This window comes from Nuphar pumila, chromosome 2 (genome assembly GCF_984573655.1).
Source record: "Nuphar pumila chromosome 2, dmNupPumi1.hap1.1, whole genome shotgun sequence".
In the NCBI taxonomy this organism is placed as follows: Eukaryota; Viridiplantae; Streptophyta; class Magnoliopsida; order Nymphaeales; family Nymphaeaceae; genus Nuphar; species Nuphar pumila.
This window is the reverse complement of record NC_143250.1, coordinates 132,037,784-132,109,872: the sequence shown is the minus strand read 5'-3', so window position 1 is coordinate 132,109,872 and position 72,089 is coordinate 132,037,784. Positions and strand designations below refer to the sequence as shown.

General features: G+C 35.3%; 1 protein-coding gene across 2 annotated transcripts; it reads right to left on the bottom strand.

The window, feature by feature from the left end:
- Window positions 1-29,342: 29,342 nt before the first annotated feature.
- LOC149847132 (uncharacterized) lies at window positions 29,343-71,764 on the bottom strand. 2 transcript variants are annotated; one of them, XM_089998308.1, is made up of 7 exons: window positions 71,471-71,764; window positions 69,382-69,411; window positions 44,523-44,621; window positions 34,713-34,872; window positions 30,886-31,189; window positions 30,659-30,713; window positions 29,343-29,604 (listed from the first exon to the last, which is right to left on the bottom strand). In XM_089998308.1, exons 1-7 carry the CDS (start codon window positions 71,591-71,593, stop codon window positions 29,515-29,517), a joined length of 861 nt encoding a protein of 286 aa, XP_089854434.1. In that variant the 5' UTR covers window positions 71,594-71,764; the 3' UTR covers window positions 29,343-29,514. The 2 variants fall into 2 exon arrangements, with proteins under 2 accessions (XP_089854434.1, XP_089854435.1); XM_089998309.1 differs by lacking the exon at window positions 44,523-44,621 and having other exon boundaries at window positions 71,471-71,727.
- Window positions 71,765-72,089: the final 325 nt, after the last annotated feature.

Here is a 72,089-nt window from a genome sequence, read left to right as displayed (position 1 = left end):
TCCTCACTCAAAACACCTCCCTTCCACACTGCTTCCATTGTTGAGCCTGTAGTTGAAGGACACGTTTTTGGAAAAGTACCTTGAACTAGGAAAAACTAGTCAGTAGATCCAAAGAAGGCACAGTCTGGGAGATCTCCTTGCTTGGGTTTCAATCATTCGAAAGGTAAGTTCCTACGATCTATATGCCCAGTCAGCAGATTCGACACCATTCAATGCATAAATATATGTATTTGATACATATATGTGGTCATCGATAGTAATCATGACTGGTTGCAGGTCTGTCCAACCCCAATAGAAAAAAAAAGAAAATGAGATTCATGTTGATGTGATTATTTTCATTAAATCTGTTCATATATGTTTTTGTAATGTTCAAACTATAAGACTAGATTCATGCATATTGTTGTCATGCTATTATTTGTACAAAGCTTAATATATATATATATATATATATATATATATATATATATATATATATATATATATATATATGTATATAGCCTTGATTAAGATAACCTGATTAGTTTGATTAATCTGTTCATGAAGGTTTTTGACTCGTTCAATTATTAAAACTAGATTCACACACATTGTTGTTAGTTTAGAAAAAAAAAATACAGTCTTGATTTGGTCTAATATGTGCATGCATGTTTTTGAGATGTTCAAATTATAAAATCGGATTCACACATATTGTTGTTCTGTTATTATTTTACATGGCTTTGAAGAAAAAAATTACAGCCTTGATTCAATTACCAGATTTTTTCCATTTAATCTATTTAAGTAGGTTTCTTTTGAATTGTTCTATTTATAAAAGAAAAGCGTGTGCATGCATATGCACAACCTTTATTCGATACTTGTTTTTTTCGAACATTAGGTTGGTTGATTTGATCATATTGAAAATTTTCAATCGGTTATGATAAATTCTAATCATTGTACAAGCAACCAAAGTTTATGTTCTGTTTATTGTATAATATAACATGATCTAAAAGTAAGAATACCATGTGATCATACTAAAGAGCATGTTACTTTCTGTTTGCACAAAAAAAAAAAACACAACATGATCATGTGACAACATATTATTTTTTGTTTATAAAAACACAATGTATTCTTATGATAGCATGTCATTTTTTGTTTATAAAATTTACAACTTGATCTTAATAGACAACATGAGTATGATGTGAATATTGTAGTTGAGTTATCATGCATGAATTCAGTTTTAACTGTATGAAAATATGATTTCTATTATGTAATATTTAGATATGATGGTATAGACTAGGGAAAAAAAGTATATATATCATACTATTGGTCAGTTGGGCATAGACTGTGCGGCTGATTGGGGTTCGCAGCAGCCGACTGAGTGCAGTTGTTGTGCACTGCAACTGGTCGACAGACTGGGCAGGTTGGATGCAGTTACTGTGCACTGCAGTAGGTCAATAGGCTGGGGCTGATTGAGTGCAGTTGTTGTTCACTGCAGCATGTTGACAGGCTGGGATCTCACATCATCCCCAGTTTGTAGCCAAGTCTGTCACTTGTGCACACAACAGTTTGGCCTGCTGTATTACGCATGGTAGACAGTGGCCATTGTACCTGCTTAGGTGCAAAAGGTGGATTCACATCGAACCAACCGAGTGAAGTGTAAAAAAGAAAGAAAAAAGTTACCAATGGGGGCTTAGCTGGTATAGCTGGAACAATGGATGCATGACAGTTTGTGCGGGACAAATCAGGTTGCATACCTACAATAACTCAGTAAGTAATAAAGATAATTGGAAAGACATGACTCAAAACAAAGCAATATATATTTATGTGTATGCCTTGTAACAAAAACAAAAGAACATACGTAAGTGGCCAAGTAAGACACTTGGAAATGATGTTCCAGTAAAGATATACTATACTTAAGTAGTGATGGATGTCAGAAATGGTTTTGGCACCCTAACCAAAAATGTGGTGCAAGGCATTGTATACGCCATTGTGACACAACTTGAATCTTGTGAAATTGTTTGCCAAGATATGCTTGCTTGCTATTTGTATGCTTTCATGGATGCTTGACTCATGAATGAGCCTACGAGTTAAAAAAAATGATAGTGTCTTATGTATATTGGGACAACTTATGTGACATGTCAAACAAGAGTGTTATAAAATATCAGATGATAATGATAATAAAGTCATTTTACTATGGGTATGAGTTTGGGGTTTCACAAATCCCTGGAGGTGCTATGACTTGAGCCAAGAAAATAACCAGATTAATACATGATTACATAAATTAAGATTTTTGGAATCTGGGTATACCTGAAAGATGATATATGTTACCAATTTTTGCTTGAGTTCTGGGTATACCTGAAAGATGGTATATGTTACCAGACTCATGGTCTACCTTGGAGAGGGCAGATGGTACAAACTCCATGGGACATATTTATTTTTGTGAGAGCTAAGCGTCTCACCCAGTCCCCAGTCCTCCGAGTTAGGGGGTAAGACTACTAATGTGTTCTAGGTGGTAGATCTATGTCTTCTGCAAAAGTTTCGGGATGCATCATATTTTCTTGTTGTGCCTTTGGAGAGTACTCTCTCCGTCATGGGCCGTCCCCTCAGGGTATTCGTACAGCTAATCACACGTGATATAAAAGATAAATGATATTGCATAATGAGCCCCCATGTGGTCTCGGTGTGCTATGATGTCTCATCCTATACGTACCCACAGGAATGATTAATAAGATATAACAAAATAATTTTTTAGAGAAATTAGATGATATAAGTGATGCTATTTATTTTTGAAATGCAAACATGAGAAATACGTAGCTAATGAATTGATTATTCTAGTTGTATGTTTTGTAGAGTAACTTCTTATTAAGTGTAAGAATTTTATACATATGGAACTAGAATACTTTTATTTCATATTAGAAAAATGAATGTGTCAAGTACACGTAACATGATGGATATGCATATTGTTTGTGTGTTGCTTACTCAGACTGGTTGTACTTTGACCCATCTACCTTTCCCATTTTTTTTCTAGGTAGCGAATGATGTGCACAAAGCATATTGCAAGCATCGTGGTGAGTGGAGCCATGAGATCAAAATTTTGAGTTGTCCTTCGAATCTCTAATGACTATTTTGTTTTACATGAATTTTTAATATTTATGTAATAATGATAAACAATTTATTTTACTGGAATAATATGAAATTATATTTGAATGGTATGAAATTCTCTGTTATCGCCTATAACTCACCCAACGTATTTAACCGAAGGGTTAGCAAATGATTCTGTTGTGATTGAAAAAAAATCTCAAATTTTTTAAATTAAATATTTGGGGCGTTAGATCAAGAACCTTCATTTTTTGTCATGTGTTATTTGTTGAAAGGCTTCATGGAGTTCAAATAAAAAGTACACCATTGCTCGATCAAGTACAAAGGTTGAATATAAAGCCTTAGATGGTGCAGTTGTAAAATTGATATGGCCCAATCAACTTCTTAAAGACCTTGGAATACAACATGATCAAAAGCCAATGTTAATGTGTGACAACCTAGGTCCTACATGCTTCGCAGCTAATCCAGTTTTTCATGCCATAATGAAGCACATCAAAATAGATTATCATTTCTTAAGAAAATAGGTGGCCAAACAGGAAATCGAACTAAGTTTTGTTTCTTTTTTATGAGTAGCTAGTCGATATCTTAACCAAAGTTTTGCTAAGATCCATATTTGATTATCTAAGAAACAAGCTCAATCTCAAAAACATTGAGATCAACTTGAGGGGGAATGTCAAGATAAGTAATCCTAAAGCCTCTAGAAAATGTGAAGGTGAAGCTAATGACAAAAATAAATAATACAAGGACTCTACGAATGATGAGTTGTATGATCACAAGAATCATATTGTTTATAACTCAGAAGGTTGCTCGCGTCTTGGTTAACTTTCTTAGTCCATGTAATTGTAAACTCCAAAAATATCTCCCTAAATGTAACATGTTTAATAATAAATATAATGAGTCTCACCTCTATCAAATCATTAAAGATAGAGAGTGAGAGTGAGAGGGTTGGCCCATGGATGTAGGTCTAAAAAGACTGAACCACATAATATTGTGTTTTTCTTGTGTTGTGGCTTGGCTTATGTATCTTGGTTTCTCTAATATCTTAACATTTTTGGCCAATATATGTCTCGAAATGGGTCAATGTTGCCTTAAAAGCCAAAAAAATAGAAGAATATGATGATGCTATTTTTGGTCAGCGTGTGGAAGACACTAATGAGGGCATGAAAAGAGTGGGGTGAAGAGAGGGCAACATCCCCCTACCTGAATAAACCTGGTTTTGTTAAAGTGAAAAAATGCCTTGGGTAGTTTTTTCACTTAACCATGTTTTGATAAAACCTTGGTTTGCCAAAACCATGTTTTTGGCATCCAAACAAAACTTAAGTTTGTGTTTGCAGTGTTAAACTCCATAAGTGGGAAGAATTTTTTTCATTTGGTTTAGGCCTTGCCACAAAGGACGCACAACCCAAGTTTTAAACTCTCAACCTCCATCTTGAAAACCTTAAGTTGATCAACCTAGCTGGGTGTGTGAAGCCCTTGTGGGATGCTAGGGATCACACTTGCCTAAAAGGAAATACAAAAGAATAGTTGTTGGTTTATCTGTTGAGCATTACACCTTTGCTCATACTTTTTTAACGTATACAAAAGATGTTTAATTTATTAAAATTTTGATATATTTTGGGAAATCAAATTTTTTAAGTCTATAAATCTTAGGCATGGGAAATAAATACATAATTCAAAACCTTGTTCTTGATAAACAAACCATGTATATCACATTTGTAGGGTTGAATTTATAGAAAAATAATAAAACTACAAACACACAACATAGAGGATAATGTTTCGTCATGGCATCATGACCATTCAACCTAGCTGGAAACCATGGTTGTAAATTGTATCAACACAATCTCACCTTATGTATGTTTTTTAGTTTGCTAGGGATCTGACTTTGAATTATGTTTTTTAATATATAAGCACTATTTCTTTAGCAGTGAAATCTTTGAACAATATGGGTGGTTTTTTAGCCATCAAAAAACTGCTTTATTCATTGTAATTGCATGATAAAAGCATGTTTCCTACAAAACAAACCTATAAATCACATTTGTAAATTATATATTCGCCAAGAAAACCGAAACAAATGTGAAAATGATGTTTTTAATTCATTTAATGTAACAATGATATATGTATATATATATGTGTGTGTGTGTGTAAGTTCCATACCATTTATCTTTTAGGCCACCTTAACTCCTTTAAAAAACATATTTGCATGTATTTTTTACTTAATTTAAACCTGCCGATGTGATCTTTATTCTTTATTTAGTAGAAAACATATATTACTTAATACTTTTCATGTTTAGATGTATTTTTAGCTCAACAAAAGGATCAACGATTCATAATACACCCAAAACATGATTAACTAAATATTAAGAATGTTTGTTAAATTAATTTGATCTAAAGCATTATCTTAGTGAATTAAGTAATGATAAACACATTCATAGGTTTAGATTAAGCAAAAAAACACATGCAAGTGGGTATTAGGGAAAGTATTTGTCCTTTCATGGGTAAGGAACCCCTACTTGGAACTGATAGTGGAAGGTTGTTTTGACCAAATCTAACCATATGGATGCGTTTATCATGGTGAAAATAGTATGAATCGACTTTTGGATTTTTTTGATGTAAAATATAACTTTATGAGGGTTGAAAATTTGGCATAATGTTGGTTATTGATTTTTCAACATCTGAAAAATCTTATATACAGATTAGAATAAACCGATCCAAATATCTATTTATAGTAAGCGAAACATGTTAATCACATCTAGAGGGATAGATGTACAAGAAACATTAAAAAATGAAAAATATTACAACTTTTTAGTAGGGAGTTCCTTACTCATGAGGGTATCATGTGATATATATAGTGAGTGGTAGGTGCTCAACCCGAGCTCAAGTGCGTTGATCATTCATCACACGTGTGATGGATCAACATGCAAAAAACACAAAAAAATGTGCAACAATGCAAAAACATGCAAACAAAGCCATTTACTGGCACTTTCAAAGCAAACAAAAAAAAAGAATTCAGCACATGTCTATAGTTAAAATCACCGAGGAGATTGGCAATATATTTGCATGGACCCCCTCACATCACACAAATATGTTGCAAACCTACAAATATGGTTAAAATCACCGAAGAAATTCACATATTTATACAAACCTCCTCATGTTTGCACAAATATGTTGTAAACCTTCAACTATGGTTAAAATTACCAAGAAAATTCATAATATATTTATGCGAACTTTCTCACATTCGCACAAATATTTTGCAAACCTCCAAATATGGTTAAAATCAAACTAAGAAGATTCATACAATATTTATGCAGGTTTGTTGACCTTCACATAAATATCTTGTGAACCTGTGAAAGATTACAATCAATTAAAGGAGTTTTGCATGATATTTGTATGGACCGACCGACATTCACACAAATATCTTGCAAAGTTCTAAAAGATTAAATTCAAAATAAGGATATTCATATGATATTTATATAAACCTTTCGACATTCATAAAAAATACATTGATATCTTATAGTCGCATGATTTTATACTCATATAAATACTTGTATTTTTTTCCGACTATGTTGAGAATCTTTTATGTGATTTTAACTATATTCAGAGGTTCACAACATATTTGTGCGAACATGAAGAGGGTTGCAAAAATATATTGCCAATTTTCTTGGCGATTTTAACCATATTTAGCGGTTCACAACATATTTGTGTGAATGTGAGAAAGTCTGCACAAATATGTTGTGAATCTCCTTGGTGATTATAACCATATTTGGAGGTTCACAACAAATTTGTAAGAATATGAGGAAGTTCATACAAATATGCTGTAAATATTCTTGGTGATTTTATCCATAATTAGAGGTTCACAACATATTTGTGCAAACATAAGGAGGTTCACACAAATATGTCACAAATCTCCTTAGTTTGATTTTAACCATATATATTTGTGCAAATGTGAGGAAGTTCGCACAAATATGCTGCACATCTTTTTAGTTTGATTTTAATCATATGTGGAGGTTCACAACATAATTGTATGAACGTGAGAAAGTTCGTATAAATATGTTATGAATTGCCTCAGTAATTTTAACTATAGTCTAATGTTCACAACATATTTGTGCAAATGTGAGAAGATTTACACAAATATGCTGTGAATCTCCTCGATGATTTTAACCATAGTTGGATGTTCACAACATATTTAAAATGACGTGAGGAGGTTCACACAAATATGTTGTGAATCTGCACAAATATATTGTGAATCTTCTTGATGATTTTAACCATATTTAGAGGTTCACATCATGTTTGTACGAAAGTTAGGAGGGTTGGGCAAATATGTTGTGAATATCTTTAGTAATTGTAATTATATTCGGAGGTTCACAACATATTTGTGTGAACATCGGGAGGTCCACAAAAATATGCTATGAAGGATAAAATGGTCATAAAATTTTAAGAATCAGTGATTTTTGATATACAGAGGATTTTGGCATATTTGTGACTTTTGGAAAGAATACACCATTTTTATAGGATAGTACAATCATTTTCTCTAACAAATTTATGGTTTATCTCCTGCCACTTGATAATGAGTTTAGAGATTATATTATCGCATGTTTTCTAACAAGATAATTCAAAATGAGCAAAAAACACTTGACAATAGAATTGAGATTAAAAAAGGAAAACCTTAAGAGGGCCGTTTGGATGATAGGTGACAAAACCTGGTTTTACCCCAAAACTTGGTTTGCTAAAAGTCAAGTTAACCTATTTGGTTTTCAGGTTTTTGGTCACCAAAAACAAAAAAAATAAAATAAAATAAGGAAAAACCACTGTCAGCCATTTTATGGCCAACCACCAACCAGAAAATGGTCGGGCCAGTGTCGCCCAGCCATTTCCCAGCTAGTGGCTCTCCAGAAAATGGTCGGCTAGCCCAATAAACTTAAAAAAAACAGGCTTAGAAAAAAATACGACCAACATTTTCTCGCCATCCATCGGTCAAGAAATGGACGGGGCAGTGTCCTGGGCAACACCTGCCCGGCCATTTTCCTGCTGGTGGCTCGCCGAAAAATGGCCGGCCACCTAAAAAAAACTGAAAACCATGAAAAAAAAGAATGTTTTTCTGACCATTTTCATCCGGCCATCAATCGAAAAATGGCTGGAAAATGGTTAGGGTGGGCAGGGAGTAGGGTGTGGGGTGGAAGAGGGTGAAAAATCCCCCTCTTCCATAAACTAAGTTTTCAACTTGGGGAGGAGGATTTTTTTCAGTTAGCTGGGTTTTGGTAAAAACCTGATTTTCAAACCAAGTTTTGGTGTCACCCAAACACATCCAAACGGTACCTAAATCCTTTGACTTGCTTTGTCCTTCCTAAAGTTATAAAGGCCATGTAAAATGGGGTGCACAGCTAACAAATTACATTTATCCGCATTTGTGTGTGTATCACTGTATAATGAAAGGTATATTTAAAAAATCACCAGTGAAAATAATGAACTGATTTATAAATATAAAGACTTAATAACGGTGGGGGTTAATATAGGTCATGTGGAAAATAACTCGGGGAGGGTTTCAAAACTAAATGAGAGTAGGTAAGGACATTCATTTCAAACTTTTGTCATAGGGATGGGCTAACCTATCTCCATGTTGTGTCCCCTTATATACTATTTTTACTAGAAACTTATGCAAAAATAGCATGCACTGCTGCCCTCTAGTCATGTTGTGACAGTTTGAAACTCTAAAAGACATCAATAAAAGTTGGGACAACAAATCTATGCTAGTGACAATCAATCCATATAAGATTATTGTCTGGGTTCCATATTAATCGGGTCTACATCCAAACAGTAGAGTTTTTTGTTGGATTCGACTCAATTGTAGCCTTCAAATAGAATCTAAATCAGTAGATCCATTTCTGACATAAGGGTACATTTGAATACCTCGATTTTGGTATGATGTAGGACGAGCCCATGCCAAATCAATGAGGCATTTCAAACTCTCAGTCTTGAGATACTTCATGCCTCTACTACATAGAGCATTAATGGCCTTATTGGAGGGGGACTTGAGCTAGGAATCCTTGTATCTAAGATCCTAAGATTCAAATTTCATATAACTATACCTAACTTCAATGTCAAATAAAATAAATGGATGATCACACTATCATGACACATGGGTTCTGATTTCGAATTCCATGGACGCCATCCTCCAAATTGCCTATCAAAAGAATAAAAAGAAATGTGAGAAGAAAGAAATACTGATATGTTTATAGGCAATTGTCTTAATCAATTTTCATTTTGAACTTGCAAATATTGACAATATCTTTCTTTTTAAGTGAGCACCAATGATGATGCGATACAGTTAATATATAAGATTGTTTATTGCTCAAACTGAATGCAAAATGATATCTTGAAACCTTATTGTGATTGAGAACAGCCCACAATGGTTTTTGGCTGCAAAACATAAAATTTGAGGGTTTTTTCTTCTCAATTTCCTTTACATGTGTGTTAACTAGGGATGCCTTTTCCAAGCTAAATTGTTGGGTAGAACTGGTTTGACTTTTAAGGCATGTCTGCTTTGGTCACTGCTGGGATGAACAATCACTATGGAGAAGTAGAAGTTGTGAATATTGGTCACAAGGTCAATTTTGCGGCCAGCTTTTACAAGATTCAAGGAAGAAACAATAACAGTTGGCAATCACAATCACAACTTGCACTTTTCTCATGTTTCACTAAGTTTGAAAAAGTTGTGTGATTGCGATTTACAATCACAAGATCATGAGAAAATCTAAGAACTACAAGGCCTTGCTAACATGCCCTTAGATTCATTATAAAAGCCTTGAATCCAAGGTGTAAGGCTTCTCCATTGCTCTATGTTCTATTAACTGTTTTGAAGAGCATTGGTGTAGCCAAAACACTATTGGAACTAAAGTTGGCAACCTCAACACTATTTATAAGGGGATGTTTTTGGAAAATTCATTCTCAACACTATATTTTGGCAACACATGGAAGTGATATTTACATTCTAATGCAAGGCTCTCAAACATAGCCTTAGATTCATTATTCCACAACTAGCGCATTTGAGAAGACTGCAAACTAGGCAATTAGCATGATAAATGACACAATACATGATTTGGAATTTTCCCCTTGGGAAAATGATTGTCTAACTTAAATGTCAAACTGAAAAAAGTTGGTGCAATTTTATATTGCCATTTGTAAAGTGAAGTTGTACTGTTCCCAAAATTTCCCTGTTTTACTTGTAAGCTTCTTTCACAAGCATTAATCATGATGTTTGCTTTTTGAGATTCAACATTTTTCAGATGAGCATGTCACTATTTTTATTATAACTGAAAGTGAATGTTCTGAGTTCGTGTTGAGAAAAAGGTTACTCTAGCTTTTGCCATCACATGTAAAATTGGAGGGATTTCTTTCAAAAAGTCATCTAAATCGTTTTGGTTGCTTTCTGATTACACCCTTATCCATTGATGCTTCTCAGGATCTCTTATAGTCAAATCTAGATTCAATCTACAATATCCGAATATCCAGTAAAATAAGCAGTTATCTAATTTTATAGGGTAATTTTCATGTACCCACCAAGAAGCTTATGAAAAACTGTGCAGCATAGTTTTCATACTTTTTAAATGCACCCCAACCCCCCCAACTTTTGTCACCTTTAAGTACATAAACCCATAATTCTGCATTGTAGTCTTCATAGAAATGTACATTTTTATCCTTAAGACGTTCCCCATTGGCTTTGTTTCTTTTAAATAGTTAAGCTATCAAGCCTTCTTTTTTTTTTCTTTTAAATAATCAAGATATGAAGCCCCCCATTGGATTGGAACCAGAGACTTCTTGGTTATGATAGTGTGACCATACCATTCAACTATCTCGTTGGACTCAAATGCTAATTATTATCTGGTCTTTAGGTTTACTAGAGCAGAACAAGGTTTGAATTTTGATGGCTTGTGTTGTTTGAGAAGATGTCAAAGGCAAGAACGAGACAAAAAAGGGTTTTAGTTACTTTTTTGCTTTCCATCACCTACTGCACATTGGCTGGCCTTTAGTTAAGAAGTACACTCAGCTTTGACTTTGTAGCAAAAAAACGCTCCTTGCAGGTTTCGAACTTGTCAACTTGGTGATGTTTACAAGTCACTCTTACCAAATGATCCAAAACTCTTGCGGCCAGCTTTAGTTATTAAAGGCAAATTTATCACTTTTACATGTCCCCAAGTAGGCCTTCATTGTCATAAATGTGGTGGGCCCCGAGTAGGCCTTCATTGTCATAAATTGCCATTGGACTGCCATCTTGTTGTAGTGATATTTTGACTCAAAATGGTAGCTAGAGATCAAAGTCTCATCATGCTATGTCCCCATTACAAAAATCAGGAGATATACTTGGATTTCAACAGAAAAAAAACTACTGGAAAGTTGGCAACTTTTTTTTTTTTTTAAAGGCAAGCTGGGGTTAGGCGGACCGCAACCAGAACAACAGTAGCCCCTTGTGGCAGAGGGATTCGATCCTATGCCTTCAGCTTAACACAGGACCCCTCTTACCACATGGGATACCACCTCGGTGGTAAAAGCCTTCAGTTGGCAACTTTGCAGGTAGCAGGAGTATGGGCTTACTTTTCAAATCTATGTGTCCAGGGTGTCCAGACTCCAGATATCATTTACCATTACGGATGATTTGACTGTTTGCAAATAACTTGACCATAAGTAGTTAAGTTATTTCCATACATATTACTACGCAATTTCAATTGTTGTCAGCAGTTGTTTTCAACAATTTTTTTTTTTGGCATTTATAGACAAAATGAGATGGGCTTGTCTAGCTCGTTGAAGGCTAATCAATCACGCCTTAAGAAGGGAAGCTTTGGTGACTACAAAAGGCATAGCTAGGACTGGGAAACAAGCCGAGCTACTCGTGGGGTGGCTCGGCTTGTTGTTTGGATCATAAAAGTAATTTGAACTCATAAAACAGACTCGGCAACTTAAAAAACGAATAGTAGGTGTCTCAGCCAGCTTGTAAAGTAAAAACCAGTCTGCAAGTCACCATGTGATAGGACGCCACTAGGGATGGCAGTGGACCGAGGGAAAGCGGGGCCCCGCCCCACCTCGCCCCGTTTGGACCGGGGATGAAGGGTATGAAATGGGGATGGAGGCGGGGACGAAGGTTAAAATCCATCCCCGTCCGGGGATGGAGGCGGGGATGGACGTGCACTTTTCCCCGCTCTGCCCTGTCCCCGCCTCATCCTCGCCCCGACCACTTTTCTCCGCAATATCCCCTCCCCCCCGCCCCGCCCCGCCTCGCCTCATCCCCGTTTGAACCGGGGATGGAGGACATGAAACGGGGATGAAGGCGGGGGTGGAGGATAAAATCCATCCCCGCCGGGGATGGAGGCAGGGGTGGAGGATAAAATCTTGAGGCGTGGCGGGGGTGGAGACCTTGTCCCCCGCCCCGCCCCACTGCCATCCCTAGACGCCACCAGTTACTACCTGTCTACTGGAACAAGAGGGGCCTTAATCCCCCAACTTGATAATAAAAGAAAACTTTGTAAAATAATAAATATTTTACGACATATAATAAAGTGTAAAACAAATAATTCAAGTATTTGGTTTGCAAGCAATAGGCTTAGAAATAAAATCTTATTGCTTCCACTTCTGAAACAATGCATTTTTATTTGTTTTGTCATCTGATTACTTCAGTTCTAAAACGATATGTTTTCCTATAAACAAGCCAGCTCGGGCTTCGCTCATTGACTCAATCAATCCGAGTCAATGAGGTGGTAAGCGCCCGCTTCTGATTTGGGTCTGGTTCAGCTTGCTAATGAGCTTGTTTGGGCTTAAAATGCGCATATGTTAAGCTCAATGTGAACTCGTGTGATGCTAAAAGTAGGGGTGGCAAAACCTGACACGACCCGCCAACCCGCCTCTTAGGCGGGTTCGGGTTGGGCTTAAGCCAACCCGTTTAATAAACGGGTCGACCCACCTAACCCGTCTATTAAATGGATTGGGTTCGGGTTGGGGGTATGCCAACCCGCCAACCCGGCTGACCCATTTAATAACGGGTTAGGCGGGCGGGTCAACCCGCCAACCCAACCCGCGAACCTGAGAACCCGTTTACCCGACCCAACCCATTCATTAAATGGGTTGGCGGGTCATGTCGGGTTACCCGTTTATTAAATGGGCCGGGTTCGTGTTTGCCACAACCGACCCGTTTAATAAATGGGTCGGGTTCGGGTTGAGGTATGCTGACCCGCCAACCCGTCGGGTCAACCCGCCAACCCGATACGATTGCCACCCCTAGTTAAAAGGATTCAAGCTTGAACAATGGTTGTTCTGCTCCTCTTGGTGCGTGTGGATTTTGGTAGGCCATAAATGATAAAATATGTGTATCTTATCATACGATAGTGTCGATGTAAATTGGTTGATAGACATGACTTCAGATACAAGGGGTCCATTTTTTTAGCTTTATAATTCTTTGAAAGCACAGAAATTAAAAAAGAGTAGACAAATCTCAAAGTTCCAGAAGTTGAATCATCAAAACCGAGGGGTCTTGGGTGCAAACCTCAGGGGGGCTGCCCCCAGCTTAACTAAAAGAAAAAATCTCAGCCCGCAAGTGCTTCACTCATCTGATAGGGGAGACTTGTCAATGTCACCATGTTGACGGGATGTTACAAGTTTGAAACCCACGGGTGACATCCCTTGCCGCAAGGTCGAAGCTGGGTGTACTTTTTCGGAGGGTAAGGGGGACCTCAAAAGATTTTGCCAATCGGAGGTCATTCAATGTGCAGTTTGTCATTGGGGGAGGAGTTTCCCTTGGACTATAAAAAAAAGTTAAATTATTCTTATCTTTGCAATATATATAAGATTTGCTACAGTCATTTGTTTGTGCAAAAGACCAAGCAAATGGGGTGAAACCTTTTTGTTTTGTTTTTTTTCTCACATCTAACACCATGGATGTGATCTACAAGTTTTGTTTTGTAATGCTTAGCATTTTTTATATTTAAAAAAGTAAATTTAAATTGATTTAAATATAATTATTAATATTAATTAATTAATTAAATGGAGTAAGGTGTTACGTTGGATCGTGAACCTTTTTGGATAGAATCCATAGTTCAAGTATGATTTTATTATCCATTGCAATTAAGAATTTATTTTTAAAAAACTTGGTTAAGAATTCAATTTATTAAATGTGTAGAGTTTTTAGAAGAGAGAGCGTGGGACATCACCTTGGGGGAGTCTACCATCCCACCTAATGTTGAGACTCCAACGAAGGAGTTTGAGAGAGAGAAGAAAAGTCGTCCCCTATGAAGTCCCCATTCCATGAGAGTCCCACACAAGGTGGGGAATCCATGTAAGAAAGAGGTAAGGGAGACGGTTTGGAGAATCCTCCCTAAGATTTTCCAACCCAATACCCCACCTTTCTTTATAAATAGAGGAAGGGAAAGACCTCTCTCCCACATGATTTTGGGAGAGAGAGAAAGAAAAAGTTAAGGAGAGAGAGAAAGAGAGAAATGAGATAGAAGGAAAGGAAAAAGAAGAAGAGAAGGCCAGCGAAGGTAAGCCTTCCTCTATATTTTTTTAGTATTGTTATAGTATGGTCTCATACAAGGTTTACATCTTGATCTTGGACAACATCCACATGTGGTGGAAGAGAGATCTATGATCTCTTTTTAAGTTTCTTTAGTGCTTCAAGTGTTTTTCATTATGGTTCGATATCCTTTTGTGCGTTCATTGTGATTTTCGTTTGTTTATGCATCAAAGGTATGCAATTTTTCATTTTACAGCATGTTTAAGATTTAGTATAGGTCGATCTAAGCATGAAATTAAGTTTTTGCGATTTGATTCATTTTAGAAACCCTATTTCACTTTCAGAATAATTATTTTAATTCATATGAGCGATTGAATTCATTTTTAGATGAAAAATAATTTATATTTGTGCTTAAATACATGTTAACAAATATATTTGATGTTTATAACATATATAAATATTTATATGTATGTGTATGATGTGCTTATGATGAATTCAAAAGCGTTGGATGCATGTCTTGGTGTTTCTTATGAAAATCATGAATATCTTGATGTAATTCTTGAAACTATATACTGTCTTGTATTTTTATTCTGACTATTTTTAAAGAAATTTATGGTTCTCTAAAATGGTGAACCAAAAACTCTAAAATTTTAGAGAGGTATTCAAGACATGTAGGAGTAGTCTTAGAAAAACTTTAGAAACGATTAAGGTCTGAATGGGAAGATATGACCGCTGCAAGTCAGTATAATTTTTTTGCCCTAACAAAGAATTTTTGCAAACCCGCAATGCACCAGACTGCCCAGTTTGGCTAGCCTAACGGCCAAAGGTTGTGCACACAAAAATTCTGCAATGGCTGCACAATTTTGTTGATTTTATTACTCCTAAATTACTCAATGTTTAAAGAACCCATGATAAAAATCTTGCGCAATCTATTATGATTTGAGAATTAAAAATTATGAAAGTTTATTCCAAAACTTGAAATTTCTAAAACATAGTCTGTCCAAGAACATAAATAGATTGTAGTGCACGAATTTTAATTCTCAACTAGGATAGAGTTTAGACATGATTTCTTTGAAGCTTTTGTTAGACATATCAAGCTAACTATAATAAAAAATTCAAAATTTAATTCATTATGTAAATTCGTTGACTGATGGTTTTCGGTAAAGACAAACCAGATATGTCTATTATGTGAACAAAAAATTTGTTTAAGCAAAAGATTTATTATTCACTGATATGAAATTAGTTTAAACTTAGGTTTTCACCTGTAGACAACTAACACACATGTGCATCTACAGTACAAATCTTAGCATTTATCTCACTTGGTATGGACACAATGGAATTTACACAAACAAACATAAATTCTATTTTTAAAGTTTTGCATGTAAACAATTTTGACTTAAGTGAATATGATATGTTGATTTGCATGCATATGAAGGTCTTAAATATATACCAGACCTTTTTTATGCAACATAATGTTAATGTATAGTATGTTGTGATAATGTATATATGCTCATGATGATCATATGTTGCATGTGGTTATGATTTGTAGCTTGTAAGTGGCACATAAGGTAAATGCTTGCTTGAATGCATGAAACCGTTTAAGAGATAAAACAAGATTGTATTGTGACTTATGAGTAAACTACATATAGGCCTATTGATGGTTGTGTGCTAATGCATAAATTTTATAATAATCATATACATACATTATTTATATTGCATTATAATGCATATGATTAATGACACTTGTTAGCACACAAATGATATATTGTTTTAATGCATGATGAAGTGCATGCTATGGATGTGAATCCAGTTTGGTTCTTGTGGAAAGAACACGTGATATTTAAAAAAAGTAAAAGAGACCTGAACAATATACTTAAGTCCTTGGTTGCCTTGCGTGTGTTGCGAGATCCTTAGATTTTCAATCGCAGAAGACTGTGAGATACCAAACACCGTGAGCATTGTAATACCCAAGAACCCGATATACAAGTTTGTGTTCTCAGCCATGGTTCTAAGAAACATTTTCACCACTTTGTCAAGGGGGTGGTGATGTTTGGCTTCAGTTGTTAGTGTATTGGTATATCAAGAAAAATGGCGGTAAGCTATATGTGTCCCTTTTTGTCTCTATATCTGGGTCATGTGATCTCCATATGTTTCGGCCTAGGGTAATGTGTACCCAAATTTTAGTCAAGAAACATGTGTAATGCCCAATTAATAATAGGATACAAGTGTGTGATTAAGATACAACTGAGTACTACCTTGAACCTTGAGATTTGGCCTGTATGGTATTTGCGGGTATTGGTCAAGATGATAACTTAAATATGTTTGACATTAATCATATGCATCTATTCAAAAGAAAGTGTCAATAAGGAGATAAAAACTATTCATGCATCGTATATGTCTTGATACATATATTATACATGCATCTATTTCTGTATTATGTGATTATGCAAGTATATTGAATGTGTTTGTATGCAAGCATATCTGGATTGTTATGTCATAGTTGAATTATTATAAATGTTTAATGATTTTCTAAATATAAGTTCGGTTGATTTATGCTTTATCCTTTACTGTTGGATAATGAGAGTTTTCGTACAAGAATTGTGAGTGCTCACCCACTATATTTAATATTTTTTAGATAATGAGGACCAGGTTTAGTCAAGCGGTGTGATGACAGAATTGTCTTGCTGGGAGTGGCGATATATATGAATTAGTGGTTGAGTTCTAAACATTTGGGATAAATTGAATTTTTAACTTGTGAACTTAAAGTTTGTTAAGTTTGATTATGGGTTGGAATTATTTTATTTCAAGTTATGGTTTAAAATTTATGGTTGGTATGGTAGATGTTAATTTGTGATGGATCCCAGATTCGTGGGATAATTTTTGTATTTAATTTAAAAGTCATATAGATATTTTTAACAAGGTTTTTATCTTTGGTAGTTATGTATTGGACCTGGTACTAGAAGGCTAAGACACACTCATGCTTATACTTAGGTGGGTTGTCTAGTATTTGGTACAGTTGGAGCAGGACAATAGATTAGTCATGGCATCGTTCACTCCCTTTAAAAAAACTTTCATGTATTTTTTAGGGTGAATTTAGGGTCGTTAGATGTTTAGTGGAAACTGACTTTTGGATTTCCGGAATTCGACCTGTATACAGGTTTTTTCAGTGTTCTAAAAATCAATAGGTATAAATACATTGATTTTTCGTGACTCATAAAATGTTTCTTTCATCGAAAAAACATGATCCAAGAGTCAATTCCTACTAAATCTAGCATACATAACACATCTATGATGCTACATTATGCTAAAACAACTTGTATCATGAGATTCAAACCAGATCATAGATATAACTGATTGTACCAAATATAAGCCTATACATATTGTTTGGCAAGCTGAGGTTAGGCAAACCCCCTACCAGTTACATGCATATATGCCACACATTACAAATCAGATAAGATAGGGAACCAATTTGGTGGCTTATCTTTTCAAATTCTATCTCGACCAACAAATCCCATTTGAGCTAGATTGTGCGCCCAATGATTACTATACTTGTCAACAATCAAACATTTGAGATGCTTGAAATTTAGCAACATATTTGCAACTCCCGAAGCCATCGACATCTACCTTCCTATAGATTATATGTTGCAGCCACAATATCTCTTCAGGATGATTCAATAATCAACTGGTTATAGGGAAGAATGATCCCCAACACCTCCTTCCATGCTATCCATTCATGCATGCAATCCTCTGCTCTATGAGCTACCTAACCAAGACATAAATTCCAGCCTTCATGATCCTTGATAATGAAACCCACCTGCCAGTATTTAGAAATAGGCAAGAATAGACTGAAAACATTCATTTTTATCCACCCTTCTACAAGCTTGCACCAGCGTTCAACATATATCCAAACCTTTACAATAAGATCAACATTATTGGAGAAAATTCGAAGCACATTCAATCTAACCTCGTTAAGCATGAGATGAACAATACTTTCTTGTGACATATTAGCATCCTCAAAAATCTATTTATTCTACACTTCCCACAACATCCTGATAATCACTTGAAAAGAAACTACCTAGGCTTTTTTAATGCTCTTGTCCTTAAACTGCAGTCTCCCCTAATGTCGTAAGGAGTCTTTAAGATCTGAGTTTGGGACTTTAGGGCAGTGAATCATGAGATGGCCGGCTGACTCCTCGGCAAGTTTACACATAGGACATCTAGATGACAACATACCCAATTGCTTGATTCTATCCATTGTAAGAAGTCTATTTTCAACTGCAAATCTTAATGTAAGGGCTGCTCTAGGAAGATGAGCTTTAAACCAAATTAAATCAAGTAGATCAAATCTTGTTTTCTTTTTTCTAATCATCTCTCATGCCAATTTAGTCATGAAAATCTCCTCACCTTGCCACTAAAGAATGTAAGATAAGCCTCTTGTAAGGTTGTGGCCATACGACAACCGTTGGGAAGGCCACCACAATGGTTGCACCCTCCCAAGGACTGGGTCACATAAGACAAGAAACTGACATAACCATAGTTTACAATCTTAAGTCAAGAGTTGTGACTCCTGGGTTAAAGGGATTTCTCCAATATTCCAACCCCTTTTAAGATTACAAGAAGAGACTTAGGGGCCTGTTATACAGTGGATGCAAGAATCAAAATTCTTGAAAAATCAAGTTTTACTAGTTTTCTGGGATTTGCAAAAACACCTAAAAGACAGAGGTTGTGATCCAAAAAATAGTCCTTGGTGATTCCTTGTGTAACAACGATATCAAAGAACAGATCGACAAACCCTGTTGGTGCTCGGATCAACCCCAGTGTGCGCGTATCAACAAAGGAATCGATCACAGTTAATCTTGGCAAAAAATAGAAAAGGAAATTAGCGTAAAAAGGTCACACAATGAAAGAAACTCCTATTCGTGCAAAACCAAAGGTTAGGGTATGAATACGTGCCCGATTTTTGGTGGTCGGTGCTGCCACCGGATACATATGTAGTTGGAGTGATTCTAGCATGCCAATCTGCTTCCATTAAGGATCCTCTGCATATTTTTCTAAATAGTGGTTCTATTTTGTAAATTTTAGAAACAAACTTATATTCTTGAATTATTGATCAGAGGTTCCAATCCTAAAAATTCCAGAACCAGACTTGTCTGCAAGAAATTTCCATGACAGGGTTTATGTCTAGAGATTTTCCAAAAATAGACTTTTGACTTTTCTAGAATTATAGAAAGTTGTTTGAACTTTTTTGCTTGACTCGAAAAGGTTTGAAATTTCTGTTTAAGAGTTTTGACTTGTTATTTTTGCTCAGAACAAGCTTCTGGCTTTTTTGATATTAGAAAAAGGTAGTCATTCTTTTTGATAAACTCGAAAGGTCTCAAATAGGATTTTGGTTTGCTATTTATTACATAACATGGTCTTTGACTTTTTTGAAATGACAAAAAAGAGTTTCTATTTTACTGAAAACCTCAAAGCTATAATTTTGTCAAAATTGCATAAAATTTGACATTTACTATGTACTTTGATATATTTAAAGATTCTTGTTGCATGCCTGATCTATAATTGAAACAAAAAAACAATTAATTAAATATTTTATAAAAAATATTTGTGAGAATTACTAGTTGACAAAGCAATTTATTAATCCTAGTATTTCTCTATGTTTAGACAAGTGACAAACAAAACAATCATTGTTTTAGTAAGGCAATTAATATTGAACTGGAATATAATTGGTAATGTGTATGGATCTGGTCAGTTTTGAGTTTATTTATTTGATTAACCAGACCCCAAACAATTACAGAGATCCATTATAATCAAATGCATATTATGTTGTATATGATGCAACATGAGTCGGTTCGGTATTTTGAATGGGTGCTTACACATGATTATGTGTTAAAAGTTTTCCTTTATATCATGCTATGATAATGCATTTGGTCTTAACATGATTTCTATCATGTTATCTTAGAAAAATGGTTTTATGAGATGTTATGTGGATATAACACATGCACAATTGAGTTGGTCGTAATGAAAAACTTGGGTAATCATCCATTAAAATTATATCACTTTATTGGGATTGGATTGATTCAATCATTTCGGATCAAATCATACATTATAGATTGATTTATATATATTGATCCAAAATTGAACATAATCAGATTCATTGAATTGTATTAGTAAATGAATTGAACAAATTATGATTAATTGTATTAGATCTGGTCATGTGAAACTGGGAGAATTGATGACTCAATTTTGAACATTACAAATTCAATTTTGGTTGTTTTAATCTAAGGTTAGATTATATCAGATATTTTGAACCTTGTTTGAATCTATGAGGATGTGTTTGGACTTAGAAGATTTGATCGAACTTATTTGAGTCATACAACTCGTACTGAATCAATTTTGATTAAATATATTTGTTCAAACCTGGTGCATTATATGTAAAATCGGGTTGAATGGATACTTATTGTGATTAGATCAAAACTAGGGCACATTTATTTAGACCTATTCCGGTGATTCAATCCGAATGGTCCTTAATGGATTGATCGAGGTTGTATGAACTATATCAGATTCAGTCAAATAAGTTTGAATTTAAATAAACCTAGTTGAGGTAGTTTGATCCTGTTGAACCAGACATAATCTAGTATTTAAAGATTAGATCTTAATGGCTTAAACTATATGGACCAAAATACAAGTCAATCCCCCCTTAACCATAAATATTAGTTAGTTCAAATTAATAATAATTAATCTTGATTATACTGATTGGCTCAAGTCAATGATAATTAATATTGACTGAATGGGTTAGATCTCACATGTTTGTCCATGTGAATTGAAAATTGAAAATTTGGCTCAAGCGCATGCTATATATTTAAGGATTCAGGTTGGAGATGGATCCAGATAAGAATAATGAAATTATAAAATGTGTTACTTTTTTATGTGCTTTGGATAGCCATGATCCAAATTTTATATTGGATCAAAAGAGTATCAAGTTAGATATAGATTTATATTGACAGTACGGGATCCAAGATTGATTTATATTTTGTTCATACTGCATGTTTGATTGGATATGCTTCATTAGTCCATGCTTATATCATATTGATACACGAATTCAGTTTAGTCCAGATTTTATGGTGAATCTAGATAAGGTAAAATTAGATAAGTTTGTGTAAATTATGATTTGGACCACTCAAATCATAGTAACTCATAATTAAGCATGCAAATAAACTTAATATATAATCAATTCAAATCTATATAATTGTTTAACGTTGTGCTTATATCAAACCTATTTTGAATGTCTTGATGATAATATCTCAAGTTGATGTGGATTTGTAAAATCCAGAATAGCATAATGAGATTCAAAAATTATCTTAAGAGTAATGTGCTATGAATGATTCATGATTTGTTATAGAATTATGTAATGGGTCTGAAAGTTGAGTTTTGGATATTTTTGGATACATGTATATAATGAATTTGGACTATGGTCAAATCCTATATAATTCATGATTTTGCTTGAACTTTCTAACCTTGCATGAAGATCAAATTTTAACTTGATGATAATATCTCAAGTAAATTGTATGACCCATATGAATCCATTGGAATGAGTATGCTAATATCATAGATTTGGACTATAGTCAAATCCTATATGACCCATAATCAAAATGCATAACCAAGTGAATATGTTTTATGTCAGAATATAATATTATATCCATTCAACTTATATGGTAATCATATGAATTTAAATGATAGTCAAATTATGTATGGTATATTGGTTGTTTTAAAATAAACTTGACGCCTATCTTATTTGGTTTGATGAGAATATATCAAGTCCAATTTGGATATGAATTGAATCCAATGAACTTGCTTTAAGATCTATATATGGATCTAAAGGTTTATGTTCATTTGATATGCCAAAAGTCTTAAAAATAAGTTTATAGTCTTTGACATAATAATTGTGATGGGATAGAAAAAGAATCTTTCATCGAGTTTAGATCTAATTCATATCAAATTGGTTTTTATTAGAAAACTTGTGCTTTGTCCTAAGAAATAATACATGTGTTTGACATGTGATGCTTTGTATTGATATCCATGAAAAAGTGAGAGCATAATTTAGTTTTATTTTTTTTATGTGAATATTTGTTTGGAAATGACGAAAAATAATTATCATGAATTAAGCTCCTTAAATGGTATGTTGTATGAAAAGCTAATTGAATATCATAAGGCTAATGCATGGTGTGTAACATGAATTAGATAGTCCAATTCACGATGATTTGAATCAGAATATTTATCGATCTAAAGTCATCAAGAAGTGATAGGACTGATTAGAACATATTTTATAAATATGTGATAAATAAAAGTACGTGTTTGAAAATGCACACAATGTTGATTTTCTTTTTTATTTTTGAATGGTGCACATGGATAGTGAGAGTTTGGTTTACTAGTAAAATGGTATGTGTATTTGGCATGGATTCATGCAAGTGATGATTTTTTTTCTAGTAATGTACATGTAATTGTTATTTGTGGATATGACATAATGTAAACTATACGCAATGTTGGCACAAGATGTCTTTAGGTCATGGAAGAGTTATAAGACTCTTCAGTTGACCAATTTATATATGAGGCTTGATAAAGAATTGATTATATTAGATAAGATAATATTTTTAATATATGATGTATGAGCAAAAGGATACTGAAAATTCATCATGGTGGTGCTTTAGATAAGGGTATATATTTGTTTGCTCTATTAAGATTTTGAATGCATAAGTTTGATGCATTATTTGAACTAAGAGTTTTGATAAAAGGATAATTAAAAAATTCATATATATATGTGAGACAGACATGACTTAGATCATGATGGTAAAATGCCAACAAAAAAACCTCATGATGTCATGAAAAATTCATAGTGTATGTGAATAAGTCTAAATCCTTAATACGCATGTTGACATGAAAACTCATGTATCTTGAAGATAGTTGTTCTTAATATATTATGAAAATTTTATTTTATGCATAGTATGTCAAGTTTGGTATGAGTATAAAATTTTATATGTCCATGAAGGGTACATTGATGATGATTAGTGTAACAACCAATATCATAAATAATTTCATGATATGTGAATGATTTGAAAACGAAAAGTGATAACAGTGAATTACTTATCTCCATGTAATAAGGAAGTTAATTAAGATTGAAAACAAATAACCTTTAAGACATATAAGTAAGAGAATCTGAGTAATAAAAATCTTATGAGGTATGAATGAAAAACACATAGAATGCATAACAAGCATACAAAGTATAGCAATGCAAAACCCAAAAGTTGGAGCAGGCATGGTAACAAACAAAGATGTCCCTTATAGCCAAGTGGGAGACGCCAGGTTGTGGTCATAAAACAACAGTTGGGAAGGCCACCCCAACGGTTGCACCATCCCAACAGTTGGGCCATGTAAGACAAAAAACTAACATAACCATAGTTTATGGTCTTAAGTCAAGAGTTGTGACTCTTGGGTTGAAGGGATTTCTTCAAGGGCCATATGTCTCTATTACAATCCCTTTCAGGATTACAAGAAAAGTCCTAAGGGCCGGTTATTCAGTGGATGCAAGAACCAGAATTCTTGAAAATCAAGTTTTACTGGTTTTCTAGGATTTGCAGAAAACACCTCAAAGCCAAAGGTTGTGATCCAAAGAAGAGTCATTGGCCTAACAACACACGCTTCAACCCCGGGTTCACTCTTCCGCAAGTGTCCCAAATCTAACACCTCTGATATGAGGTTGGCAATTTACCAAATCTACAATGTTTTCCACTTGGTCTTCGATACAAATTTGAGTGATAGATCCATCGAGCACACATCTCGTTTGAATACCATCATGTCAACTTTTACACACTACAACTCCCTTATTGTGGCCACTGAGATATCCTCATGGATGAGACAAAAGAGTGGGAACTGCTTACACCATGGGTCAAACCCAAAATCAACAAAATTACCATAAACTATCTTCCACCTTGCCCCTTCTTCTAAGATATTCATACTTCGCAATGGGATTTTGCAATACCAAGACAACCCTATATCCCTCCATGAAAACCATATGGAGCCAATACGTCGATATTTACTTAGGACCAGCCTGACCCACATGTTTGTTTCTTTGGCCGCCACATTCCACACAATTTTAGATAACAATCCAAAATTCATATAATTGTATGCACTTTATACTCAACCCTCCTCTATATAGTTTGCACACCATTTCCCATAAGAGTAAGTGGGTATAATTAGAACTCCCGCTTCCATCCCACAAAAATCTTCATATAAGATATTCTTTTGTGTCGATTTTTTTTGGAAGATGAAAGCATGTCATTGAATAAATCGGATACGAGGTGAGTACCGATTTGATTAGTACCAATCGACCCGCTTGAGATAACAAATGCCCACTCCATGTATCCAAATCTTTTTTGTAGTTTCAACATAAGAGGCACACATAAAGTAGAAGTCAATCTTCCTTTAAAGATGGGGACCCCAAGATAACAAAATGGTGACATATCTATCTTCCACCTAGATATGGATTTGATAAATAAAATACGAGCAAGGGTAATATTAAAGGGGACAAAAGTAGAATTTTCCTTAAAGTCCTGAAACTTAATGGAAAGGGAGAAAACATCATCATCGTCTAAAAAATGTTAGGAGCTTTCACGGTTCATTGGAGCGGAGGCCCCCCATCGATTCTATATCATCATCCTTCACGTTCTTTATGATGAGAATGACTTTTCAGTTGATCAACATTTGCACTCACAAAAAACTCGCAGACTTTTGGTTTCATATCTCACCCGTACTATAAGATCTTACCGCCGATGCTTTTACCGAAAAAACTCACCGTCGATGAAGTATCGTTGATCTTTTCACCATCGATGCTTTTATTAGAAAAACTCACTATCGATGAAGTCTGCTTTTACCGAAAAAACTCACTATCAATGAAGTATTGCCCATGCTTTTACAAAAAAAACTCACCATTGATGAAGTATTGTCCATACTTTTGGGGTTTTCCACCGTCGGTGAACCACTATTGACGAGGGATTTTCAAAAAGCTTAAATGTCATCGGAATGATTGGGGACAAAAAGAATCTTAGGATTGCGAAAAATCACATCCTCATGCAAATAAGGATTTGAGAAATAAAGCATCATTTTATATAAATAAGAATTTTGCAAGAAAACGAAATTTCACAATACCATTGCGATACTTCTTGAAAATTTCACGACATAGGACTTTCGCAAGTTTTTAGTAATTTTGTAATACTTCATGCGATACTCCTTAGGAATTTCACAAGGTAAAGGTTTTCACAATAATTTTTAGAATATTGCAATATCAGTTGCGATTTTGTTGAAGAGTTTCACAAGTTCATCAATTTTTTGTGATGTGACCTACGAAAATCAGAAACTCACAACTGTAAGGGGTAAAAGCATCCAAAAAAAAAATGAGAACCTCGATAATTGTCCATTTGGCAAATTGTGAGGCATTCGAGAAACATGTCTAATTTGTCATAGAGTATGATTATATATATATATATATATATATATATACATATATATATATATATATACATATATATATATATATACATATATATATATATATATATATATATATATATATATATATATATATATATATATTGGCTACTAATGAAGGTAAGAAACTAATGAGTATAAATCACTTTTGTATTAAAACTTTCTAAACTTTTGTAGATCAAATGTTACGGATGTGATGTATATGGCTTGTTTAGTAAGAAACTTGTTTTTAATCATGTGATTATGACAAGTAATTATGTTGTTAAAGTGGTCCAAAAATCAACAGACAACAATGTACCAAAATTTTATAACTCAAAAGATCACATTTTTACATTAGAAAAGCATAATCCAAGGCTTGATCCTTAGCGAACAAACCATGTTAACACATCTATGTAGTTAGATTGAGTCGATACAACTTGCACCTATGATTTCTAGCTCATTAGTTTCATACCTTCATTAGTAGCCAAAATTTATCATATATATATATATATATATATAGTAGAGAGCATATGCCTATACCAATCTGTGCTTATCCCTGCTTATAGGGCCTTTGCTTTTGAAGGGTCATTTTTATGTTTTTTTTCAAATTTAACCATACAGATCTGTTATACATGTTTGATTTTATAGGAATGGACTCCTGCATTGTTTTATTTCTAAATGTAGGTAGGTTTTTATAAGGTTTGAAATTGAGTATAAAATTTTCAAAAAATGACTGTATTGTATAACAAAAATGATGTGTTTCTCTAAAAAATCCAACAATTTGCCAAAATTCGTCAATGTCCAATTTTACAAATGTTGAATGTTAAAATGACCATTTTAACCTTCACATGTGCGGACCTCCTGAGGATATGCGAACTTTTCTGATTTTTTACTTAAAAATTGAAAGATGATGTATGCATATATTTTATGAGGAACAGAAAGTCCGCATAAAATATAGACAAGGATGAGGAAGTTTGTATATATTTTATAAGGCATAGTGATAAAAGTTTAAAACAACAAAATATCGACGATAAAAAACTCGAGATTTTAAAAAATTTCACAAATCTCATATTTTTTTTCAACAAAATTTTGGTAGTAAAAAATAAAATTAAAATATAAAAAAATGATTTTTATAAGAAAATATAAATAAAACATATTTTAAAATAAAAATCTTGAAGGTTTTATGATAAATATATGCTAAAAATGTAAATAAGTTGATATTTATCACGGTTTGAAAATCTCATGACAAAATACCATTTTAAACTTTCAGGCAATTTCTTGCGATATTATCGTGAGATTTTTAGGATGAGGAAGTCAAAATATATTTTATAAAGAAGACCTCACACAATTCACATAAAATATAGGCAAAAATGAGAAAGTTGGAGTATATTTTATAAAAAAGACCTCACAAAGTCTACATAAAATATAGGCAAGAACGAGGAAGTCCTGAAAACAATATGCGGACTTCCTATCCTCGCATATATTTTATGAGGAAGACCTCAAGAAGTCCGCATAAAATATAGGCAAAGATGATGAAGTTTTCATAAAATATATGCCAACTTCTTCATAAAATATATATGAACTTCCTCATTTTTTTAATTTCTAGATAAAAAATCAGTAGTAAAATCTATCACAGAGAAAATCCATACATACGAAGGTTAAAATAGTCATTTTAATGCCCAAAATTAGGGATTTTGAACATCGATGGATTTTGGCGAATTGTAAGGTTTTTTGAAAACATATCATTTTGTCGTACAATATGATCATTTTTCATATTTTTTTTTATAAATATTATAAACATTCAAGGCTTACAAAATTATTTCTTTAATTTGAAAAACTCAATCCAAGTGTCACCATGCTGAATGCAAGTGTGGTTAGATTTGGGAAAAATAATTCAAAACCCCCCATCACTCATGGTAGGCTGCCCTAGTCTCTCTCTCTCTCTCTCTCTCTCTATATATATATATATATATATATATATATATATATATATATATATATATATATATATATAGTCGATTGTAAATACAATAAATCATCAGGGTTGGTGGAACCACTTTTTTGGTATTTTTTCTGATATCTAACATAATGTGATCTACATGTCTTATTCAGTGGAAACCAACTTTTGAATCTCCGGAATCTGACTTGCATACAAGTTTGTCTAGCGATCCAAAAATCAATGGCTATAAACATATCATTTTTTTTCAACTCATAAAAACATACTTTTTAAAGAAAAAAACATAAACAAGAGTGGATTCCTACTAAATCAAGCATATTAAACACATCTATGAGGTTAGATTGTGTCAAAACAACTCACAACACGAGTTTCCAACTCAATTGTAGTGCGCACACACACACACACACACACACACACATATATATATATATATATATAGAGAGAGAGAGAGAGAGTAAATATTTGGTACTAATGAAGGTACAAAACTATCAAGTAAAAATCACCTTTATTTCACATCTTATAAATCAAACTTTATAGTTGTGATCTACCATATATGATTAGTACAAATTGAGTTTTGAATTATGTGATTGTATCATGAAAGCATGGTTTTCAAGGGCTTCAAAAAGCAATGGCCTACAATGTACCAAAATTTTACAACTCAAAAAATCATATTTTTATATCGAAAAAAACATTATTTAAGGTCCAATTTTTACTAAACAAGCCATGTTGACCGATATACCTTGCATCTATGATTTCTAACTCAATAGTTATGCACCTTTATATATATATATATATAAGGCAAAATATTGGCTACTAATGAAGGTAAAGAACTAATGATTTGGAAATCACTCTTCAAAAATTTTAGAATTTTTGTAGATTAAAAGTTACAGATGTGATCTACATGGTTTGTTTAGTAGGAAACTTGTTTTGAATCATGTGATTATGACAAGTAATTAGGTTTTTTAAAAGGTACATAAATCAATGGCCCACAATGTACCAAAAATTCTTAACTTAAAAGATCAATTTTTTACATCAGAAAAGCATGATCCAAGGCTTGATCCTTGGCAAACAAACCATGTTGAACACATCTATGTGGTTAGATTGATTCGAAACAACTTACACCTATGATTCCTAACTCATTAGTTCCTTACCTTCAGTAAAAAATATTTTTCCACACACACAATATATATACACTCTCTCCCTCAAGCACCAGGTAGTATTTTATCCATGAAATGTACAGAAGCTGTCGACACCCACGGGGCCATCCCCAAGCTTATGTATAAAAAGAGAAGAAAAAATATCAGCTGGCTAAATGGACATTAGATTATCATGACAATAGTGCACAAGCTAGAACGGTAAACTTGAATTTTTTTATGAGGAAAGAATGGTAAAACTTGAAGTTAACAGAAATAGAGCTATACCAAAATTGAAATGATACATCATACATCTCACAATTCTTAAATAAAACAGAAGACATTTACTGCAATTCCTGATCAGCTGAAGATAATGCACTGCAGAGAGACTTGTATGCATTGACACACACCTTGAATTTTGCTTCGGACATCGCCTGTTACAGAAAAATACCCAAACAATTATTGTCAAAATTGATACATGGCAACTGATTCCACCACTCTTACAGACCTTATGAAGTCTCTTGAGCGTTTGTTACACGCCCACCCACAGGAAGGCACTTTCCCATGAAAAGGACACCCATGAGAGAAAGTGCTTGTCAATGGGGAGAGATGTGACACCTTTTTATAAGAAAAAGAAGTTTTTGAATTTAATGAGCTGACCATACTACCGCTTTTCATGGGGACATCTGTTTCACCCAGAGTTACTGGAAGCTTCTTAGATAGGTGGGAAACCTGCTTTCCGGAAACTCACTTCGGAAGCGCAATACTCATCGCTTCTTAAACATGAAGGGAATCTTGATTCTCCCATGCTTCTATAATTTTTCACACTTCTTATATGTTTTCCACACAATTCATTTATTCTTCTTATATGCTTTCTCACTCTACTTTTCATGTGTTTCCTCTCATGCTTCTCACTCACTTCCATGTGCTTTCTCTAAATTGGCAGTCATCATTTTTAGATTTTGTTAAAAATTTAATTCTTACACTAAAAAAACATGAAATTTAAGAAGTCACTTTTATTTTAGTTTTTATTTGTGTTCCATTTCTATTCCCATTCAATTCTTATATTGTTTTTTTTTATTCCTCGCTTCCCGCTTCTCGCTTCTGCTTCCTGTATTGTTTTCCACTTCTGATTCCTAGTCTGGCAACCTTGGTTTCACCCCATGTTGAGAAAGAGGCCCTCCTGGTAAGGCTGAAACAAACACCCCCTTGTGCCTGACAGCTCATAACTGTAGACAGTTTCCAACACCATGCAATAAATTTCTAAGGGTGACCAAGTTAATGTTGATGAAGGACTTTATAGGACTTTGACTTAAAACATCACCAACTGAAACAAATACAAGCATTGGCCTAATCAACTTGGTCCTAGTCAATAGTGGACACAGGCATGCATCTATTAACGTGGAGCAGGTAGACTAGCTAGAGCAATTGAGTTGGCATTTGACAGACAAGGATGGAAACAACAAAAAAAGAACTGAAGTATATAACCTGTGAAGGGCCCTGATGCTTGTCCGGATGCCACTTTAGGGCGCAGGCATGAAAACTGCAGAAAGAAATTAGATACAATTGGCAAGAGATACAAGCTAAAGCTAAGTAACATTGAGAAGGAATTAGTAAATAGATGCAGGAGGATAGATATCGCCAGAAAGTAAAAATAGCAAAATGCTATGTTGCAAACCATTCTGTAATACCACAAGAATTTGATGACAACTTACGCTCTTTTTACATCTTCCATCTTTAGAGGGCCCACCAATGGCAACCCAAGGATCTTTCTATCAGAAGACTTGCCAACAAAGCCAGTTTCATCCTCATCATCAGTGTCACTATCTTCTTTTGTTCTTCCATCGCCACCCCAGTTGAAACCATTTCTCCATTCAAATCCCCATGTTGAGTTCTGGAATTGGTGTCCTCTCCATGACCTAAAAGACCAAGTGTAACATCTGGTTCCAAATGTTGCCTGAAAGATCGTCTCATCCTGCTCCAGAAAGTCACTAGAAAATCTTTGCTTTCTTGGTTTTCCTGTAGATTTGACAGGTATCCTGAGTCTCAAGGAAAAGTATAAATTGATTTTGCACTATGGAGATAATTTTTACACGTTTTGGGATCCACAGGAAAGAGCAGTGTGGTAATTAAATATGCTTGTAATTCAGAATAGGACAAAGAGAATGGAGAAACTGCAGCACAGGCAGCATAGGATGTGACTGTTATCATGAAAACTTTCAAATGAAAAAAAAAATTACCTTGTCCAAATGCAAATGATTACAGGTACACCTTTTATTAGATGGGTAAGCTCCACCAGAAGCTCCTATAAACTATCAAAAATGCAAGTACTTGATCTTATACAAGTGCTTGAACATAGAAATTACAGGAAGATATTGTTAGAATAGAAGAGAATCCAGGTAACTGTGACATCCGCTTTCTTTCTTTTTCTCCTTTCTGAGATTATATTTGCTTGATTTAAAGAAGTGTATGCTGCCTTGTGCTCTAAATGGTTCATTCTGGGTGAACTACCTTAGAATAAGCAGACAAAAAGTAATTAACTGCTTGAAGCCATTTTATTGCACTTTCTTTTTTGTCACTTTTTCACTCAAATGATTCTCAATGGGTCTATAAATATGATATGGCAATACCATAGTTATGAACACGAAAAAGTTCAGATAATCTTCATTGAAAAGAAAAGATGGAACAACAGATTCTTGAGGTGCTCCAGCCAAACAGGAGAGACAACAAAATACCCAGTTCTAAAGGAATTTTCTAAGAGAAAAGATGCTTCAGAATTTTTGTAGAGTTGGATGCATCAGCCCTGATTTTTGTCCTACCAAGTGTCCAGGTCATGTCAACTTTATGGATCAGTTCCAAACTTCCAATTAAGGCTGACAAAAGAAGCCAACCACGTTTTCTCAGCCACTTTCAAATAACATTTCTTGTACCTGGAGTGCTACAAGTTCAACCAATAATTTAAATATCCAGAATCTACAACTTATTACAAATGGATCCGTATGAGAGAAAAAGATCAAAAATAATAAAAAAGGATTCTAAAGCAAATACATAACAAAAATATCAAAGAGAAAAAAGTAGGGGACACAAATAAACTTGTAACCATTGAAAATAAACACCACGTTAGAAATCACAATATGGGGAAAAACTTGATGAACAACCATGATAATGATAAAATTGTTCGATATAACAAATTTTTGAGAAATTACAAAAGGTTGCTCAATTTCTCAGCTATTTAAATCTATACAACTTTTCTGTTATTACATTTTAACCACCTATTTTTTCATATTCACTTCAAATATATGCTTGGTCCTAAATCAGTCAAATCAACCAGTTTTCAGTTAAAGAAAAATGAATGACAACCAATATTCATTCCTTTAACATATAATATCATATGAATTATTTCATGAAAAAGGACAAAAAAGTAATTTTAAACTGAGATGCATTAAGGAAGGACAGGCGGTTGAATTCAATAACTGACAAGTTGTGGCAGTTTTTTGTAGTTTATTCCAATGTTTTCTGTCATATAGTTGGAGAGATTACATTCTTATGCCAACATATCAAGACATAGATGCTGGAGGTCTGCTCCCATCACACTTCGCCATGTCAAACTGAATATAAATATTGACATCATTCGGACAAAAAATTATAGGCTTTTGGTAGATTAAGGCCCAAGGATATGCTATATTGTTTGGACTGTTGATTATTATTGATGATAATTTTCCAACTTCACATCACAAACTCACACTAACCTTCTCAGAGGGCTTCTACTATGACTTAAAGACTCATGTAGATTTCTGTCCATCTTGTTTACCGCTTGGTCAACAGCAGTGACAAATTGAAATATCTCTCTCACACGGAGTCAATATTTTGGACATTATCTTTTGAAACCCAGTTCCATATTGTACTGCTTAACTGCTCCCTTCACATAACGGCAATTTTTCATTTTCCTTATATTTGATTGCATAGACCTTCTAAGAAAGAGTTATATATGAGACGAAAGCTTTCCATAAAGAGCCATGAATATATTATAGTAGTGATACAATGACCCAAACAGAACCCATATTTCAAGTCTCCATCGTTTCATGTTGCCAGATGTGCAAAATTATTTTGAGGACAAACCTTCATTACATTGCATGTGACCGCAATCAGCTGCCGGGCTTACTTTAAACCAACAAACAACCATTACTCAATAAAAAACAGCCAAGACACAAAAATAAAGGATAGGATTTAAAGTACCTTTAGAAAACTTAATAGATTCCAGGAACTTTTCCGAGTATAAAATCCATGTACACCAAAGGATTACATTAGGAATTTTAAGGCTAGTATGAAAGAATCGTCACTTCATAGTACATGCATAAGCTTGACATGCACTAGAAAAGGGCAGACGTAATAAAGGAGGGTGGAAAGACTTTTCATGGTTGACATGACATAACAAAGACAACCAAAAGGCAAAAGCCCAAAACTTACATGGAAACATGATGAAGTACTTGACATAATCCTAATATGCTGTTTTGTGATGCTCACTTCATAACAAAATGGCTTGTCTACCAACTTCCTAGTAACTTGAAGTGAACATGATCATTTGTGAGTTCTTTTACACAAAGGATCCAATCAGAGATCATTTCACAAAGTTTCACATTGTCTGGTCCTGAACATAAGCATCATTTGGTTTTATTTCCATCTTGGTTTTGTTGTTAAAATAACTCTCATCACACTGTTCATCACTTCTTGCATAGTTCCACCAAGTCTCTGAACTCTGAAGACCTGCTACATACTTACAAAGAAACAACAATGCAATCTCAGGTTGCATCAAGCATTGCACAGAAATTTCATATATAAAGTTTGACACTGAGGTCCTTATCATGTTCTTGTGGAGCTTTTTCATGGTTAACAGTCCAACAAGCAACTAACTAATCATCTAGAATGAACATCAAGAAAAGAGATTTATTAGTCCATATATAAGTCACAACAATGGTCTTAAAGAAGTAACAATTGTAGAGAAACCAAAATTACAAAAAATCCTCTTTACATACCAATTTACATTGTAAAAACACATGCCGAGTAAATGTACCTTCATGTATCAATTGATCTATAAGAGAATGTCAAGTGTGAGGACACAAGGTAGGGCACTATTCTCCAACAATAAAAACATTATCATGATCCTAAAATTCGGTGTCCCACTCACATACAAGTAATGTTAACATGACCACACACACACAAAGAGAGAGAGAGAGAGAGAGAGAGAGAGAGAGAGAGAGAGAGATGCTGACCAAAATACAATCATATGATTGCAACTAAAGCAGAAAGAACATATCAAGGCTTCACTCTGGAAATGGTGAAAAATAAAAAAAAAGGTTCTTAAGGAAAGAAAATAAACCACGCAGAATACTTTCTGCAAAAATTCCCATAGTTGTTGATGGAAACAAAGAAGGATTTAAAACATTTTGTGATGGAAAAATAAATACACACACTGTGATGAAAACAAAAGTCTGCTAACCGTTAATAAGAAAAAAACAGAACAAGACTGTGTGCTTAGACTTACTCTTATTCCTATTCTGCTGGCTAGATCCTGCCTGACGCGACGAATTCCTGGACTTGGAATTATCAGCAGCCTGCTTAGATGGCATTTGCTTATTAGCTCCATTCAAATTCTTTCTTTGTTCTTGTTCCCATCCATCAACACTCCATGTCCTGTCATCATCCTGGGAAAAAATTTAACATCAAAGCTGCTCCACACAGTAGAAATTTATTTATAAGTTTAATATAGAAAGACTAGAAGAAGAGAGGGGGGGGGGGGGGGGGTCGTTAAGCAATAATACAACACATCCTAAGGAAAGAGGGAGGCTGCTTAACACAGCAACAATCTTGTTATTCACCATCAGAAGAAAGATGGAATGCTTTATCCATATCTAAAGCTGCATGAATGTAAGAAAATAAACAAATTTGCAGCTGCATGGTGCAAGAACACAGGATGTCGCAAGGAAGCTAAAACCAGCAGAAAATTGATCCATGACCAAGCTGAGGGTTTAGGTTTGTTTCCAGCAATTAGTTTATTTAGTCCACCTTGGTGTTGTATATATAGTTATACCATGTTGAAAGACATATTTCCAGCATTATCTGGACTCTGGAGATACAGATGCTCAGTAGCTCTGAATTGGAGAAGATGTGGTTCGCCGTCACCTGGTTGCTTACTGATCCCTTGGGTAGAGGGATCAGGGGGGAAGGGATAAGCCCAGATGTCACTCCATCAATTCAACGTATTGAGTGACTGTGATGAAGAGTTCCAATGGAAACAATGAGTCAATGACTAGCTTAAGAGCCAGCCGAATTCTTGACTGGAAAAAATCAGCAAGAAATCTTCACTGAATTGATCACAAAGTTGAAACTTTGGCACCTGAAATCTGATACAATATTCATTTTCCTGCTACTACTATTGCTGTTTACAGTTACTGTTAATGATGAGAATTCCTATACCCATCAATGTCACAGGATGCTCCAACTTACCCCTGTGTCATGTTCCCTTGTATACTATTCCTAATAGAAAAGTATAAAAAAGGCACATCCCATGTCCCTTTATCCATGCCCTTGTGACATAAATATCCATGCACCCACTGCTGCCTTTCATGAGGCCTGTCTTGAACAGGTGCTACTGCCATGGTTTAAAAACTCGCAGGCTGAACTTATTCATGCCATCTACAGGAACTGGTCCAATCCTGGTTGACCAGAAGTGGATTAAAAATCACCTTGAGACAACCATGCCTCAGCTGATTCTGACAAATATGCTACTAATGACTACAATGTCTTTTCCTGCTAAACTGAAATACGTGATCCGCCGAAATAATGTTGTACCCTTCAGATTTTTGAGGTTTGTGCTGGTCGAACTGGAGTTGGAGCCGAAAGAGGGTCCAGTTGGAAGATCCGGACTTGCAGCGGACAGGTACGTCAAACGGAATATGGCTGACTCAAGCGGATCGAACCTTCTGGACTTACGCCTTGGGACCTATGGGTTACGTGTCTTAGGGTCAAAACCCTTGCTGACTCGGTGAAGGGGCCGTAGATTTCTCGTGGTTGCGAAAAAGGAGATATGCGGGAAAAACTAGGTCCATCAGATAGTCGGGTAGGTGCGGTTTGGGCTCAGTGAGTTGTTCGGGGAAGGATTTAGGTCCAGAACTTGTAGGACTTGGTCTAGGGGGTCTAAGAAGGTCCAGGGATGTGTGAAGAGGTTTGGGGCAGGTGCTGGACTGTAGGGAAGGCTGTTGACAGCCCGAGCTTACCAGAACAGTTTAATCGGGTAAGGCGGTCTAATGGTGGGATGCGGTTTCGGATTTTCAGATCCAGAAAATAGGTAAGGGCTTGACTAAGGCTAGAATCAGAGTTTAGGGTGTACTTACAGGTCAATAGCAGGTAGGAAAGGTATCACACACATTCTGGAAGGCTGATACACGATCTGCAGTGAAGAAGAGTCGGCTGGTTCGCTGAGAAAGCAAGACCGCACGGTCAAGTGCGCCGGAAGAGCTTGTGCTCCTTAGGAAGGGGGTGACCAACCAACCCGAGGGCCTGGTCCTCATTGTTAAGATATGTATAAATATATATATATATTATATACTTTATTGTCAAGTCAACTATTGGTTGACTTGGACTAGTTGTTGGACTGCTGGTCCCAATGGCTAGAAATCTAGACGTTAGACTAGGTCCAATAGCTAGTCAAACTAGCCGTTGGACCTAGTCCAACGACTAGAATGGTCTCCCTTTTCTCTCCTTTAATCTCTCACTTTTCCCTTATTTTCTCTTTATATATGAGTAGGTGTGTGCCTTTGTAAAGTGAGAGAGTGATGGGTAGCTTTTAGTTTTTTTTGTGTGTTTTTAGTGTATTGTAGTGAGGCCCTTATGTCTTTATTTCTTTTATGTATTTTATTATTTATTATAAATGAAATCATTTATTCATACAACTTGTATCAAGTTTGTATATTGTGAGTATTCAAATACATTTCGATTGGCATTTAGGCTACAATTTGGAATGTCTTGGGTTCTTTGCTATTTCATGACATGGTATCAAAGCAAGACATCTTCGTCTTGGCATCTTATTCATGTTTGTGCTTCAAAAGAAAGATTTGAATTGATGTATGGCTTGGACTCAAGACTCTCATATTCCGGTATGTATTTCTCTTTGGATTCTCTATTTTAAATTTTTATGGTATATATTTAAAAATATATTTGAAATATTGTGGCTATTTATTAAAAATGAATATATTTTTAAATTAATTAAAATTATAATTTGTGAAAATTATTGTCTTTTGACATATGTTGCGTAAACATGTTTACTTGAAATATATATTTTGATTATGAATATATATTTTTTGAAAAATATCGCAATGAAATTTTTTATTTTGCAATAATACATGGTTTCTTAAAATCTTAAATACTATGCTTATATATTTTTCATGTTGTTTACAAAAATGCTAATTTTTGTTATATGTATTGTGTTTTATCATAATTGGTGACTTTATGCACATATCAAAGCATGTTCTTTAAATTTCATGTGGTGCTTTCATTGAGATGTGTTACTTAAGAATTTTTAAGTTCTTGTATGTATGTTGTCATTAGTCATGTCATGGATGGTTTGTATGCTCTCATGAGATTTATCTATCCGTATATCATCTACATATTCATGTGTCGTACTCAGATGTTTATGCATGTTTTTATGTGACATTAATAATTATGTGTCATTTCAAATTTGTTGTTTAGTATTTTGTTGAAAAATTAGACGTGTTCTCAAACTAATTGAAATTAATACTTTCTCCTAAAAATGAGTTATTGCTTTATTGGTTCTTGCGTAAGCATGATAATTCAAAACTATATTTTGAGTGTGTTAGTATCTTTGTGGTTATTTGTGCATATTCATATGCATATCCTATGTGATCATTCGTAAGCTTTTGTATAGGATATGTGACTTTCAAGTTATTAGATTATTGCATATACATGATCTTTTATCTCTTTGAGAGTATTCATGATTAGTTGTACTTGTATATGCTCTTAGTTTTCTCTATGGTTCTTTGAAAAACCTCTATATATGTTTTGGCCCATTTAATGTTAAAAATCACTATTGTTTCATAAGTAGACTTATAATATACATTGAGATACCTCTCTATATAGCCTACTTATATTAGCCATGCTCATTCTTCATTGTTATTGATGTAATATTGTTTTGTGAAAATTTATCAATTGACATCTTTTTTACATATGATTGCATTGCATATGATTGCATCAATTGACATCTTGTTGTGCACATAATTGCACTATATTCATTCTAAATGTTCATCTATCGTTATTTGATTTGATTTGAAACTTTTTTTTCTAAATCGGTTCTTAAATATGAACTCACTTATTTGAAAATTGGTTTTTGTGAGTATTTATTGTCTTCTTATGGCATTTGGTTGTTCATCACAGAGTTTTATATGATGCTTCATTTCTTTTTGGCCTTTTTTGTTGAGATGAGTTATGTGCACCTCAATTTGTGTCAGTTTAGATTGTCAGTAGTCTAGCTCTAACTAACGATTGTTTGATCTCTGGTTATGTGAGTGTGTTGTATCACTCATTTGTTTATTTGGCCATTGTTTTTATAGATGCTTATAATTGTGTTTATATATGATGGTTATCTATTTATGAAACCATTGTGTTTCAAAAGATTGTTAAAATTGATATCCTTCTTCTTGGTGACACTAGTTTGTTTTAATTACAAGCTCTCTTACCTCATATATTCTCTCCTATTATGCCTACTATCTAAGTGTCATTATATGTAGACACGAGATATTTATTCACACTTTTGTGTATTTATCTAGCCCATTAGTGGCATTGTGATTATGTTCTTGTTCTAGTCGACGATATACTTGATTTGAGTGTCATTATATGTAGATGCTTATTCATACTTTTGTGTATTTGTTTAGCCCATAAGTGGCATTGTGATTATACTCTTGTTCTAGTCGCTGATACACTTGTTTTAAGTGTTATTTTATGTAGACAAGAGATGGTTATTTACACTTTTTATGTATTTTTTAGCGCTTTAATGGGCATTGTGGTTATGGTCTTGTTCTAGTAGCTGATACACTTGATTTCTGAGGTTTGGAGGTTTAGTGAAGTGATTGCTTATGGTGGTCAAACTAGTGTTAAGATATGCAAATATCATTCATTGTGTTACGTAGGATTTTTAAATCTCTCCGCAAATTTTCTAAAGTCATTTGCTCTTGTATGAGAAATGATTATTGGAATATTTTCATGCATCTTGCATTAAATATGCTTTAATTGCATGATCAAGGATATTTTAAATTTATTTCATGATTAATTGTCTTGCGTGTCTTGCATAAATTTAATTAATGCTTTTCTAAGCATATGTTAATGAAAGATTTCTTGGTATTTGTGAGATTTTAAATCTCTACATGCTTGTTGTAAATTGTTATTTCTTGAAAGGATTGGTCCATAAGTGACTTTTTTTCGTTGATTCTAAACTATTGCATGGTTCATTCATATATGCATTAGTTGTGTGGTTAATATTGTTTCTAAAACGTAATAATTAATTTATCTATGTGATTGAAATCGTTTTTTGTATCTTCCGTTCTGTAAATATGATTCGTTGTATCTTCCGTTGTGTAAAAATGATTCGTAATTTATACTTATTTGTGAGTTATTTATTCATGGTATTGTTTGAAAATCCACATTTCATACCTTTTATACATTAAAGAACTTTTCACGATAGATGCATGTTTTCATGAATGTTTTAAGTAATTAATGATTTATGAACTTATCCTTGAGATAGCCTACGGGGTATTAGCAGCCGTTTCCAGGCATTTCTCTTTTTTATAATATGCAATTATGAATTAAGAACTATGATTTCTTAAAATTATTCATTAAGATGAATCTCTCAATGACTCGTGTTTGAAATTAATGATTAAGAATAAACTTTATATGTCAAAAGATGTCACATTCCTCGAAGAAGAAAATGGTTTTTCGCATCAACCAAATGAAAATATTGACTACTCCTTTTTATTTGACTTGTTACCTCAAGAAAACATCATAGATGATCATATTGATCTTAATGAACCTCTTAATGAAGATCTTGTTGAACATCCAAATAATGATCAAAACTTAGAAGAAAATGCTTCAAGACAAATACAAGTCTACTCTAGAAGGAATGAAAGAAATCATGCTTGTGCCCTTGAAAGATTTTCTCAAAGTGAGTCGATAGAAGAAACCTCTCAAAGAAGATCAAATCGCATTCCTAAGATTCCAAATAGATTTGTTTCTTATGACTCTTTTTTCCCTAATTATCGAGCCTTCTTGCTCTTCACTCCTTTCATGAACCATCTCATTACAATGATGCTAAACAATATGCTCATTAGAATGAAGCTATGGAGCTTGAACTTAATGCCCTTAAAAATGCGCAAACTTGGGAAATCATTGATCCTCCCAATGGCAAGAAACCCATTGGATGTAGATGGGTGTTTAAAGTAAAAACTAAGAGTGATGGTTCATTAGAAAGATATAACGCTAGGTTGGTAGCCAAAGGTTATGCCCAAGAGTATGGGGTAGACTATGATGAGACTTTTGCCCCAGTTGCTCGAATGACTAGTGTTCGAGCCCTTATTGCTATAGCTTCTGTTAAAAAATGGCCCATCTTTCAACTTGATGTTAAAAATGCCTTCTTGAATGGTAATTTAAATGAAGAAGTTTATATGGAACCACATCCAGTTATGAATTTAAATGAAAAAGTTTTAAAATTAAAAAAGGCTTTATATGGACTTAAGCAAGCTCCTAAAGCTTGGTATGATAGGTTTAGTAATGTATTAATCAATTTAGGTTTTTCTTCTTGTTATACTGACACTGCTCTTTTTGTCAAAATGACAGGTGACTCCATTATTATGCTTCTGTTGTATGTTGATGATATAATCATCACTGGGAATGACAAAAAGGGAGTAAATGATGTTAAGTTTATGTTAAAAGATACTTTTGATATGTCTGACCTTGGTTATTTGAGATATTTTTTAGGAATTGAAGTGGCTTATTCAGCGCGTGGGTACATCTTATCTCAAATGAAGTTAGCTGCAAAAATTTGTACCAAATCAGGAATATCTGATGAAAAGAAAGTGGAGACTCCTGAAGTTATCAATGCGAAACTAAGACTTGAAGATGGTGTTCTTCTTGAAGATCCAACCCCCTACCGTCAATTAATTGGATCCCTCACCTATCTATCCATCACACGTCCAGACATAGCTCATGCGGTTCATGCAGCGAGCCAATTTCAGCACGCTCCTACTACGGTTCATATGGCGGCCGTAATGAAAATTGTGCGATATATCAAAAATACCATCTCCAAGGGACTCTTCTTATCCTCTTCCTCATCTCTTGAATTGACTGCTTTTACTGATGTTGACTGGGGAGGAAATCCCAATGATCGGATCTCAATTACGGGTCTTTGCATTTTTTTAGGTGAATCTCTCATCTCGTGGAGATGCAAGAAGCAGCAGAAGGTCTCCTTATCATCTACTGAAGCTGAATATCGGGCTATGGCGATGACAACTATGGAGATTGTGTGGCTCAGAAGTCTTCTTGGTGACATGGGCGTTCCCATTTCCACTTCCACCAAGCTCTGTTGTGATAACAAGAGTGCGATATACATTGCTAGCAATCACACCTTTCATGAGCGGACCAAGCATATCGAAATGGATTGCCATTATGTTCGAGACGAATATCTCAAAGGGACCATCACATTGCCATATGTCACTTCAGAGTATCAACTAGCTGACTTCTTCACCAAGGCGCTCCCAACTCCACGATTCATGTTTCTTCTTGGCAAACTTTCGGTCTTTTCCCCGTAAAGTTTGAGGGGGCATGTTAAATTATGTATATATAAATATATATATATACATATACTTATATATATATATATACATTAGTATATATATAAGTATATATATGTATATATACATAATTATATAGCCTTTTCCTGTTTTGTATAAACCAAAAACCCGATAGGGGTGTTTTGGTAATTCCATATGTACTTTTTTGTTTTTTACTTTTCTTTCTTTTTTCCCCTTTTTCTTTTTCCTTTTTTATTTTCTGTTTTTGCTTTTTGGAACCATAAAGGGGCCCCACCCATCTAGTCGTTGGGGTCCCAACAGTCATATTTATGACCGTTGGGGCTCCCAATGACTAGAAGGGAGCCCCCTTTATGGTCCTTCTAAAGTGCTCTCCTCCTCTATATAAAGAGGAGGTTCCCCCTTGTAATTGTATGTGTTTTTACACCCTTCTCTTCCTTTCTTCAATAAATCCAACTTATGACTTTAAGTCATTTTCTATATTTTTGAGTTTTTGTGTGTGCACATTTGGTGTTTGTGTTCTTGGCTCTTGTAGTCACTCTTAAAGAGTGACTTTTGCCCTATTGGTGCTTCCGCCTCTTTTCATTTCAGATTCGGCCAGACAGGTGCCGCACCCACGTCGACGCGATGCGACGCGGGTGCGGCACCCGGTGCGGTCAACGCACCCCGGGTCATTTTTTTGATTTTTTTTTATTTCTAGGTTGCGCAATCAAAAACCCAATTTTTTCCGCGAAAAACGATCAAAAGATGGAAAAAAGAAAACTCACTAAATTCTGAGAGGACCAACAGGAAGATGAAGATGGAGGAGATGAGGGTGATGAGCCCTCCGGAGAGCGTCCTGCTGTAGAAGTCCTCATTGATCTTAGGGTAGGTGTCGAGATTCCAGAGCTTGTTCATCATCTCCATGGCCCTCCCGATCGCTGGAAAACAGGCAAGCTGGGAATTTCAAAGAGGGAATCTAGGGTTTCCGCTCTCTCCCCACAACCCTCTTCCTTTCCCTCTTTATTTTGCCGGCAGAGCTACTGTGAAACACTCTCCTATTTTTTTATCCTTTTTACATACAGAACTTCCTTTTTTGGGGGTTTATTTATTATTTTCCTTCTATATGAGGGTTGGCATTTTTCCGAACAGTACAATCCCGTGACGATGTATGACATCCAAAGGTCAAGTCCAAGGACTCATGAGTCATGACCACGGTTGTCATTGGTTGGTGGATCGGATATTCGATTCAGACACAGGAAGGTGTGAGCTCCCAGGTAGCACGCAATGAGGTTCGGATTCGGGTTCGAATTACATCGGGTAGAGGAGACCTTCAAGGCAGCTCAAACTCGTCCCTAGTAATTGAAAATAAAAAATATTAAAATGTATTATTTCAATTAAAAAGTTATATACATAGCTCATAGGGGCTATCCTTTTCTGACTAAGGGCTACCATAGTTGTCATTTGACATGGGATGACCATGGTACATACGGGTGGGCAAATGGCCCAGCAGCCTGATGGGCTAAGCCTACCCGGCTCAGGCTCGGTTTGGGTCATGATTTTAGAAACCCCATCTATTATATACGTGAGATGGGCTAGGGCCAGCCCGCGGGCTATCGGGGTCATTTTGGTCCATTTTTGGATTTAAAAAAAAATTCTGGGCTGCGGTACCCCTGGACCCCCTTCTATATATATATATCTATATATATATTTATATTTATTTATTTTATTTTTTAAAAAAAAAAATTGCCGCACCCCCACACCCAAGGTTTTTTAAAGTGTCGCACCCCCGCACCCGCACCCATGTAACATAGCTGGGCACTTGTTTCTGCCTATCTAACTAATGTGATCGGTGAATGCATGCACATGTACATATAGACCCCATGAGCATATGTAGGTTCTTCGATTGTGAGTAGATGTAAAATTAATAACATCTTGCAAATCAGGAAACTCTAAACAATAGAAGAAGCCCTGCAACCAGGGCTGTGTCACATAAGTAATGGTGCAGGTTCTCTCTCTCTCTCTCTCTCTCTCTCTCTCTCTATATATATATATATATATATATATATATATATATATATATATATATAGGATACATATTGATAAATTTTGTGTGCACACCAAGATATTCAGCAAGACGCAGAGAGATATAGATGGCTGAAGACAATTTCCAATATGGGTTGTGTTCTTGGGCTGTTGTCATTGATAAAAATTCAAGGTTGACATGTTTTAATATGATTTTCCAACAATTGAAGCAAAGCTCATGTCTTAGTTTTCACTTTTGATAGTTTTGCACCTTGAATGACTTACTCGAGTGTCTCAATGAAATACATGGTGATACACTTCCAGCCTTTCAAAAGATAGAATAAAGAATAAAAAGCTAGCTTAAGATATTTTTTACTCAAAAAACTACAATAGTGTCACAAAGAAGAAAGCAGATCCCGGAAAGCTAATATTTGTGCAAGATAAAATAAAAAAACCGAAAAAAAAGACCAATAAGGTACCTGAAATGAAAACTTGGAGGTTGTGCTTTTGGACAGCAGATCTCTTAGAGCTTTTTTAGCATTAGCACGCTTTAGACGTGTTACATATCTCACAGAATCCTGAAATCCAGGTTTTGCAAACGCGCCATAAACAAAGTTATTACTAGTTTGGAATGCATATTACTAAAGACCTTACATGACCTCTTTATGCAGAAAAAGGTTAAAAGCTATGTCACACGAACACTTCACTTAGCATGTGTACCTCATGTAGATAAGACAGGAAATGGGACACACCACAACACCTCGTGGACACAGTCAAACCTGTGTTGAACACAGTTAACACCACGTCCCTAATTTCATTCTTTTTATTTATTAATGATCTTGACCCTATTCCTGTATTTTGTAATTACTGTCATTTTTTCTTTTAAAGTTCTTCATTGATTATATGTCATTACAACTTTCAAATTAAATAATTATTTAATGTTTACTATGACAATCATTTAGAATTTCTGTTCAAGGATCTGCACTGAAGATAAGATTCATGTTTTTTTATGTTACATCAAGAATTTGTAATTTTGTATGTAAAGAATTTGACACACATTATATATACATATATAAGTACATAATACATACATACAAACCTATATATATACACATATATGAAAATTGGTTCCTCCTAACTGCCCATATGGTGAGGACATTGCTGGTTTTCAATGTCCCAAGCCGTGTTTAACAAATCTGACCATACAAAAGTGTTCAACATGTTCCATTTGCTAGGAATAGACTGTTGGATCATAATGTTTTTATAAAAAAATATGATTTTTATGAATCTTTAAATTTATGAAAATTCTGGGCCATTGATTTTTTAAATCTTAAAAAAACCTGCTCACACATCATAATCAGATGATCCAAAAGCCTATTTCTACTAAACGTACCATGTAGCTCACATCTGTAAGGCTAGATCCCAAAAGAAAGAACTCAAAGTTGAAAATTAAGACTGTCCACACCCTCCAACCATTAGGAGGATATTAACAGCAAAATATTGTGATACTTTCAAATAATGGTTATAGTACAAATATAGAGATGCTATTCCCGTATGGGTCATCCATATTAGAATATAGATCGGATATGGATCCAATACTGAATCCATATCCATATAGAATAGGTTCACGTGGTTGCTACATTATAATGTATTATACATTACTAACCAGGGGCAATCTTGCCATTGTAAAATATTATTGTAAACCTATTTTATACTAATGATGTTTAGTGCAGCACACAGAAAAAAAGAAGTGGCTGCCGATTCCAAGGAAATCCCCTCTCCTCTCTCCTCTCTTCTCCACTCCTCCTTCTCGGTATTCACGATAGAACTGCCAACCCAAGCAGTTTTAACATGGTATCAGAGCAGCGATTAATCCGGGCGTAAAAGTGCATTCGTCAGGGATCGTGAAAGGATCTGCCAACCAAGCCTTCGGCTGAGTCTTTCCCTTCATCAGCGATCGTGAAAAGGCCTACTTCACCACCTACCGTGCCTGGTCTTCAGTCGAGTTCACAGACGAGCTGGGTTGAGTCTCTTCTTCCTCCTCTTCAGAACAACCGAGTTTCTCATCTTCAGAACAGCCGAGTTTCAGAACAGCCGAGTTCCTCCTCTTCAAACAGGTCACCTCTTCAGCCGAGTCTTCTGCTCTTCATCCCTTTCAGCCGAGTTTGAAACAGGTCACGCCTGATTTCAGCCGAGTCTTCTGCTCTTCATCCCCTTCAGCCGAGTTTGAAACAGGTCACGTCTGATTCATTTCTTTCTCCCTTTTCAGCGAGTCTTTTGTTCTCTTCCTTCTACTACTGAAATACTTATTTTCTATCAACTGTTTCTTCTTCTTCTTTTTTCTTTTCTTCGCTGAGATTCCTTTCAGCTTCATTCCCACATCACGCCAACTATTTCTTTCCCACGCTGTCGTTATTTTCTGTTTTCCTTCTCCATCAATTCTGAACATCACGTTTCTGTTGGTCTGAAAACTGTTTTGTCACCACTGCTTTATTCTCTTCTACTTAACCTTTTATCTTGAATTGCTATGTCGTTTTGTTGCTTCAGCCACAAGTGTTTTCATTTCAGTTTCAGTTTCAGTCACTAATACTTCAGGCAAGCTGTATCTTCTCGTTGTCAACCAGCTACCAATGGATACTTCAGGCAATTCGGGTCTTTCTTCCAACTTCCTTAGACAGCTAGTTTCAGAAAAATTGACTACCAACAACTACCTAACTTGGAAAAGGCAAATTGCTTCTTTTATTCGTAGTCAAGACCTTTCAGGCCACTTGGATGGATCTACTCCTATACCTCCAGAATTTATCATAACCGAAACCAAAGAAGATGGAGGATTGTCGAATACTATTCGCAATCCTGCATTTGTTTCTTGGATGAAGCGCGATCAGGCTCTTGTTGCATACATCACTTCCACATTGTCTCAAGAGATATTGATTTTCATTCCTGATGATTGCACATCCAAAGTTTTGTGGGAGGTTTTAGCTCAGACATATTCTCAGATATCAAAGGCTAAAGTGTTGTTTCTCAAACGCGAATTTCAGATGTTAAGAAAGGAGGCAATGAGCATTATTGAATTCTTAAATCAAGTTAAAAGCATTACGGACCAGTTAGCCATGGTTGGATATCCAGTATCAGCCAAAGAAAAGGTGCAACAAACATTGAATGCCTTGGGATCAGAATATCATGTCCTTGTGACCTCCTTATTGTGCTTACCTACATTACTCAGTTTTGAGGAATTACGCGCCAAACTGCTTCAATACGAAATGACTCAGAAGAGCATGTCTGATACTTCAGCTGGACAATCATCTACGCATGAGGTTCTTGCCACAGGGATGATAGTTGATCGAGCACGAGGAGGACGTGGCAGAGGCAGGGGAACTGCCATCCAGGGTGGACGTGGATTACTACCCACACCAAATTCCACAGCCAGTTTTTCAAGGAATGTTCTCACATGCTATCAGTGTAATAAACGGGGTCACATCAAAGCCAACTGTTGGTTCAACCCGCAGAATCGAAACAGAGCGCAAAATAATAGAAATATTACTACACCAGGAACTGCAGGTACCTTTCGGGTCAGTGATGATGCTAAGAATTTTCTCTTATCTGTGATGGCCAACTTGAATTTGAAACAGAATGATGATGGAATATGGTATGTTGACTCCGGGGCAGCGACTCATGTTACTGGCAATGCAGGTAAATTCTCTACTTTGGTTCCCTATTCTGGAAAATCTAATATTGTAATTGGAGATGGGACTCACCACCCTATTTCAAACATAGGCAATGTCCTTATTCCTTTGTCTGAGTCATCTATTTCTTTATTTGATGTCGTTCATGCACCAAATATAAAGAAAAACATTGTCTTTGTATTTAAACTTGTTGACTCTACCAATTCATCTGTGGAATTTACTCCTACTTCTGTCTTTGTCAAGGATCTTCAAACGAAGGAGATGTTCGCTAAAGGAGAGCGACGTGGAAACATGTATGTCTTCAATGAAGATCCAGCCTCCAGTATCTTGAAGCCCAAGTCTGATCATGTCTCTGAAAACGTCCTAAGTTTATCCAAATGTAATAAGTTAGATCTCTGACATTCTCGTTTTGGTCATTGTAGTCAAGTCTTTATTGAAAAGTTAGTGTCCAATGGTTTTCTTTCGGAGTCTGTTTCATTTTCATTAAAGAATAAAATGTGTTCCAGTTGTGAAGTTTGCAAGAGTGTGTACTTACTTTTCATCAAATAAATAAAAGATCTTCTATTCCTTTTGAGATAATATGTTCTGATGTTTGGGTCCAACTCCCAATCCTTCTTCTTCTGGAAGTAAATATTATGTATCTTTTATTGGCAGTTTCTCTCGTTTTACCTGGATATTCTTCATGAAACACAAATCAGAGTTTTTTCTTATTTTTCGTCACTTTCATGCCTATGTTAAAAATCAATTCTCCCAAAATATTCAAATTCTCCAATATGATGGAGGTGGTGAGTATTCCTCCAAAGAGTTTTTAGACTTCCTCCAAGATAATGGGATACATCGTAGAGTTTCTTGCCCGTATACTCCACAACAAAATGGAATTGTTGAACGTAAACACAGACATATCGTGGAGAGTGCAATGAGTATGATGCATGGTTGTAATTTTTCCATCAACCTTTGGACAGAAGCTTTTCATACTGCCACTCATGTGATAAATCGTCTTCCTATGCCTATCCTTGAAAATCAGTCTCCCTATTATGTTTTCTTTGGTATACAGCCTAATTATGATGAGTTACGAGTTTTTGGATGCACATGTTATATACATGTTGACAAATCCATGAGAAACAAATTTCAGGACAAAGCCTCTATATGCCAATTTATAGGTTATGCAGATGAACACAAGGGGTACAGGTGTTATGACCCTATCAATAAGAAGATCAGAATTTCCAGAAATGTTGTCTTTGATGAAAATAACTTTCCAGAAAATAAAGCCAACTATGATCGTAAACATGGTGATATGGCTGATAATTGGTATAATCCATGGCTCAGTGTTGAACTTATCTCACATGCTGCTGAATATACCACTTTGGCTCCTGAAAACATACATGATGAGACGGTTCCAGATAAGGTGTCGGAAACAGAATGTCAGAGATACAAAGGGAATGTCTACACCAGAAGACCCAGAGCGCAAACAGATGCACCTGTTGGAGAACACATGACATTCCCCAATAATATGGAGGCACCAAGAAAATCAAGCAGGATAAGGCATCCAATTGAAAAATGGGTAAGTTACGATAACTTCTCTATGGATTTTCAGATTTTCCTATCCAAGGTTGAAAAACATGAAGAACCACTTGGATTTTGTCAAGCTGTTCAATCTGACAAATGGATTGAGGCGATGAATGAGGAAATAGAGGCACTTCATGAGTGTCGAACATGGGAGATAGTTGGTCGTCCCCCACATAAAAATGTTGTTGGCTCAAAATGGGTGTATAAGATTAAATATAAACCGGATGGGAGCATTGAACGATACAAGGCACGTCTTGTTGCCAAAGGGTTCACCCAAGAATATGGTGAAGATTACGATGAGACCTTCAGTCCAGTAGTGAAAATGGGAACCATTCGCATTATCCTCGGCCTGGCCATTGAGCATGGGTGGAGCCTTAGTCAGCTTGATGTCAAAAATGCATTTCTTCATGGGGACTTAAAAGAAGAGGTCTATATGGAGCAACCTCAAGGTTATGCAGAGGGAGACCCAAAAGCATATGTATGTAAATTAACCAGAGCATTGTATGGTTTAAAGCAAGCCTCTCAGTCATGGTTTGACAGCTTCTCCTCAGAGATTCAGAACCACGGTTTTATTCGTTCCCAACTAGACCATTCTTTATTCATATACAGGGATAGAACCACTGTAGTTTTCTTACTTATATATGTTGATGATATAGTGGTCACTGGTAATGCTCCAAAGCGTATTCAACAAATTAAAGTTTTGCTGAGTATGCGATTTAAGATGAAAGATCTTGGAAAGCTAAGGTATTTTCTTGGTGTAGAGGTGGACAAACAGGATGGAGAAATGTCATTAACTCAACACAAATACACTCTTGATCTTTTGGCTAAAGCAGGAATGACAGATTGCAAACCTGTGCCTACACCCAGTGTTGTCAATCAAAAACTCAGCATTTGTGATGGCGAGTTGTATCCTGATGCAACCAAGTATCGCATTTTAGTGGGCATCTTACAATATCTTACTTTTACTAAACCAGATATTGTATATTCTGTAAATCAAGTATCTCAGTTTATGCATGAACCAAAGACTGGTCATATGGATGCCGTCAAGCGTATTCTCCGATATCTAAAAGGCACGGTGGGTGATGGACTCAAATATGCTCAATCTTCATGGGCAACACCGAAACATGACATATTGGCCTATACAGATGCAGACTGGGCAGGAGACCCAGATGAAAGAAGGTCGGTTTCAGGATACTGTGTTTTCATTGGAAGCAATCTTATCTCATGGAGTAGCAGAAAACAGAAAGTTGTGGCAAGGTCTAGCACGGAGGCAGAATATAGATCTATGGCAGCTACCACAGCAGAAGTAACCTGGGTTAGGCATCTCCTTATAGAAATAGGAGAGAGTATCTCAAGTTCAACCCTCATGTGTGATAATAGAAGTGTTGTACAAATTGCTTTCAATCTTGTTCATCACGGTCGGACCAAACATATTGAGATTGACCAACATTTCATCAAACAAAAGATAGCAGACAAAGAGATTGAATCGGTCTATGTGCCTTCAGAAGACCAAGTTGCTGATATGTTCACAAAAGGTCTCACAAGTAACCGCTTTTGGTATCTGAAGAACAAGCTGCACATGGTTCAATCCCATGCACAACTTGAGGGAGGGTATTAGAATATAGATCGGATATGGATCTAGTACTAGATCCATATCCATATAGAATAGGTTCACGTGGTTGCTACATTATAATGTATTATACATTACTAACCAGGGGCAATCTTGCCATTGTAAAATATTATTGTAAACCTATTTTATACTAATGATGTTTAGTGCAACACACAAAAAAAAAGAAGTGGTTGCCGATTCCAAGGAAATCCCCTCTCCTCTCTTCTCCACTCCTCCTTCTCGGTATTCACAATAAAACTGCCAACCCAAGCAGTTTTAACAATCCAATCTGTTCAAGTGGCCCATATGCATTGCTTTTGAAATGGCCAAAACGCTTTATTGAGGAAACAACTCTCCACCTTTTGTTCCCTACTTTCCCATGCACCCCCTCATCCCTCCCTCCCCCTTTCACACACTACTGGTGTTTTTGTCCTCATTCTCCTCTCCAGCACCCCCACCTGGCGCAACATAAACATCCACCACTGGTGTTTTTGTCCCCATTGGAGCTATGGTTGTTTGTGGTCAAATAGTGTCTATAATCAACCCAATCATTGGAGTTATGGGCAAGCATGCAAATAGATGTTCTACAGCTTGAGAGAGAGAGAGAGAGTATAATGAGTGTGAGTGTGTGTGTATATATAGAGAGAGAGTATATAATGTGTGTGTGTGTATATATATATATATCATAGTCACAAATATTAGTATCGGCTATATCTCAGCGAGCTTATTTCTCGCGATATTATAGGTTTGGTGATACATCTCAGAAAATCGCAGGGCTTAAAAATATAAAAATAACAAAAATAAATAAGAAAATATCATGTTTAGACAAAAAATACATGAATAGTAAATGAAATAAGTAAAAAAATGTAAAAGAAAGAAGAAAAACACATTTAAAATGTAAAAAATAAATAAAACTAGTAAAACTAATTGATAATATTGTGATAGTATCATGCTAATATCGCGATATTCTCATGATAATATCGCAATATTATCAATTTGGCAATATTTTCATAATATTGCGATATTTTGTTGATATTATCGTTTGTTAAATTTACAGTGATAATGTTGCGATATTTTCAAAATACCATCGATATCTGTAACTATGATATATATATATATGTGTGTGTGTGTGTGTGTGTCACATAGATGCGGGTCTGGATGTGGCGATGCGGCACTTTAAAAAAAACTTGGGTGCGGGGAGGGTATATATAATTTTTAACAGTTTTAAGTTAACACTAATGAAATAAAAACAATTATCATATCATCAATCCATCATGCATAAATTCATGCAATAAATTAAATTAACAATCTACAGTTGTTATTTCTCATCAATAAAAAATAGCACCACATTTAAATCAACCTAAATATATTATGGTTACACTAAGTGAATTAAGAAAAAATGAAACAATCAAACAAGTTAAGCAGAGAAGAAGCAAATTATACTAATAAAAAACAAACAATGCATAATTGCATACCAAAAGTATATTATGCACAATGTTCGAGAGTCCTTTCCCCTTATCTGCCATTTTCGTCCTTAAAACCAAAAAAACAATTATTAAAATAAAATTCATAAAAAAAACATTGGCCAAACTTAGAACCCAACCCAAGCTTGGCTTTGGTTCTAGTGAACCCAGGCCTGAGTTCTCCAAAACCGAACCCAAGCCCTTTCGCCAACGAGGGGAGGAGGAGAAGGAAGAAGAAAGAGAGGAGGAGGAGGTAGAGGGAGGAGGAGAAGGAAGAAGAAGAAAGCCAGGATGAAGAGAAGGAGAAGGAAGAAGAAGAAAGATATAAGAGGAGTCAGATGAAGAGGAGGAACAAAGAGAGAGAGACGTACATGTTTCACCTCATTGTCGCCGTCATCGAAAGAGGAGGAGGATGAGAGGAGTCAGGGTCAGGGGGTGGCGCGATCGTACCCTAATGACCCCACCCTCCCAAATTTTATTTTTTTAAAATTGGACAAAAATGGACTTAGTCAAAGTTGACAAAGTCCATTTTGGAAAAATATAACCCTGGGTGAAGGTTGACCGCACTCGCGTTGCGTTGGCTCAAGTGCAACGACCTTTTTAACGAGTTTGTGTGACATATATATATATATATATATAAAGTTGTTAAAAGCAGTGGCTACGCAACCTAGGCGAAGCCCCACCGCCTAGGCGACTAGGCTTGGGCGATGGAGCCCTAATTTAGCATCTAGCTCGCCTAGGTGGCGCCTAGGCTAGGACCAACTAGGCGTAAGCCTAAATCAGTCCTTTTTTTGTTGACCCATATGGGTCATATAAAAGGAAAAAAGGGGGGCCTAATTGACCCCCTTTTCTCCCTTTTCGCACACTCTCCCTCTCTCGTCTCTCGGCTGCCCCCTTCTCGCACTCTCTCCCTCTCCTCTCTAGGTTTTTGCAAGAAGAAGAAGAAGAGGATGACCCAACCAAGGTCCACCCTCCTCTCTCTCTCTCTCTCTCTCTCTCTCTCTCTCTTGTTCTCGTTCTTTATACCAGTTTTTGTTTTTTGCAAGAAGAAGAGGGAAACCCAACCAAGGTATGCCCTCTCTCTCTCTCTCACTCTCATTCTCTCTCTATCATTTCGTAAATTCTTGCGCGACGATCAGTGGGATTCTAGATTTCTTTCCGTTTTTTGTTGTTGGTTGTTGGTTTTTGTGCTAAAGAGGGTATGCATGTGCATGTCGATGTGTTGAGTTCACTTTCTCATGTGCCTATGATTTGTTCAGCGAGCGTTTTGGTTTGTTGGACTGATTCTATGATTCATTGATGTTTTATTTTTGGTTGATTCTTGCCATAATTGCAAGTTGGGCGGCTTCTTTTTCATGGGATTGTGTTGCAGTTTATTCAAGTTTTGATTTTGCTCTATGGTGGTGGTCGTGATGATCATGAAGTCTGTCTCTAAACGCTTTTTAGAATCTGTTTCACATTTTCATGATACACCTATGTGCTATATCGAATGAAATTAGTTTATATTCTTTTTTATTGGGATATCATTGAAAGGACTATTGCTATCTTAATCTGCATGTTTTTCTTGCAGTCATCAAACTCTAGTTATTTGAAAAACCTGCATATCCTATTGTCATGTTTCTTTAATCATAGACTAGAAAAGGTTGGTCACATGCATGCGCACATGCACGTGGGCAAACCCACACACACACACACACTTACAATAACCTATGTCACAGGGACTTGGCTAATAAGTCGCCGCACAAGCGTCGACGCGACGGGATGCGGGTGCAGGTCCTGCACCAAGTGCGGTCAAAAAACCCTGGATGGGTCAACCAGCACCCAGGGTCATTTTTGTTCAAAATTTTAAAAAAAATCCAACCAATTTTTTTCTTTCTTTTTTATGTCGGTGAAAGGCAAGGAGTAGAAGAAGAGATAAAGACATAGAGAGAGAAGTAAGAAAAAGAGGAGAAACGAAGAGAGAGAAAGGTACCTTCTTCTTCTCTTACTCGAAGAGAGAGAGAGAGAGAGACGATGGTGGGATGAGGGTTACGAAGAGAGGGGTGGTGGGTGAGGGTTACGAAGGGAGAGAGAGAGACGTGGAGTGGGGGCTATGAAGAGAGGGAGAGAGGCGGTGGGGTGAGGTTAAAGAGAGAGAGGCGTGGGGTGGGGTTACGAAGAGACGGAGAGAGAGAGATGTGGGGGTAGAGGTTACGAAGAGGGAGAGAGAGAGAGAGGCGGTGGGATGGAGTTAATAAGAGAGAGAAAAGAGGGGTTTCGGTCTGAATCTAGATCCATATTTGATCTAGAACCAAAATCTCTTTCTATCTTAATATATATATATATACCCTCCCGCACCCCGCACCCAAGTTTTTTTAAAGTGCCGCATTGCCGCACCCGCACCTATGTGACATATACAGTCACATACACACACTCTTTGATTTGAAAATTATCCGTAAATGAGCTCTCACCCACACACACATGCACACTTAGAGTTATATATGTGTGTGTTCATGTGCTTCTGTGATTTTTTCTGTGAAATGCTAAATTTTTATGTATATATTGATTTAGTATTATATTTTCTGTGAAATGCTGAATTAGTATTATATTTGTTTTTGTGAATTCATATTTTGTTGATTATATTGATACATTATGAGTAATTGAATATATATGTATATACAGTTATATATATGTAAATATGTATAATATATAATATAATCTGAATTTTTATTAGTTGAATTTTTTTTCTGTGAAAGCATGCATAGTTAATTTTGTTGATTTTCTTTCTGACTTTTACAGCCCGAAAGCATGTTAATTTTGTTGATATATGCATAGTTATTACTTTCTGAATTTTTATTTGTTTCTGTGTATTTTTCTATAAAAGCCCAAAAGCATGTTTAGACCATTACTTATTATGTAATATAATATATATTTATATATATATGTGTCAATGCGTGTTTCTGTGAAAGGCTGAATTCATATTTTGTTGATTATACTTATACGTTTTGGGTAATTGAATATATATGTATTTCAGCGTATTATGTACTGCAGCGTATACATATTATATATTATATTAATATATATTATATATACTATTACTGTATTTCAGCATATATATTAATATATAAATAACTCCTTTTAATTTAACAAATTTATATCTTTTTTTTGTTTAGAATCTTTAGAATAATAATGCGTAATGAAATAGCAGAAAATGCAAACCAATGCCACTAAGGGCTTACAAGATCACAATCACAAAAGTGCATAAGCACAAACTAATGCCAGTAGAGGCTTACGGGATCACAATCACAATGTTCACAAGCACAAGTCCACTATGGGATAATAGAATAGCCAACAAAGGGCAACAACACAAGCACTAAGTGTGTATAAGACATCAAAGAACTAAATACAAAAACACAAAACATAAAAAATATTCATCTTTATTGAGCATAAATGCTTAAGAGAAGCATTAAGAAAAATGGGGAGAAGTAGTCCCATTATATACAAAAGGACCCAAGGCCTAAAGCGATTGGGAGCTCCCAACGGTCACAAATGTGACAGTTGGGGCTCCCAACAACTCTATGGTCCCAATGACCATAAAGCCCCTACAATGCAATATAACGAAAATAAAAAATAAAATAAGAAAAACAAAAAAACAAAACTGTCCCTAGTGGAAAGCATCTATCACAAAAAGAAGAAAATACCCCTAGAGGGTATTACCTATTACATCATTATAAATAAGTTATAACATATATATACACCGATATATATTAATATATATGTATATATGTACAATATGAAACAAATATATATGTATGACAATACCAGGGTTACCGGAAGCGCCATAGCACCCGTGGAAGCATGGTAAACCGAAGCATGTTTCGAAAGCGCAAAACATGGCGCTCCTAAGACACCTGGTAAGCACCACTATTAAAGGAAAGCTTGCTTTTGTTAAAATACATGTAATCAATATATATATATATTCAATCATACCCGATAAGGGTATTCTTGTAATTTTGCCCAATAAGGGCATTGTAGTCTTTTTTCTTTTTTTCTTTTTTTCTTTTTTTTCTTATTTTCCATTTTCTTTCTTTTATTTTTTTGTTTTTTTTCCTAAAATGCATTTAATGCATTCACATTGGGGTCTCAACTAAGAGTCATTGGGCCCCCAACGGTCACAATTGTGACCGTTGGGAGCCCAACGACACCTTGTTGGGCCTCCCAATGTGGTCTCTCTCTCTTACTTTTCTCCCTCTCTCTCTCCTTCTTGCCTATAAATAAGTGGGGTCCCCCTTGGTAAAATATTGGCTTCTTGAAGCTCTTTCTTGCATTTATAAGAATTTATGTTTGCAAGCCATTGTTGGCTTTTGTGTATGTTCTTTTTGGACTTGTTCTTTGCTTTCTATATGTGAATGTCCATTGTAGGACATTGTTTTTATTTCCGCATATTTCCTTACATGGTATCAGAGTCAAGTGTATGCTTTTGATTCTTGATATAGCTAGTTGACTAGTTATATTTTTCATATTGTATTTCTCTTTCTTGGTTTGTCTTCTTGAGTTTAAAATGGAAAGAGAACAAAAGATTGATCTCTCCTTCAAACTTAATGGTTTCAACTACATGATGTGGGCCGTTGTCATGGAGAACAACCTCAAGGGTAAAAAGCTTTGGGGATACGTCATGGGCACTATTCCGGAACCGCAACTCCAACTCACCAAGATGAATGGTGATCAAGAAAAAGCTCTTGAAGGAAATGCCCGCATGAAGGCCATTGAAGATCACCAATCTAAAGTGAAAGATTGGGAAAGCAAGCATGCAAAAATTCTTGCTTGGTTCATGAACAATGTGGAGCTTAAAATTTGCGCTAACATTGCTAAATTTCGGATGGCAAATGAAGCATGGTTCTTTATGAAAGGTATGTATACTCAAAAAGACCTTGCTCGTCAATTCTTTCTCCAAGAGAAAATTCAAACTATTAAGCAAGGAGAAATGGGTGTAAGAGATTACTTTAGCACCCTTGGACCCTTAGGGGATGAGCTATCTCTACTAGAACCCAAGTGGGTTTCTAGTGAATATGTGGAACTAAGAAGAGAACAAATGGAAAAAGAACATTCTTTCCAATTTCTACATGGGCTTAGGCCCGAATATAAACAAGTTAGATCTTCCCTACTTCATAGATCTAAGCCTCTTCCTTTGGAAAATGACATAGCCGAAATATGCCAAGAAGAAACTCGTCTTGACATGATTAAGGGAGGAGATGAAGTTTTGGCCGTGTCTAAACCCGACAATCATGTGAAAGCCTATAAGCCTCCACACTTTAGGAGGCAAAATAACTATAATGGCAATTATAGAAAAGTCATTTGCCATCATTTCCAAGAACCGGGTCATATAAGACCTAATTGCCCTAAGTTAAATGAAGCACCAAAAAGTAAGGTTGCCTCCGTTAAAGAAATTACTCAAAAGAAGGAGGAGACTATCAAAGGGAAGGAGTCCTCTCTTGCTCAACTATCGGAAGCACTTCAAATTCTATTCAAATCGCCATCAACTTCGGGTGTCGCCGTAGCTTCTTCTTCTCCTCCAGGTATGTCTTCTTGGATTCTTGATTCTGGAGCTTCCTTTCATATGACCCCTCTTGAAAATGGGCTTTCTGATTTGTGTAATAACTTTAAACACTCTTATGTTTCAACCGCCAATGGTACATCTTTACAAGTAAAAAGTTTTGGAACTTTAATTTTTTTCAAAGATTTTTTTGTGCCAAACGTAAGAGTGGTACCTCAACTTAATTTAAATATCATTTCCGTTTCTCAAATATGTGATCATGGATGTGAAATCTCCTTCTCAACTAAGGATTGCTCTATACAGGATCTCTGGTCCGGGAAGCAGATTGGGCAAGGCCATAGGAGGGAAGATCTCTATTACATGAGCAACTTGAAACTTTCCACCAACTCTTTTTGTAATCATGTCCAAGATAAAAATATTGAAACTTGGCACCAAAGACTTGGACATCCAAATTTCTCAAAGATGTACTCCTTTCCTTTTGGAAAGAAATTCTGTAACGAGAAACATTTTATTTGCAAGAATTGTATTTTTGAAAAAATAAAATCCACTCATTTTTCAAATAGAACTTTTGTGTTCAAAAGACTTTTTGAGTTAGTCCATTCGGACGTTTGGGGCCCTTCTCCGGTCATATTGAAAGGAGGATACTCCTATTATGTTACTTTCATTGATGACTACACTAGATATGTGTGGATCTATTTTCTCAATTTAAAATCCGAAGTCTTTGACTTCTTCAAGAAATTTCATATGATAGTCAAAAATCAATTTTCTAGTAATATCTCTACTCTTAGATCCGATTCGGGTGGAGAGTATATATCTAATGAATTTCAAAATTATTTGGAAACAAATAGAATTTGTCATCAAAGATCATGTCCTAGGACTCCTCAACAAAATGGTCTAGCTGAATGAAAGCATAGACACATTTTGAAAACCACTAGGACATTTCTTATTTCCAAAGAAATTCCAAAAAGTTATTGGGCCGAAGCCACTTTAACTTCAACTTACTTGATAAATAGAATGATATTTTCATCCTTATAAAATACATCTCCATATGAAAAATTATTTGAAAGAACACCTGATTTCAATAGATTAAGAATCTTTGGGTGTAAATGTTTTGTCCTTTCACATAAAAGAGATAAATTATCTCCTAAAGCTATTGAATGTGTTTTCTTAGGATATGGAGAAAATCAAAAGGATTTTAGATGCTTCGACCTTAAAAATAACAAACTATATGTATATAAAGATATAACCTTTTTAGAAAATGAAAATGGTTTTGAGAAAACTAAAGATATTGACGAAAGCAAATATGCTTTCTTATTTGATCTTCTCTCTCAAGAAGATGTGACTCCTCAAGAAGAGAAAATCTCTAATGATTTTTTGAATGATCTAGAGGATATTCCTCTTAACAATGTTGAAAATGAAAGTGATAGACCCATCCAAACCTATGTTAGGCGTGGTCAACAAGTTCCCATGAGTGCCTTAGAAAAATACTCTCAAGGTTCCAACATAGAAGAAACCTCTTTAAGGAGATCCGGTCGAATCTCCAATCCTCCTAATAGGTTTGTTTCCTATGAGTCTCTAACACCAAAGTATAGAGCGTGTCTAATTGTGTTACACTCTTTTCATAAACCTTCACATTATAATGAAGCCAAAAACATTCCCCAGTGGGTTGAAGCCATGAACTTAGAACTTAGTGCCCTTGAAAAGGCAAAAACTTGGGAAATAACCTCATTACCCATTGGAAAGAAATCTATTGGATGTAGATGGGTCTTCAAAATTAAAACTATGGGCCATTAGAACGCTATAAAGCTCGGTTGGTAAAGGATACACTCACGAAAATGGTATAGACTATGAAGAAACCTTCGCTCCCGTAGCTAGGATGACTAGTGTTAGGACTCTTATTGTCGTTGCGTCAGTTAAAAAATGACCTATTTATCAATTAGATGTTAAGAATGCATTTCTAAATGCAGAATTAAATGAAAAGGTTTACATGGATCCTCCACCCGGAGTATGTATTGGTGAAAATAAAATTCTCAAACTTAAAAAGACATTATATGGTTTAAAGCAAGCTCCAAAGGCTTGGCATGATAGATTTAACAATGTAATGACAAGTTTAAATTTTCGCTCATGCTATACTGACACTGCTTTGTTTGTGAAAAGTGCAAGGTCTTCCATAGTTATTCTGCTACTTTATGTTGATCAGTGTTGTGAAAAGCGTTGAGGCGTAGCGAGGCGTTCCACCAAAAACTGAGGCGAGGCGTAAAGCGTAAGCCTCAAATATTTTTTTTTGAAAACTTCAAAAAAATATCTAAAAATAAAAATAAATAAAAAAATGTTTTATTGATGAAATAACAACCAATAAGAAATAGAAAATCTCAAATAAGTACTAAAAAATATGAGATTAACATATAAAAGTAACTAAAAACTGATTACATAACTGAAAAATATATGAGATTTATCTTTTGTAACCAATATGGCTTAAACACACATTCCTCGATATTGCCCCTCAAACTTCTGATGTTCATATAATGAGGAATTGCAAGGCAGAAGGAAATGATGTAATGTGAGGCTTTTTAAAAGTGTCAATGAACCTTAGGGATGTCATGAAAGGCATGGTGATGTATTCAAAATTTATTGTCTATTGAAGCATGCATTATGTATTATTTTTCAGTTGTTTATTAAGACAAAACTAGTTGTTGTTTAAGTAGCATCTCATTGCCACACTTCATCAAGTTAGGATCAGAGATTGAACACCGATATCAGAAGACAACCAAATGAACTCCTACTAACTGGCAAGTAGTTCTATAGAGATTTTTGATTGGAATATAGTTTTCTTTTTACTTCACCAGGACATGAAAAAACTATCTCACAGAAAGGCACTAACTTGTGGTGGAAAAGTACCCACTCTTCTCCTTTTCATGCTGTCAGTATCAGAAATGCTCATGGAGATGAAAGTGGGATTTAATGGAAGAAATAAGTTGTGTGCATCCTTTTGTATGATGGGTGGTACACATTGCAAAAATATGTAACATCCTGAAATTGGATAGAGCTACGAACTGCGTTAAGAACAATTATCCACTCCACTCTTCTCAGTAAACTTGCCAGACTTATTGAACTCGTTGCACAGTGCTGAAAGTTCTGAAAAAATGCCTAACTGGACCACATGCCACAGGATGCACCATTGCCCAAAAGTAATATTTTTTGGTCTTCTCTATCCACAAGTTTCACAAGTCTCATTTTCTTAAATGAAACCTCACTCAAAACTCGTAAACAATTTGATCCCTCCCCCAAAAGAAAATGAGAAAAAGCAATAGACTGCATGTGAGAGAGGTAAGAGTACCTGTGTGAGAAAAATATGAGAGAGAGGGAGAGTATGTGTGAGAGAGAGAGACTGCGCATGAGAGACGAGAGAGAGCCTGCATGAGAGAAAGAGAGTCTGCGTGAAAACATAATATATTAGGGTTTGTTTAAACTTTAAACCCTATTTTTTGGTCAAATGAGGGCTTTGACCCTCATTTGACCAAAAGCCCCAGGCATACACGCCTCAGTTTGAGGCGTGCCTCGCCTCGAGGCGTATGAGGCGCACGCCTCGAAGGTTTTGCGCTTTATATATGCGCCTCAAGGCATAAAGCCCCTCGCCTTGAGGCGAGGCGCGCTTTTTGCGACTTGAGGCGCATTTTTAATAACACTGATGTTGATGATATGATCATCACTGGAAGTGATGAGCAAGGAATCAATGATATTTCGAAAGTTTTAAAAGAGAATTTTGACATGTCTGACCTTGGTTTCTTAAGATATTTTTTTAATAATTGAAATAGCGTACTCGCCCCGAGGGTATATTCTCTCTCAAATGAAACTTGTTGTTGATATTTGTTCCAAGTCTGGCATCTCCAATGATAAGAAGACAGAAACCCCTGAAGTTATCAATGCAAAGTTAAGGTTGGAAGATGGAACACTCCTCAAGGATCCTACTCCCTACCGCCAACTTGTTGGGTCTCTAACCTACTTATCCATCACTCGGCTAGACATAGCTCATGCAGTTCACTCAGTCAGTCAGTTTCAACATGCACTTACAACTGTGCACATGAGTGCAGTCTTAAGGATAGTCAGATACATCAAAAACACCATAACTAAGGGAGTTTTTCTTTCCTCTTTGTCATCACTTGATTTAATTGCTTATACTGATGTTGATTGGGGAGGAAATCCCAATGATAGAGTCTCAACTACTATTTTTTGTGTTTTCTTAGGTGACTCTATGATCTCTTGGAGATGCAACAAGCAGCACAAAGTATCATTGTCCTCAACAGAAGCGGAGTATCGTGCAATGGCCACTACAACCATGGAGCTTGTGTGACTTAGAAGTCTCCTCAGTGATATGGGCATAGTCATCTCTACTCCTTCGAAGATGTGTTGTGACAACAAAAGCGCAATCTATATCGCAAGCAATCACACCTTCCATGAGCGTACTAAACACATCGAGATGGACTGCCACTACGTTCGTTATGAATACCTAAGAGGAACCATAGCACTGCCTTACGTTACATCTGATTACCAGTTGGCGAACTTCTTCACTAAAGCCCTTGTTGTTCCACGTTTTATGTTTCTTCTCAACATGCTTTCGGTTATATCCCCATAAAGCTTGAGGGAGGGTGTTAAAATGCATGTAATCAATATATATATATATATTATATTCAATCATACCCGATAAGGGTATTCCTGTAATTCTACCCAATAGGGGCATTGTAGTCTTTTTTCTTTTTCTTTTTCTTTTTCTTTTTCTTTTTCTTTTTTTTCATTCTTTTATTTTTTTGTTTTCTTTTTCCTAAAATGCATTTAATGCATTCACATTGGGGGTCCCAACTAAGAGTCGTTGGGAGCCCAACGACACCTTGTTGGGCCTCCCAATGTGGTCTGTCTCTCTTACTTTTCTCCCTCTCTCTCACTCCTCCTTGCCTATAAATAAGTGGGGTCTCCCCCTTTGGAAAGTATTGGCTTCTTGAAGCCCTTTCTTGCATTTATAAGAATTTATGTTTGCACGCCATTGTTGGCTTTTGTGTATGTCCTTTTTGGACTTGTTCTTTGCTTTCTACATGTGAATGTCCATTGTAGGACATTGTTTTTATTTTTGCATATTTCCTTACAGCTTTCCCTTCTTTTTTCTTTTTTTCTGTTTTTTCCTTCTTGTTTTCCTTCTTGTTTTCCTTCTTGTTTTCCTTTTTCGCTTCCCCCTCGCTTCCAATACGCTTCTGGTTCGCTTCTCTTTTCGCTTCTGAGACAATTCATGGTTCGCTTCTAAGTCGTCTCACGCTTCTTGCTTCCTAAAATTTTGTAAGTGCCCCCTTCGCGCTTCCTGCTTTCGCTTTCAAAATCGCTTCCCGCTCCCGCTTCCCCAAATGGCAACTCTGGACAATATATATATATATATATATATATATATATATATATATATATATATATATATATATATATATATATATATATATAAACTTATCATAATGGAAGGGGCTTCTTCTGCAAGTGCTAGCGGGTTCACTCTAAGTATGACATTTCGAGAATTAGAAGAGGAATTGAAGCGAAAATCTAATGACCCAACATGAAATTGAGCCTACTCTAAGGATAAAAAAGATTTGAATTTTGTGACTTGTGGTAAATGTGGATCAACTTATAAAGAAGGCATGTATAGAATAAAATAGCATCTTCTTGGAATTGGAAACAACGAGAAGGCTTGTGATAAAACAAATGCAGAAATCAATGAAGCATTTTATAAGTATATAGATGAATCGAAGAAGAAGAAAGATAGAAGAAATAAAAAAGAAACAATTAATATATATAAAAGATCTGAATACATGTTCTCAGCTTCTGATTCTGGTGAAGGATCTGCAATAGTTTCGCAGATAAAGGGGTAGTCGAGTAGTATATTAGGTTTGAGACCACCACAGGCAAAATGGTTTATGAATCTGTACTTTCAAAGTGATCCAGAGAAATGAAGGCAAGCAATAAAACAAACCATGTTAGAGAATCGCTTCAAAAAAGAAGAAAGGAAAACAATGTGTGAGTACATTAGTAGGTAGTTTTATGTCATTGGAATACCTTTTAATACAGTGAAGTTGTCTTCATTTGACAGTATGATTGAAGCTATAGGCCAATTTGGACCAGAGATGAAACCTTAATCATATCACGAGCTGCGAGAAGCATTTTTGAAGAAAGAAATAGAGAAAATAAAAGAATTTCTGGTCCAATACAAAGTACATTGGTCCAAATATGGATGCAGACTGATACAAAATTTCGTACACATTAATTTTTTGGTTAATTTTCCTTTAGGAACAATGTTTTTGAAATCTATTGATGCATCTAATGAAGTAAAATATGCAAATTTGCTTTTTGCATTGTTGAATGATATTATTGAAAAAGTTGAAGAAAGAATGTGGTTCAAGTTATTATTGATAATGCCTCTAACTATGTCAAAGCGGGTAAATTTTTTATGGATAAGAGAAAACATTTATTTTGGACTCCTTGTGTTGCACATTGTATTAAATTTGTTGTTAGAAGATATAGGAGAATTGAAAGAGTTGAAGAACATTTTTGAAAAAGCAAAGCAATTGGTAGTATTCATATACAAACATAATCAAGTGTTGAGTAATGAGAGCATACACACAGAGGGACTTGCATAGGTCTGCACTAACGAGATTTGCTACTAGATTTTTTTACTCTAGAAAGCATATATAATTGCAAAAAAGGCTTGAGGTTTATGTTTATTGGAGATGATTGGGCAAAAAGTAATTTCTTAAAAACATCAATTGGCAAGAGATGTGAAAGCATGATTTTGAGTTCAAAATTTTGGAAGGGAGTGATTCATGCTCTTAAAACAATGGCCCCTTTCATTGACGTGCTTCAATTGGTTGATAGCGATGAAAAGCCTACTATGGGTTACATCTACGAGAAAATGGATCTTGCAAATGAACAAATCAAGGTATAAATTAACTTTTTTGTATTCCACTAATTGTAAATTTTGTTTTTAAATTTTAACTTAACTTTTATAATGATTATTTTCAATTATTTTACTTAATAGGTAAATGTGCATGATGATGAACAAAGATATGGCTTGGTTTGGGAGATAATCGATAAAAGATGAAGCAATCAATTGCACAAATCTTTACATGCAGCAAGCTTATATTTGAATCCAACCATATATTATGATTATAAAAATATTGAGTCCAATAAGGAGATAAAGAATAGCTTATATGATTTTATCAACCTTCTTGTTCGAAGCAAAGCGGATCGAGATGAACTAGTAGACTAACTCATAAGATATAAAACTGCTAGTGGGCCTTTCAGGATAGAGTTAGCAAAGAAGAAGAGGAAAGTGCAAACGACAGGTAAGATGATTAAATTTTATATAACTCGCTTTACATTATTTTTATAACTTATATACTTTAATTACATCTAATTTAATTTTTTTTAGTGGATTAGTGGAATTTTTTTGTGGAATTTTTTTGCCATTGGTTGCCCCCAACTCCAGACATTTGTTGTTCGAGTCTTAGGCTTCATATGTAGTGCATTTAGTTGTAAACGTAACTGGAGTACTTTTGAAGCGTAAATTATTACTTCTATTAATTACTAAATAATATTTGTCAATTTGTATATATTTTAACTTTATAATTTTTTTGTAGATTCAAACCAAGAAAAGAAACCGACTTTTGCACAAAAAGTTGAACAATTTGGTATTTGTGTAATATAATCGGAGATTGAAGCGAATGTATGAAGAGTGAATGAATAAAGTTGATCTTGATCCTATCATCTTAAGAGAAATCGATGACAAGGATTTGTGGCCAAGTAAAGATGAGGCGGTCTTCAAAGATGACATGTCACTTATATGGGATCTTGTTGATAAGGCATCTAGAGTGTCGAGGCATAGGGCGGGGCCAAGAATGTGTGCTACTAAGAAAGAAAAGGTTTGACAAAAGAAAGAAAATGGTAAGAGTGGAAGGAGAAGAGAAAGAAGCTAGCTCTGCAAAAACTGAAGAAGAAAAGCAATATATCGATAAAGATGATTCGGATGATAATGATGATGGACTTTCAAGTTCATCATCTGAGGATTAAATTCTTGTTGTTATTGTAAACTTATTATAAACTTATTGGGGTTCTTTATGACTTGGATGTGAACTTAATATTGTTAAGGCTTTAATTGTGTTTAAATTATGTAGTTGCCTACTTGTCTTTTATTTGAATTGAGCAGGTTATCGGTTGTATGGTCTGTTTATTCAATTGTTCATTTCTTCTTCTTATTTGTCTATTGCTTATATTATGTATGTTGTTAATTTTTTTGTATACATGATTTTACTTTGTGTACATTGTTTATTCTCATTGTTAATTGTATGGTTTGGTTATTCAATTGCTCATTTATTCTAATTTTTTTGAGCAGGTTATCAGTTGCATGGTTTGCTTATTCAATTGTTATTTTTTTCTTCTTATTTGTCTATTGCTTATTTTATGTCTATTGTTGTTAATTTGTTTGCATACATGATTTTATTTTTTGTATATCATTCATTCACATTGTTAATTGTATGGTCTGTTTATTTAATATAATTGTTTTATAGTGTTCGACAACATGTTATGTTTTGTCTATTGCTTATTGTTGATTGATTTTATGTTGTATATATGTTTATTATTAATTTTAGCAGTTTGTTTACATATTTTGTGTGTTTTTTTAATTTTTTTATTTGGGATACCGCTTAGTCTGCCTAGGCCCCACCTAGTCTTTTTAGGGGCTCACCACCTAGGCTTCACCTAGCGCCTTTGACAACTAAGATATATATATAATCACTAGGATATAAGAATTGAAAATATTGGCATTTCCAACATTTTTTTTGCAAATCCAACCAAGTGGATGTGCTTGGCACGATGAATTTGCTAGGAATCAACCATTGGATCATGTATTTTCGATGAAAAAATATGATTTTTGAATGCTTGAATTTTATGAAGAATATGAGCCGTTGATTTTAAAGCCTTAAAAAAATCTCATTTATGTGTTCTTATGAAACCAAGCATGTAGATCACATCCGTATGGTTAGATTCAAGAGAAAATAATAAAAAATTCATAAAAATTGTGGTTCACACATTAGTTCTCATATTTCCAGTTCATATATTCTAGTGACTATATATATATATATATATATATATATATATATATATATATATATATATATATATTGGCCATGTCTACAAATCCTGTGTTGTCGGCACTTGTGCCTGCATCTATGTGATGTAAAGGATTTTTCTTTTCATCAATTATTGACATCCAAGATAGATGCAATGTAAATGTTGTGTTTTATTAATTCTTGAAACTAAAATGGCTCCAATAAGAGAAGAAAAGATTTAATTTGTCATCCAAAATAGTGAACAGGTCCATTTTAAAACTGTCAACCAACATTGTTCTGCCAGACGCTAAGAAAGGGTTGTTGCAGATGAGATGGTAATCAACATAATCGATACAGCACTTGCACCCTCCACACACTCACACCTACCCATGCACCAACACCCACACCCACATGTATGAATGGATGCACATGTACTTCATCTACATGCATGAAAAGATGTAACCGTGCTCCTAGTGCAAGTGCACAATGTTGTGAAAAGGTAATGAAGCAGAGAAAATACCCACCTATTAAACCTCCAAATTCTTTAGAATAATATAGCAGTCTTGCTAGTTCTAACTGTGTGCAATTGTGCATAAAGGCAAGCATGGATAACAAGGATCAGATGATAACATGACATAAATGTCTGCACAGAATTTGGCTGAGTACGTCAATACAGGTATACAATGAAACATGGATAAGTAAGAGAGGTGGAAAAAAATACATATCTAATTATTTCAGGGAAGAATTGCATCACAATCAGGGGTTGCAATGTTTAAGGGTGTAAGAAGAAAAAATATTTGAACTGTCGATGAGATTAGCAAAGAACACTAAGTTGAGAATGCCAGGGGTATCTAAAGCCTGTCACCTTGATGCTATGTCACCTGGGTGCGGGTGCGGGTGCGGGTGCGGGTGCGGGTGTGGGTGCGGGTGCAGGTACGACACTGCAATTCCAAAAAATGTGGGTACAGGGACACGGCTTTATATATATAAAATATCACATAAATACAAAATAAATTCAAAATAAATTCAAAATAAACTGAATATAATCTAAATATATATGCTATATCTAAAATATATATTATATACTGAAAATATAATTATAAATTAAATACAAACTTGTATGTACAGAGGGTAAAATGACGTGTCCGGGTGTCGATGTGTGTCGACACGGGTACGGAGGGAAAAATGGAGTGTCCGGGTACCATAGCCTTGATGGATAGAGCTTGGGCCCAATTTCCAAGCCTGCCTCAAGAAACAGGGGCCAAGGCTAGCTTGAGATATACTCAGGCCAGTCTCAGCCCTGGCCCTTGGGACAATTCCCTTCTTATTAATTTGTTTATACTTATTTCTTAAGCTAATTATTGATATTAGTACCATTGTTGGTGCTGATATTAATTATCATTATTCAAATATAAGCTTCCCAGCTGATTCACACACACATGCACGCCGGGCACACACACACACACAAATAAAGAGAAATCTGATAATGGATTCAACAAGATTCAATCTCCAACATGAAGTACTGATGGTCGAATAAGTTATTATCTACATAAGAATTCAATGATTGATGAAAAAAGAGAAAAAACATCTTCAAACATGAATATCTCAAGTCCATGTGTTATTATTCAGATAATTCCATGGACTTAACAGAAAAGAACAGTACTTGTTAGAACATAATAACCACTACTTATACCTAGAAATTGGATCTTTGAGCTATCACATCACTCAAACATCGTTTGATAGTCATCTAGTTCAAAGTTACATGTGCAATGAAATAAATGCATAGCAGAAGAGCAAGGCTAGCTTGAGATATACTCAGGCCAGTCTCAGCCCTGGCCCCTGGGACAATTCCCTTCTTATTAATTTGTTTATACTTATTTCTTAAGCTAATTATTGATATTAGTACCATTGTTGGTGCTGATATTAATTATCATTATTCAAATATAAGCTTCCCAGCTGATTCACACACACATGCACGCCGGGCACACACACACACAAATAAAGAGAAATCTGATAATGGATTCAACAAGATTCAATCTCCAACATGAAGTACTGATGGTCGAATAAGTTATTATCTACATAAGAATTCAATGAATGATGAAAAAAGAGAAAAAACATCTTCAAACATGAATATCTCAAGTCCATGTGTTATTATTCAGATAATTCCATGGACTTAACAGAAAAGAACAGTACTTGTTAGAACATAATAACCACTACTTATACCTAGAAATTGGATCTTTGAGCTATCACATCACTCAAACATCGTTTGATAGTCATCTAGTTCAAAGTTACATGTGCAATGAAATAAATGCATAGCAGAAGAGCAAGTAGTTTTCCAATGCATCTATACCTTAGATGGATCTTCACCTCTTCCAGTGTCCTGCAAATGCATAAAATATTATTTAATATAGAAAACATGAGATATGATCATGATAGCTAGAAGACAATGAAACTTGAAGCTAAGGAAAATGTTCGTAGGTTGTCATTATAATTTTGTCAACTAGAATCACTATAAAGAAAAATAAATGAAAACAAGATATGAATACAACTTAGAGACCACAATTTAAGTTAGCATATGTTGAACAAAGACCCATCTTTTAATTAATTTCATCTATTCCATGAAATGGGAAAAGGGAAACCAAGTCAACCATAATTTTGAAAACAAGATAGATTGCAGGAAATTGGGAGGAAATGGTTTTCTTATTGGGTTTACCTCTTCTACTGATACCTTAAATAATAAATCTACAATAAGGTACAGAACTCCATGCATCAGGGAAAATAAATAACTATTGGTAATACATTTTCTCTGCAACCTGGTGGGAGTACCCATGCAGGTTTGGCACGGCATATATTTCTCTTGGAAACTTTCAACAATGCCACTTCCCAATTCAAGAGTGTTAATAAAGAACAAATCTTAAAATCTTAACCACTTTCACGGTACTATGTCATTTTGTGACACTGTGTTTATAATAATCAATAGTGTTCTATATATGGTCCCCACTTATGGCTTATTAATGAACATTATTCATGGTTGTGAAACAATGCACTGCACTGTACCATACACATGAAACATTTCCCCCTTTCTTTTGAGATAGTAGATATGAAAGTACATGTGTGATCCGAAAGGAAACAGTATTATGACCAAATATAAAACGTTTCAACACTCCAGAGTACCATTGTTGCAAGTGTGAAGGGCACAAAAATTGAAAAATGCATCTAATAAAAGCCTAAAACACATGGGATGCCACAAGAAGAAGCAAGAGACATGAACAATTGACATTAGGCGGTATGTTTTAGTGTTCGATGTAAAGAAGGATTTGAATTACTCAGTAAGCCTCCAAACATGGATGGTAACAAAAGTTGCTCCAGCAAAAGATGCCTGGAGATAACTATTTATTTTGTTCCCGAGATAATAATTTATATTCTTGCTCATATTCAGTAGAAGCCAAATATTGTTAACACATTTGCAACATCATACAACATAGCATCTGGAAATTCCATAATTCCTCTCAGGTGGATTATGTCACATGAAATTCATAATCAGTTTGGAAAGAGGAGATGATCAAATTAGCTCTGCTTTTCTTTAATACCAGGAATCAAGCCCATTTATATTTCAAGCACGTCAATAATGTAAGAGAAGCTAAAGCACCTTGATCCACATACTTGAACATCAAACTACAACCTTTTAAACAACTTCAACACAGGATACCCAACACAATTTTCTAATCATAGAGAAAGAGAGAAAAAAAAAAAAGCAATACTAAAGTTCCCAACAAGATGCTCCTCGAAGCAAAACCAAAATCCCTATACCGTTCACTGCATAAAAAGGCACATTAATCCCACAAAGCAATACATACACCACTACATCTCACATCAATCCAATTCTACTTCAAATGTGGTTTCTGCCACACAACTACAACCAACAACCACTAATACAGAATACAAAAAAAAAGTCCAAATAAACCCCAAAAACAACACATGCCCAACTAAGTATTCTACACTGAATCATCAAATTTCACAATAATGCTATCCATAACACAAGTACAACCAGTATCCACATCACTAAATCAACTATAAATCAACATACAATAATACATCTGACATCGATCAATTCAGTAAATGTAGTTTCTGCCCCACAATCACAACCAACAACCACTAACACAGACTACAACAAAAGCCTAAACCAACCTCAAAACAACACAAACCCAACTAAGTATTCCACATTAACTCATCAAATACCACAATCATGGAATCCACCACACAAGTAAAAACCAAAGCCCACATCATCAAATCATCTAAAAAATATAAACAACACCAAACAAAATTCACACAGAAATCCATTAAATTCTTGGAATGGGCACACGCCTTATGCAAAAACACAACATTTCTCGTGTTAGGCGTCAAAGAAACTGAAAAAATAACAGGAAGGGATAACCCACCGTGTTCCATTTGCTCTTCCACTTAGCGAAAGAACAGGGAGTGGAATGAAAGCATGCGTTGCCATAAGATGAGGAGAAGGGACCAAGAAAAAGCGCTAGCTTTCTGGGCTTCAGAACCTGCATCTCTGCTCAGAACGCACTCAGAAAAAACATGGGATTCGATGCTTCAACAACATGACAAAACAGACGGGTCGCACAAGAAACGAAGACGACACCCCGCTCAGAGGGAGCGCTCCTCCTTCGCTCACGTTGGACCCTCTGTGGGTCGCAAACTTCGGGGCCCTTTACGATCCTTCCGACGGGATGAATCATGTTCATTAATCTCGTTATCGGGAATTTCTCGGAGCATGAAAATGTCGCGATAAATTAAAATTTTGTTTTCCTCGGAAAAAATCTTGAGAAAATATCGGTATACTTAAATTTTAAAAACTATAAGAGGATATACGAAATATAAAAAGCATTAAAAATATAAAACATATAAGTATATGAATATCACATAAAACCAAACACGACGGAGATGAAAACGTGATATCGTTAAAAAAAGCGCTATTTTAAAAATACCATGTTTTCGGGATTATATTGGTTTTTGAAAATCTCGCGTTAAATTGTTGGGATATTT

Coding starts and splice junctions, on each gene's coding strand:
- LOC149847132 (XM_089998308.1), bottom strand. CDS start 71,593: ATGCAGGTTCTGAAGCCCAGAAAGCTAGCGCTTTTTCTTGGTCCCTTC. Junction 69,412..71,470: donor GGAAGAGCAAATGGAACACG/GTGGGTTATCCC, acceptor ATGCATTTGCAG/GACACTGGAAGAGGTGAAGA. Junction 44,622..69,381: donor GAGGTGAAGATCCATCTAAG/GTATAGATGCAT, acceptor CCTGGATTTCAG/GATTCTGTGAGATATGTAAC.